General features: G+C 39.3%; 2 protein-coding genes across 2 annotated transcripts; one reads left to right on the forward strand and one right to left on the reverse strand.

Annotated features, from left to right (window-relative positions):
* The first annotated feature begins 6,720 nt into the window (after positions 1-6,720).
* LOC115829244 (GTPase IMAP family member 8-like) lies at positions 6,721-41,368 on the forward strand. The gene is made up of 6 exons (XM_030793305.1): positions 6,721-6,735; positions 7,242-7,257; positions 30,897-31,553; positions 32,067-32,702; positions 34,307-35,139; positions 41,315-41,368. The coding sequence occupies exons 1-6, from the start codon at positions 6,721-6,723 to the stop codon at positions 41,366-41,368; spliced, it is 2,211 nt and encodes a 736-aa protein (XP_030649165.1).
* A 13,018-nt stretch (positions 41,369-54,386) lies between these two features.
* Positions 54,387-60,538, reverse strand: LOC115829245 (cytosolic 5'-nucleotidase 1A-like). Its single transcript, XM_030793306.1, has 6 exons — positions 60,395-60,538; positions 59,720-59,849; positions 58,640-58,759; positions 58,130-58,314; positions 57,090-57,405; positions 54,387-54,427 (listed from the first exon to the last, which is right to left on the reverse strand). Exons 1-6 carry the CDS (start codon positions 60,536-60,538, stop codon positions 54,387-54,389), a joined length of 936 nt encoding a protein of 311 aa, XP_030649166.1.
* Positions 60,539-72,089: the final 11,551 nt, after the last annotated feature.

Genomic DNA, 72,089 nt, shown 5'->3' on the forward strand with positions numbered 1-72,089 from the left:
CACCCATCTGATATTTATATGTATTTCATGCTTGTATTGAGCTATCCATGTTGTACTGTATCTGACCACTAGGTGGAAGTAGTGTATTGATAGGCTTGTAACCCGTGTTAAGTACAGTGAGAAATTTGCCAATAATCTGAACTATAATCCAAGTATCAGAAGATATTGTGAATTGAAGGAAACATTCAAATGTTTCCCTTGAAAGAGACTGGGAACACATGTTTGTTATACTCAGAGTAAAGTTTTTCAGTTTAGGTGACAAGTCCACGCTGCCAGTTAAATACATACTAAAAACTGTGTACATTTTTGCATAAACAAGACTTTACTAGTGCTCTGTGCTGCTATTTCATCATTTCCTCCCAAAATGAGACAGTTATTTGAATCAATAATGTTAAACTGAAAAGCAGTGTTGACACAGACACAAGACAGGTGTGCATCGATCAGAAATCAAACTGAATGTCATTGTTCCACAGTCACCAGCACAAATATGGTCCTCTCACGCCATTGTCCCAATCTAACAGCACCAGCTGCATGTCAGCATTAAAGCACACACAGCTACTCAGACATGTGATTCAGGAGTTATAAAAACACAAAGAGAGATAAATTTAAATCATAATGAGATACATTGTGTGTGAGAGAGTTATACTAACTGTAGTGCTCAATGCTGCTCTGTAGGCGACCTTTGTCTTGGGCGGGGTCACTGACCACTAAAATGACCCTAAACCCCTCCTGGCTCCCTGGGTAGAGTTTTATCAGCTGATCATTCACTGTCTTCAGAGCCTGAATCATTAAAAACATCATCATAATCTTTCCAAACCATCATCCATGAGGAAAATAGACACATATTTCATTATTAAGCTCATTATCCATGAGGAATATACACACAAACTTCTGTGTCATATAGTATAGCTGTATCAGTATTAGTGTTTCAAAGAATGAATGAATGAATGAATGGATGAATGAATGAATGAATGAATGAATGAATGAATGAATGAATAAATGAATGAATGAACGAATGAATGAATGAATGAATGAATGAGTGAATGAAGGAATGAATGAATGAATGAATGAATGAATGAGTGAGTGAATGAATGAATGAGTGAGTGAATGAATGAATGAATGAATGAATGAATGAATGGATGAATGGATGAATGGATGAATGAATGAATTCTTACCTTGACAAAGGGGAAAGCTGCTCCTGGCTTGAGTGGTGTTGGCTCTTCCGTTGTGTCTGGCATCTTCTTTCCGTCCACATTAAATAAAGCACCAGAGGAAAGTGCGATAACAATTCCACCCAACTGGATGAGCAAGGGGAACATTTTCAACCAGGTACATGTCTGCAGTAAATAACTTGTCACTGCAGTAAGACAGAGAATGTACTTGATGAAAGCCACAGAAACTGTTGCACTATTTCTCTCTATCAGCTGGACACTAATGTGAAAACACAAATAAATATGATACACACTCACACTCACACACACACACACACACACACGCACACACACACACAGATGCGCACACACACAGATTCACACACACACACACACACACACACACACACACACACACACACACACACACACACACACACACTCACACACATACACATACACATACACACACACACACACACACACACACACACACACACACACACTATCACATTACATCTGTGTGGCAGCAGGAAGGACAACAAGAGTAAATGAGTGTTATGTTAATTTGTGTTATGTCTTGAGAATTCTGTGTGGTTACAGTGAGCTTTACTGTGTACTGTGCGTCACTCTCAGTGTGGTTCCATTTTACACTGTGTGCTGTGTGACACTCTTAACCTGGTGAGGTTCCTGTGAACTTCTTTGATGCACTGTTAAAACGTGTGAGGTTGCCGTGAACTGTAATGTGTGCTGTGTATCACTCTTTTATTCACTAGTTGACATCTTGCTGGTGAGAATATCCACACTGAAGTAGGAGGTGGAAACACAAATTGGCCATGCATTGTTTTATTTGGTTTTAATTATTTCTGCTCAACTCAATACTCTTAAATGTTTGCAACATTGCCCATTGTTGTCATCATTCAGTTGATAACCTGCAGAGTTTCCCCTCCACTCCCAGTTACCAGATAAGGGGCGGTGTAGTCTCTGGCCCTTAGGGGGCGCTACAGAAATATAACACAACTTAGAGTTAAGCTAAAAGAAGAACTTGGTAGCATGTTAAAGAAAATGAATAATTAAAATATACTTCACCTCTGACATCACTGCCTCTGTTCCTCTTTTGTACCCAAACTTCAAACAACTGGACCAGTACGGCAACTTAATCCCTCAAAACAAAGCAACAAAACAGATTAAAATCTGACAAAACAGCAAATTATAGGTGTAGAGAAATTAAGGTGAAACGCGGCCAGTGTCTGTGAAGAAGATGTGAACAGACAATGAGCCTGTCCACAGGGTGCTCTGAGATTTTACCTGTGTTTAAATTTCTGGGGTCCATGAAGGCTCATAAACATTTTACTGACATTCTGTCGTCATGGACCAACACAATGTAGTTTTCAGTTGTTGTTTCAGTGAGACGTATAGGAGTTTCAGTTTCGTTTATGGAAAACGGCTGCTTCGAAATTCACCTCCCTGCACTGTCACTCAAGCACTGTGCTGCTGTTCAGGTGAGACAGACCCAGGAAAGAAAACAAACGTTATGTCTTCTTGTTTCTTTTGTTTTTCTTTAGAAACTGAAAAAGCTGATGAAAGTGAAGATCTGGTTTCTAAGCACTGACTTAATAAAAGTGGACACTATGATTGTCTCTCTTTTCTAAACTGACATATAAAACCTGTGACCCTCTAAACATATCTGACCTGTCCAACACTGACATGGACTATGAAATGAACTACACAGGTCAAGTGCCAGATTCCCTTGAGTCATCTTCTCCAGTGAGAAGACATCTTGTCTGAGACAAACATAGGTCCTCCTAAACACTTCACAAACTATGAAGTAACTGACTTTGATGTTCTTGGTTTAGAGTATAACTTTAAAAATAGAATCAGTCAAATAAATAAATTAATTAAGTTGAAAAAAGGTTGTTCATAAATGCTTTTGATTACTCACTTCCTGATGTCTGTCTGACAACTAGAGAGCACCGGATATCTAGAACTGTAAAAATCGTGTCCACAGACTCTTAAACACAATTGTACCAAGGGGTTCTGAAGGGGCAGGGATTCAACCAGCATCATTTGCATCTGAAGAACCCTTTGCCAAAGGAAGGGCTCCTCAAAGTTCATTGTTGAACAAATAGTTCAATCAACAACTCTGCCCACTCAAAGGATCATTTTTGGAAGTGAAAAATATGTAAAGATTCTTTGGGGGGAGATTCTACCTAGCAGGCATATGTTTCCCATCTAATAAACATTTTCTATTGTTAACTTTGTTCCAGAAAAGATCTTGTCTTAATACAGTGTTTAAATGTAGCCTGGGAACATATGCACAGGACAGTGAATAAATATTGAAGATTTTACTCTGATTTAGGCTTAGATTTATGGATTTAACAAAGATGTTCTCAATATTCTGCCAAACACAGCATCTTCTCTGCACTCGCACGTAATCTCACTCTCTCTTTCTGATGGCAGATTGAATACTGTGGGAAAAAAAATAAAGATTTAAAAATCAAAACAAAACTCAGAATGTGAAAATAGAGGAAAAAAATAGGTGTGGCACTTCTCTGGAAACACATAAAAACACAAAACACAATGTCATAAAGACGACAAGCCACTGTTAAAGCTGATGAACACAAACTGTATTCTATCTGGTATCTCAGTCATTCATCCTGCGGTGTGGTATAATTCTGACCTAGCTGTCTATGTGGCTTTTATATTGTGAGTTTTATAGTATATCTTCCCGAGGTTATTTCTTTAAATTATTGACTTTTTTGTGAGTTTTTTCACATTTTTATGTTGTGAGTTTTATAGTATATCTTCCTGAAGTTATTTCTTTAAATTATAGACTTTTTTCTTTTGTGAGTTTTTGCACAGTTTGCCCTGCAGCCAAACATCATTTCACTGCTACTGTACACTGTACCTTGGTATTTGACCAATAAAACCTGGTTTATACTTCTCACTCATTTAATTTTCTTTCCCTATTGATCTGCAACACATGAACTTGTTTCTCTGCTCACAGATTCACTCTGTCACAATGGAAAGAAATAACTTTTTCCTGTTAGCGCTGGAACAATATAAAAACATTGCATTAACAAACATTAATTGCACACTTGACTGAGTAACCGGCTAAAGACGGGATCTTCGCGTGATGGTATGAATTCAAACTATCACTCAGCATCCATTACCTTACATCACAGATACAAAACACTGAAACAGAACTTGGTCTCTCATGCATACATCAACAAGTACAACAGGGTGTTTCAGAGTTTGTATTATGATTATTGTGAAAATATCGATTATGAAATACCTCAGACCAACCATCTATAGCGCCTAACAGGTGATCCAACCTGCATAATAGGAAATTACGCAACTGACTGCGGCATGCTGACATCATAAGGACCTCTGATCCGTCTTAAAGGCATGGGAGACTTTCTCTTACTACACTCCTCTGTCTGTCTGCTTACATAAGGTCCAGTGGCAGCATTTACTCTGTAGTTTGAAAGAGCAATTTGAAAAAACAAGTTTCACATCTTTAAAAATGTAATTTTAAAATTTTAAAATGAAAAATGTTTAATCCATGATTTACACATGATAAAAGCTTTTATTTTTTTTTCTTTTTGAAAATGCATTTAATCAGTTTGTTTTTACTCATTTTGTTCCGAATTCCAAACCTCTACGACAAGAGCACTGCAATCATGTTGGTTTCAATTTAATCACAGTTTTGAACGCAAGATTCTCTCAGGGCTGCGTCCTATGCTCCATTCACTTCTCTATCTACCCAAATGAAATAACAGTGGAAATGGACTGACACTCATCAGATACAGTGATGAGAAAAGACAGCACACCCTCATTCAGTTCTGTGGTTTTACAGATCAGGACATAATACAGAAATCATCTGGTCCTGACCAGGTCCTGATACTGGGTAAATCTAATCCCAGGTGACAAACAACACCCAACCGATTCCGCTATGTCATTATATATTTAACAAAAAATAAGCCACCATGTGGGAAAAAGCGAGTACACTAGTGATTCAGTAGCTTACAGAACCATCATTAAAAGCAATATTTGAAGCATGATGCTTACATATGTCAAAATGCAAGCCAAACCCATTATAATTATTCTAGAATTCAAAAGTTATTTTACACTTACCTCTGAGACTAAAGTGTTTGAAACAAAAATACCTAATCAGTGTGTGACTTAGTTCCTCTGAAGCTCAGGTCACACTGTGTCCTAAATGCTCTCTGTAGTTTTTACATTCATAACGCTGACTCACGGGCACTTTACTCTCTCATGCCACGCCTTCCTCCAGCGTGGTGTAATGGAATAATGACAGTAATACACTTGGAGATTAGGTAGTATAATAAAATATGAAAGAACGTCCTGATAAACTATAAAATAATCATTTGAAAAGCATAATAGTTCATCACTGAGAGTAAACTGATTAGATGTACATGTATGATTAAACTCTTGCAGCATTTGTGCATTTTGCGTTTGAAAATACTGTGTACTCATAAAAAAACAAAAACCTGCTACTCTGTTGAGCTGAAAAAAGTCACAACACCAGGATATAGTAAAATAGTCAATACCGTATAGTTAAATATAATGTCTTCGCTGACTGGCTGCTATTGAACTGAGTTGAAAAATCATTTGAAGTGGGTTAGGTCAGGTGAGAGTGAGACAGTGCAGTAATGTGTGTGAGACAGGGCCGCAATGAGTGTGAGACAGTGCAGTAATGTGTGTGAAACAGGGCAGTAATGTGTGTTAGACAGTGCAGTAATGTGTTTGAGAGTGCAGTAATGTGTGTGAGACAGTGCAGTAATGTGTGTGAGACAGTGCAGTAATGAGTGTGAGACAGTGCAGTAATGAGAGTGAGACAGTGCAGCAATGTGAGTGAGACAGTGCAGTAATGAGAGTGAGACAGGGCAGCAATGAGTGTGAGACAGGGCAGTGATGAGAGTGAGACAGTGCAGTAATGTGTGTGAGACAGTGCAGTAATGTGTGTAAGACAGGGCAGTAATGAGAGTGAGACAGTGCAGTAATGTGTGTAAGACAGGGCAGTAATGAGTGTGAGACAGTGCAGTAATGTGTGTGAGACAGTGCAGTAATGTGTGTGAGACAGTGCAGTAATGAGTGTGAGACAGTGTAGTAATGAGTGTGAGACAGTGCAGTAATGAGTGTGAGACAGTGTAGTAATGTGTGTGAGACAGTGCAGTAATGAGTGTGAGACAGGGCAGTAATGTGTGTGAGACAGTGCAGTAATGAGTGTGAGACAGTGCAGTAATGTGTGTGAGACAGTGTAGTAATGAGTGTGAGACAGTGCAGTAATGAGTGTGAGACAGGGCAGTAATGAGTGTGAGACAGTGCAGTAATGAGAGTGAGACAGTGCAGTAATGAGTGTGAGACAGGGCAGTAATGAGAGTGAGACAGTGCAGTAATGTGTGTGAGACAGGGCAGTAATGAGTGTGAGACAGGGCAGTAATGAGTGTGAGACAGTGCAGTAATGTGTGTGAGCTGAGAGGGGCATTGGTCAAGGAAGTGTCACTCTCTAGGTTACTCTGGGTTATCTCTTCATTGGGTGATAATGATTAAAGAGCAGGTAAAATGAAGGTGGAGAAGTATTAAAGTACATACTAAAGTATTTGTTCATGACTACAGAATCTCACAGTGCTGTCTAAGATTAATTATTTCACAGTTGGGAACTGATATGGCATCTTCTGCTTTCCAGGTGTGTCACTTTAACTTAAAGTAAACTAACTCAGGATATGCTGAGATATACTCACTCTCTCTCTCCCCACGCTGTTGACCTGTCAGATCAGACATGCCCAGTTACTGTGATTTTCCAAGCTGTCTGCACTGACAGCTTGATATGGATTTGTAATTGTATTGTAATTGTACTGTAAAGTGTAAAGTTACAGTACCATTTGTAAAAGTACTGTATATCTCAGTGTTGGTTCAGTTGTGTCCCTACTGAAGATGTTTTTTTTTTCTTCCCAGAGGCAGTAACTCTGAGTCTGCAGTAGAAGTGAAAGCATGAGTATGAGTTTGTGTGTAGAGTTAAGCATCTGTTTCCTGTTGAATTCTTCTCTTGTGTTTTCTGCACAGTCAGCTGTGCCCAGAGGTCAGCACTCCCACAGAACTCCATATCTCTGTACCTTGGTCATAAATGGAGAAATACACAACTCTCTGGTTATAAAGTGTTTGATCATTTGCCAGATGTTCAGGCAAACAGCTTTTTTTTTTATAGTGTAATGAAAACTATTAGAGGAGCACTGCACACACAAGTGTTTACACAGTGTGTTCTCCTAATGCATTAAAGTGAGCTAGCTCTCCAGTGCTGATCTATAAGTAATGAGATGATAGGAAATGAAAGGGACAAAAAATGTTGAACAACACTGACATGGACTAAGAAATTGTTGGAGAAACGGAAGAAGGCCTCTAAAATGGAAGAAGGCCTCTGCATATTGAAGCCAACGGAAGAAGGCCTCGGTATACCAAAAAGGGAAAATGCAAGGTCAGCAAAACATGAAGGCGACATGAAAAGGGTAAAATCTAGGTTATAGTGACAGGGAAGCATAAGTAATGGTCAGAACGTAGTTGCTTCAGCATCCGCTTTGCATGGACTAGCTCAACGCCTGCATTAAGGGTAAAGTATGGTGAGATTGAGGACATGGTATGGATGAGGTGAGATTGAAGACATGGTTGAGTATCTGAGGTAAGATGAGGACACGGTTGAATATTATCTTTTATTTAACCAAAAAAGGACACTTCGGAAATAATGGTGTATGGAATCATGAATTCTGGGAAAACTTGGGGAAGTTTCTGGAAGCGAATGGGTTGGATCATGCAAAACACAGATGATGTAAGGGGTGTTACCATACAACCGTGTTATGTGTTTATTGGATACATAGGTTTAGCATGCAGGTAAAATTTTAGATATAAGTGTATAATTTTCTGTATTATATTCAGTCACTCCCTGGGACCTGACTCAGTTTATTGTATTTTGGTAACTTTAATCCTAGGTGACAAACAACACCCAACAATCAAAAGTTATTTTACATTTACCTCTGAGTGTACAGTGTTTGAACCAAATATGATCTAATCAGTGTGTGACTTAATTCCTTGAAGCTCAGGTCACACTGTGTCCTCAATGCTTTCTGTAGTTTTAATATTCGCTGATGTAATATATGCACGATTTATATTCACTGATTCACTAAAGTGCGCGGGAGTCAACACTGACTCATGTTCTCTTTACTCTCTCATACCACGCCTTCCTCCAGTGTGGTGTAATGGAATAATGACAGTAATACACTTGGAGATTAGGTGTTATGATACCTTAGGTGTTATGATAAGAACTTTATGTTAAACTATAAAATAATCATTTGAAAAGCATAATTTGGAAATCACTGAGAGTGTATGATGAAGTGCATTTTCCTGTTTAAACCCACTATGTATCTAAAACAAGATGCGTTACCATCATCTTTACCACGAATACAGATGGAGTTAGGATATTTTCACTTTATATGCTGAGGGATGGCAGTTATCTAGTACAGAGATTTCCAGTAAAGTATGTACCACCTGTACCGTTGGTTAAGGATTTATCCAGGCCTCTAGAAGGGTAGTTTGAGAAACACATACAGTCATATGGATCGTTAGGTCTGGTCAGCAGTTCCTTTGCTGTGACATAGATGCTGTCAAACTATTGCTTTCTCAGATGAAAAGGTTATATTACCTATTTACTAGATTGTATTGCACTGTATGTCCAAGTGAATAAACTGGGCCTTGAACAACAGTGCAGAGCGCTTACAATGGAGTGACAGCATTTGTGGCAGCTTGTTCCATGAGACATGTATACATACGGTAAACTACTGTTTCTGTCTCATAATTTTACTCAAGCTAGGCACCAATTTTAGGGCCATTATGTTCAACAGCAGAACTTCAGATCATCTTTATAAGACATAGAACATTACAACTGATAACACAAATCACACGCGCGTGCGTGCGCACACACACGTACACACATGCACACACAACAACAACAACAACAGTAACAACAAAAGAGTCAGTCATCTAACAGTATAGCATTAGTGAACCCATCTCTAACATAATGTCTGAAATAAAATAAGGTAAGATCAAACTTTACTGATCCCCAGGCATGGAAATTTTGGAAATGAGTGAGTAATACCGCATCTTGTTTTTCATTGCAGCTGTGGCAAAACCGTAGACATGTTTCAGCATTTAACTGTGGACTGGAACACATTCAGCCTTTAGGGATAAGTGTGCAATACAATACAACTCCTCCCTTACATATTTCCCTTCAGCTCTAGTTAATCATCAGTGATTCTTCACTGCAACTCACATCATGCATTTGACTCTTTTTCACTGTAACAGAGAAGTAGCTCTGGCCTAATGGTTACAGAAGCCAGCTTGCAACTGGAATGTTGCTGGTTCAGTCCCCAGGACCAGCAGGAAAAATGAAGGTGGGGGGAGTGGGTGAACAATGCTTTCCCTTCCCACATCCATGGCTGGAGTGCAGGATGGTTTAAAGGCAGAGATTAAATTCACTGCTCACAGTATGTCTCTCACAGAGATTCTAAGTATAGATAATACTTAATAATAGATAGTGCATAACAAAGTGAATATTGCAGACACAATGTCTACAGTCGTAGGACCTTTTGTTGATGATCTTCAACGTCCACAGTCTGTGTTATCCTGCATAGAAACACTTGGGTGTTGATTAGATTAGAGTCAACTTTATTATCATTGTGCAGAGTACAGGTACAAAGCCAATGAAATGCAGTAGCATCTAACCAGTGCAAAAGCATAGTATTATTTACAGATAAGTGCAGGTATAGTGAGTACTGCAGTAAGTGATGCTATATCTTACAGTATATACAGCATTATAGACAGTGGTGAACAGTATATACAGATATATACATGTGTATATATTAATTATGTTATACATAGAGGTGAAGCTGACAGAGTAGACAGAGGAGTGTATATGTATGGGTTGAATATACATAATAGACAAAAATATTTACAGTATGTTGTATGTACAGTTTAAATAGGGTATTCTGAACAGCATGAGAGGTAAAGCCAGTGCCAAAGAGCAGAAAAACAGTACATATAAGTACAGAGATATGTAGACAGATGCAATTCTATGAGCTAAGAGAACTAATTCAGTACATGTCTACTCTATTTGTTCAGTTAAGAAACATTATTTACAGAGTCTGATATTGTAATCACTATCTGAAACACTTCAAGTGCCCATTAATGTATGAACACAAACATCACATTTAACTACACAAGAGGAGGTCATTGACAGATTACAAATTAAAAGATTGTGTAGATTGATATTTCAGATTAATTTTATTGATGAAAAAACAGATCAACTGAACCAACAAACCAACATAGCAATAACAAACACTAGCATTTTACTATAAGAACAGTATGATCAGTCATGATAGTATGGTGAAGAAAGGTGATGATAATAATAATAATAAAAAAAAAAAATAATAATAATGATAACAACTATGATGTGTAGAAATGATTTTCTCAGAATGGAATTATCTGTGAATATTCTGACGTTGATGTCAAATGCTTTAAAATGACTGGTTGTCCATTTTCACTGAGATGAGAACCCGTTTCAGTAGGAAACAGTTAGTCCTTTTTCCTCCTCATGTTTACTCATGAGTCTCCAGAGGAATCTGTGAAGTGAAACTGTAATGTTATGGGTTACAGGAAATGCAGTTATCATTATAATATTGCTTGTTTACGTAAGAGTAAGAGTTAACATAACCCTTTGGCTTAGGCCCTGTTAGGTTCATTAGCTGATTCATCTGTTCCCTTACTGTCTGACTGTGCTCTCTAAGACAAGCACAGACAAGTAACGGATAGAATAGATACAGACTCTTCATCCCTGCTGAAGCAATGGTCTTGGTGAAACATGTACCTTACAGATTATAATAATATTAGAACTACAAAGTAGTGGAGTCGCTAGAAAACCCAGTGAGTCAGTTTACTCATAATGGTTTTTAATAGGAGACAACAGGTCAAAACTTGTTGGTTTTCATTTAGTCATGAAAAGCTGAGTAAGCATTCAGCATGTGCGTCCCTGTTACCATTACGCACACTAACTACGAGTCTGTGTTTTGCAAGTTGTTCACAGTTAAACTGAAAGTGAGAGAAGATAGGGGATATTACATTTTCCCATCATCGGGGTTGTCATTGATCAAAACATCACCATTTTCCATTATATTCTCATATATCACTTTGCCCACTTTTAATATAAAGTGACAAGTACATTTAATAATTAACATACACTGAGCTGAAAATACAAACTGTGGTTATGTTTGAATGTCTGCTGGTCTTAATAAGGGGCCCTGCATCAATCTGTATAAAAGTATTTCTAATACAGATGAAGGCTGACATGACTGACATCATAAACCTTGGTGACTATCCCTGACCACAAATTCATCTGTCTTTATTTCTGTTACTCTGAAAGTCAGTGAGAAACAGGAATGGGCTGTGAAGGCTGCTGGAAAAGGAGTCACCGGTGAACTGGTATGAATGGAAAAATGAACTGAAAACAGCTCTTGTGCCTGTAATGGTAACAATAGTGTGTGTTAGGGCCGGGCACACCAACCGCAACATAAAGGGGACACAGACAGTTCGGCTCAAAGTCTAGGAGTTTTTATTAAACTGAAAAGCACGAAAAACATAACAGAAGTCAACGCAGCCTGCTCCAAAGTTAAACCGCCCGCCCTCTTCAAGCCAGGCTTGGGGTTTATTTATAGACAGGAGCAAACCATGCTCAGGTGAGCCAGACAGGTAACTTAAAGGTGACACCTACCTGAATAGAAAAGCAGAGAAATAAATAAGGCAAGTCACCAGCAGAGGAAAGCACAATCAATGTCACTGTGCCATCCTAAGGGGCAGAGGAACATAACGGTGTGTAATTGTGAAAACAGTGTTTTTCTGATGCTGTTGTTATACTGTCCTGTGGAACAGTAAAACTTTAGTGAACATGTAGAGAGAAAGTCAGTGTAATCAGTGTAGATGCTGTTAATTTTGTCAAATTATTTTTTAATGAGTAATTTTGAGCACAGGTTACCTGAGAGGGTACTGAGGTTACTGAGAGGATAACTGAATCATTCCTTTGGATGACCAGCCCATGTGGTAGCGAATATAGGGGCGCGTTCAAATTCAGCAAATTGAAGCAAACGTTCCAGGCGAATGGGTTTTCTTTTAACTTTTAAATTTGAACGTTTGTTTTAGGTCAGCATGCTCCGACGACATTAATCCTCAAGGCTACTAATAATAATCAAGGTATCATTTAAAAAATGAAACACCTAACGCTTTAGCTGTATGTGATCTATGCAAGTTAGCCTAAACTAACGACCACAGAGAGCAATACAGTCGCTTAACTACCGCTAAGGATTGATCAGGATAGCGTACAAAAAGAGGCTTTCAGAAAGAGTATCAATGTAACTGACAGTTAGACAACTTAACCACTTGAATTATTGTAAGATTAAATAAAATCGAAAACTTACGTATATTTTCTGGTATAACTCCTACAGTGCGCCTTACCCTCTCGACACTACATTTCAGACACTGCTCTACCAGTGTAACAACCTCGCCTCCTCACTCGCCAGTCTCAGCCATTCCGCGCTCAGCGTCACCGGTCTACTAATCACCGGCCTGATCACTCTCCTCCCGCACACCTGCCCTCACTTTAGTCCGATTACACATCTCCCTATTTAAGATCGGATCAGTCAGTGCGAAGTCTACACCTTCCACGTGTCTACTGAACCGTCTTGTGTTGTGTGTTCTGAAAAGTTCCAAGTTTCTCTGTTCCCTGTGTGCACTCCCCTCTGGTCTCCTGTTCTACCTGTCTGTGTAAAGCTTCTTTTGTTTACTTGTCTTATTAAAACCTCAGTTTGCCCGCACTTGTGTCCTCCGCCCTGGTACTTCCTGACAATCAGAGCTTTACAAGAAGGTTTACTTTGTTATTTTGTAAAATAAACAAAGTAATAAAAAAAAAGAAAAAATGAACAGCTTGGCCGCAGGCAACTTTTTTCTTAAAGCATTTCCTATTCAGTTGTTAAGCATATACATTGAATTGGTTTTAATAACTTTAATGTACTTGAAATGTGCACTGTGCAACTGTATTACCTTGGAAAGCAGTTGCATTACCAAGTAGCGGATCGGGACATACTAAATTAAATGACTCGGATTGGGATCGGGGGCAAAACAACTTGATCGGGACATCCCTAATGAATATATATATATGAATATATATATATATATATATATATATACCTGTTTACACACACACACACACACACACACTCCTCTTCATCCACTAGTTTGTCCTCATTTGTCACTAACATCATGTCAAACTGCAGAACTTTTTGGCCTAAGACCCAACATAATCCAAAAGCTGCCCAACACCCTCAGTATCTTCTCCAGTTACAGTCACAAGTAGAACAGCATGAAGTCCAGACTGAGAGATGGTTTTCTTGGTTTTTCGTTTCCTCTGTCAGATCTGGGTTGGACAGGACTGGGTTGTCTGTGTGTCTTAAACACACCTCTCTGAGAAGAATGGGAGAAAAGTGAGAGAATGTGAGTGGAAAGTGAAACACACATTGTGAAATAAAACCTGCTGCTAAAGCTGTATTCTGTAGAGTGTGCTCTCAGTCAGAGAGTAGATTAGAACTGACCAGATCTTTACTGAGTTTTACTGATCACTGTTCTAATAAACATTTCAGATTGTTCTGTTTTTGGACCAATAAAACTGATACCCTAGTAGAACATTAGGGTGCAGTATTCACACAGGTGATGTGCTAAACAGACGCTGAGGCAGGTTCACGTCTTTACTTTGACACTGATGTTCAAAAAGGTCCAAGGTAACCAACGGCATGCACTGTGGAGTCTTCAGGCAACACCCTCTGTCAAAGAAGGCCAAAGTCTCATTCTAAACAGCCAGTATTCTGTCTGTACAGATCAGAACATGTTTGTCCATTTTGAGTTCTGTTAGTGATTCTCCAGAGGTTTACTGTACATATGAGTGCTCATGCAATGCTACACAAATTAATCAGAAATGTACAGGCACAGACACAGTCAAACGTGCACACACACACACACACACACACACACACACACACACACACACACACATTGAATATTTGAGTCACTAATAATTACACAGTGAACATTGTATTTTAATGTCACTAATCACGTATGTGCTGCTTTTATCTTTGTATAATATTTATTGAACACATCATACCTACCTCATAAGGCGAGGCTTTATTAATGTGACTGTCTGCTAAAAGTTTTGACTATTTCTAGTGATTTGGACATATATAAAAGACTGAAAGAAAGTAAGTCTGTCTTGTTGAAGTTTTCCTGAAGTGACATCATTTTGAGTTACTAACGTGGCCTGACAATTCAGTTAACAGTGGAAGAATGTTCTAAAAGGCTCGTGCACACTTTGAATATTCCAGATATTTATTGCTTACTGAGTTCATAATTGATGTGCAATTTGTTAAAATTAACGACTGAAGGTAGTAAATTGAATATTGGTTGTTACTGACACTTAAGCATGTTTTCTGCTAAAACATACGGTTTAAATATGTAACGTAAGCATTATCTAGTTAATACATTTCAGTGCCCTGTATTTATTACAGAAGCTTAACGTAAAGTTAAGAAGGACATTGTATATTACTTTTGAGTTACACTAGTAGTAGTGTTTCAGCCAGTTGCATACTGGGAAAAAAAGGTACCTTAATTTCTAAAGATGTCTGTTGAACATAAAAGTCAATGGAAATGTGTTGATCACAGAAATAGTGACTGACTAGAGTAAACATGTGCTTTATTGAAACTGTGAAAATGTTGAATGAACTGATGGACTCTAGTGAACTTAAGCAAGGAACTGAACAAAACATAAAGAACTGAAATGCATAGGGCAGAAATGTGTTTTGAGTTGTGTAATAAAATAACCAGAGATGTGATCTGGAGTGAAGTGAGACGCACCGTGTCCTCATTGCCTCTGTTTTAACCTGCTTAATACAGGTTACATTTATATTACTGTCATACTCATCCCTGGGACCCGTAGCACACACATTCAACACTACGTACACTCCGCTACAAACATATATTTACGTCAGTGTCACGCTGTAGACGTAACATTTTCACACTCGATACATTTCCACACCAGTAAAGTACACTCACCACAGTAAACATAACACGCACGCTTAACCAACGCATCTCACAGTCCAGTATCACTCGTCATGTGACACTATCAAAATCTGAATGATTAATGAAGTAATATTTTTATGATGTGAACTGGCCTCCACATTTAACTGTATATTGTCCACCATAAGCACAGATCCACAATGATGCAGAAGAAGTGGTATGGATGAGATGTTTTACTGGTGCATTACAGACCTTTATAATAAACTACATACTCACCTCAGCTTTATTTCCTCCATAGTCAATGACATAAATCGGAGACTAACAGAACTGTTGACAATTGAAGAGAATACCTGTTTTGTATGACGCCCCTGCAGATAAAGTGTAGTAACTGTATACGTGATGTGTCTGTGTCTTGGAACAGTAATTACGTATAATTCCTTCCGTTTGAAATCGAAAGTGTATTCGGAGAGAAGGAAAAAATTTGGTTTGAAGCTCTTCACAGGATAAGAAGCATTTATGCAAGGAATTTGGATAAGGTAAGAATACAGACATGTGATTTCGTTTGTCCTGTGATTTTCTTAGATTTTAATTGTTGTTTTTCTGTTTCATTTGCATTGTTTTGAGACTTTTGGGGTACAATGGCTTAAAATGGCGAAGGCACCCGCACCTCCTGATAAACGCAAGATTTTGAACATATAATATTGCCTCTAATGTTTAAATGAATTAAGTTTAACACTTTGTAGTCTGGCGTCATTTCGTATGCGCCGTTATGGCGTAGATTTAGTTTTTCCTTTGTTCAGAATTTACAGAAAAGACTTTTTCCCTCTTGCATGATTTCATTATTTATTTATTTATTTTTCAACACATCCTCAGCTATAACTCTGACCGATCATGTTGTCAAGATACCATACAACTGTCAACAGCACGAAACACAGCAAGAAAAAAAAGACGGAAAACAATAAAACTAGAATTTTGAGTAGTCGATACCGGAAAACAGGAAAGCAGTTTTTCCGCATGTCTTTGGGGCTAATTGGGCAACACATGTAAGAGGATTCGAATAAAAATATCATTTTCAGTTAAAATTTAACATAAAATTGACATCATAAAAACTCCGTTTGTGGTTGGTCCAGCAAAATGAACAGGAACCGTCGAAAAGGCCAAAGTACGCACTTTCGACTTCTCATCACTGCTTGTCACTACGTGCTTCCAGAGCTGAATGAATTAATCAGAATGCTCGCTGGAACTTTATTACTGTGTTTTAAAGGCTAATCATAGCTCCAGTTAGAGTAGATAGGAGATTGATCTAAATATCAGTACTTTATCGTTTATGATTCGCTCTGCTGCATAGTGTTCCGCTGGAATCCATTCAATATGGAAATGTGACACGTTTTCCGTTTGCCTCTCTTGGATGTGGTTTCGGATAACACCTCACACAGAAAAAGGATATCAACATTACAGAGGAGAATGACACCACTGCAAAGACACCAACGCAAAGACAGATACAAACAGTGCGGAGAAGAGAAAAATAATTCATTCAGTACAGATATCAGACAGTGTATGGTACTGTACATAGTAGCACAATTCAGAGTAAAGGCTCAGAGCAAAAAGTCATTTAGTCATGTAAGGCTTATTGTGAATGTGTTTTATCTATGTGGGTATCATTGCTATTTATATGGAATGATTACAATTAGTCATTTTAATAATAATAATAATAATAATAATAATATTTATTTAGAGCCCAATATCACTATTTATAGTCTCAAAGGGCTTTACATGTGTATAACAAAGTCAAATCAAAATTATATCATGCATAAGTTTGAGAAAATAGATAAGTCTTTAGTTTTGTTTTAAAGGTATTGATAGAGTTTGCTTCTCTAACTTCTTTAGGTAAACCATTCCAGAGGAAGGGAGAGCGGTAGGAAAAGGCTCGGTTGCTCAGTTCTAGCAGCAGCATTCTAGACCAGCTGAAGACTATTAGTACTAGAGGCAGGCAGGCCAGAGTAAAGAACAGTGCAGTAATCGAGGCGAGATGTGACGAATGCGTGAATAATGGTTTCTGCATCAGCCATACTTAGAAAGGGCCTAATTTTAGCAATGTTACAGAGGTGATAAAAGGCAGTATTGGTTGTGTTCTTGATATGAGTGACTAGCGAGAGACTAGAGTCAAAAATCACACCAAGGTTCTTAGCTGAAGAGTTTTGAGAGATGATGCAGTTGTCAAAATTTAGAGTAAGATCACTAAAAAGATGCTTATGCGTAGGGGGACCAATGACCAGCATTTCAGTCTTGCCTGCGTTAAGCATCAGGAAATTTGAAGACATCCAACCCTTAATAGCACAAAGACATGCCTCAAGGTTAGCCAATTCAGAGCGGTCATTGTGCTGGATAGGTAAGAAAATCTGAGTATCGTCAGCATAACAATGGAAGTTAATGTTGTAACTACGAATAATGTCACCCAAAGGGAGCATGTAAATAGAGAATAGAAGAGGGGCAAGGACTGATCCCTGAGGAACACCATAGTTAAGCTTACGGTATTCAGAGGTCACATTATTATAGTGGACACACTGCTTTCTCTCAGAGAGATAAGATTTAAACCAAGAGAGTGGCAGGCCACGAATGCCAATTTGGTTTTCCAAGCGATTTAACAATATAGTGTGATCGACTGTGTCAAATTTTAAAAGTGAAATAAAGTACATTTTAAATGAATGCTGAGGTTATGCATGGGTAAGAAATGCAAAATAATTATTTCATTTATATGAATTGTTCAAGACCTCTTATGACAACTGAAGTAATTGTGTGTGTGTGTGTCCAGCTCTTGGTATTCATTTTCCTCCATGCACTGCTATCAGTATGAGAATTTTAAGAGATGTGATTAAAAACACTAATGACACTGCGATTAAAGCTCCTGTGACTTTCATACTGGGGATTTAACCAGCTCTGACAGACCTGTCACTAAATGAATTATTAGTATAGAAAAATTACACAGATTTCCTTTTTGTTTCTTTCAGTTTCATGCCCACAGCACCACATTAATAAAGACTTGGTCTCTTATAATACACACTGACACTGTAATATACTGAGTCAATTTACCCACTGTCCATGTTCATGTCTCTTCACAGTAAATCACAACTAAACTTCAGGATTTGGACTTCAGGACACTGAATGGAAGGAAAAAGGAAACCACAGAGACCAGAAATAACAGAGCTGGATATTGATAAATGATAAGGACAGTTAGCTCAGAAATTTGGCAACAAGTAGCAGTCCAGGTGAGAGAAATATTAATAATAATTATATGACTATTACCTTTATCCATATCAAAGTCATTAAACAACCAATGTGAGAGAATATTTATAACAATTTAACTTATAAACATAATAATGCAGATCAGACAATACTCTGCACAATTACCTAATCATGTTTTCTCACACAGATACAGCAGTGGTCAGGACAGAAGGGAGAATTTCTCCACCTCCTCACAGTGAGTAAAAATATATCCATTTTCCTAATGCGGAACTACTTACTAGTCCTAACTGGTGTCTCTGGTCAGAGATTACTAGTCTTAACTGGTCTCTCTGATGAGAGATTACTAGTCCTAACTGGTCTCTCTGATGAGAGATTACTAGTCTTAACTGGTCTCTCTGGTCAGAGATTACTAGTCCTAACTGGTCTCTCTGGTCAGAGATTACTAGTCCTAACCGGTCTCTCTGATGAGAGATTACTAGTCCTAACCGGTCTCTCTGATGAGAGATTACTAGTCCTAACTGGTCTCTCTGGTCTGAGATTATTAGTCCTAACTGGTCTCTCTGGTCAGAGATTACTAGTCCTAACTGGTCCCTCTGGTCAGAGATTACTAGTCTTAACTGGTCTCTCTGGTCTGAGATTACTAGTCCTAACTGGTCTCTCTGGTCAAAGATTACTAATCTTAACTGGTCTCTCTGGTCAGAGATTACTAGTCCTAACTGGTCTCTCTGGTCAGAGATTACTAGTCCTAACTGGTCTCTCTGATGAGAGATTACTAGTCCTAACTGGTCTCTCTGATGAGAGATTACTAGTCCTAACTGGTCTCTCTGGTCACAGATTACTAGTCCTAACTGGTCTCTCTGGTCAAAGATTACTAGTCTTAACTGGTCTCTCTGGTCAGAGATTACTAGTCCTAACTGGTCTCTCTGGTCAGAGATTACTAGTCCTAACCGGTCTCTCTGATGAGAGATTACTAGTCCTAACTGGTCTCTCTGGTCTGAGATTATTAGTCCTAACTGGTCTCTCTGGTCTGAGATTACTAGTCCTAACTGGTCTCTCTGGTCAGAGATTACTAGTCCTAACTGGTCTCTCTGGTCAGAGATTACTAGTCCTAACTGGTCTCTCTGGTCACAGATTACTAGTCCTATCTGTTTTACTGGGAATCAGTGCTATTATTTTGCCCCCCTCTCACTTTTGTGTGTTTGATTTTAGTTCATTTATCTTCACTCATTCACGGATATTAAATAACTAGTCTGTTAGGGAATCCAGGACAGACTCTATAAAATTAAATGTTGATGTGATTTTACCTCATGTTGTCCACCTAAAATAAAGTACAGCACTCAATAAGACCATAAGAAAGCATGGGGTAAAAAGACATTGCCTCACCCAGGTAAATAAACATAAAACACAATATCATTATAATCTATATGAACCTCTGTAACCTCAGGGTAAATGTTATTATAATCAGAATAAGGCTTGATAACCTCATGGATAAATTTATATCTATGTTTAACAGACTCACAAGAATCATTCATGTGACTAATATTTGATACAGTATATAATACTGTGTATATTCTGTCCCCTTGCGTGTGTGTCTACTGTGCAATGTGAAATGACAGATAGTTAAACACTCAGTACAGAGAGGCTTGAATGAAGACCCAGGCGCAAAAGTAAAGTTTAGTCATCTTTACTTGTATGTCTTGAGTAATCATGTGGCTTCTCTAAACACTGATTTTGTGAAAACAGAATGTAAAATGCAAATAATGTAAAGAGAATGTTACAGATAAACGCAGTATAGCTTAGGCTATAATATGAACTACAGTATACAACAGCGCTTAGTAACTGAGCTAGTGTAACAGTATGGCGAACACAGTGGTGAACTGCTTATGTTACACAGCATCACAAAGTGTATGCAATCACTAAATATGCACACACATGCACAACTTAATAGTATAGATGAACAATGCCACTTAGAAGCAAAACTTTTCCAAGGTTTTACATGAGCAGAAAAAAGAAAAAGATTTATCTGGCAGAACTATAAAATGCCTTCTAGAGTAAATGCTGGAGACAAAATGGCAGAACGAAGTGTGATGTCACAAGTCACGTGCATGAGCGACACCAATGAGAAAGAGGCTGTCTCTTAAAGTGACCTCACTTAAGGCAGCCTTTCTTACTGCACTAAGAAATGACTGGTAGGAGGTACTAAAACCCAGAATGATTAAGTATAACATGACAGTGTATCTCATTTTTTTTTTTAACCCTCTATATCAGGGGTGTCAAACTCCAGTCCTGGAGGGCCGGGGTCCTGCTGTTTTTCTTGTAGACCAACTAAATAGAATCTCTGAATGGCTGAAGAGTGTCCACATCTGTTTTCAAGGTGAAAATCAACAGGTAACTAAGTGGGGAAAACAAAAATCAGCAGGACCCCGGCCCTCCAGGACCGGAGTTTGACACCCCTGATCTATATATAATGGAAAATAATTACAACTATAATCTTCCAGCTCACATACAGTACACAGTAAGTTACACATGTGTCTAAATGGGAGACCATTTATATCTCTGACAGTTAACACACACATCACTTCTCTCATTTTTATTTATTTATTTTTTAACGTATTCAGACTAATCTCTGAATGTGTTGACTGTCTATGATTAACCCATGATATTTAAATGTGCTTTTGTTTCTGTGTGTTTTTCCCTTAGAGATGAGTGATGACAGCTCAACACAGCCAACAGGGAGGTCTAGTCCAGATATACTAGAACGCCCAGACAGTAAGTGTAAAGAAGACTGACTCATTTTTCTCTTAAAGAATCTTTAAATAATAACAGCGGTGATGTTACTAATAGAACAAGAACACAAACTTCAAACACAGTGTGAATTAAGGGATGTCTCACCAATGCTCCCAGCTACAGAGCTAGTAATCTCTCTGGTATACTGGTCAGGCTAACAACAGTAATCTCCCTGGTATACTGGTCAGGCTAATGCTAGGATTCTCTCTGGTATACATGGTCATCTTAACGATGGTAATCTCTCTGGAATCAGTAATCTTTCTGGAATACTGGTCAAGATAATGCTAGTAATCTCTCTGGAATACAGGTCATATTAATGACAGTAATCTCTCTGGAATGCTGGTTGTTGTGCCAATGGTATTGGTTAAGGAGTTACTGTGAATATTAGACCTAATACTAATATCACGTAGCTGTAACCATAATCTTATTTCAAGTATTTCAGGGGCGCAATGCGAAGGGGCAATTTGACGCTCAGTCTTATTGTGATCTCTGCTCACAAGGTATTAGAAATTCGACTGATGCACTGATTGTAAGTCGCTTTGGTAAAAAGCGTCTGCCAAATAACTAAATTGTAAATTGTAAATTGTAAAACCTGAACCCAGAAATTATTCAAAATAACTCTTCATCAGCCTTAACATATATTAAATAATAGTATTAAAGTAGCAAGGTCAATAATACTCTTTGAATGCAATACTTCTATAGGTAACTAAGTTCCTAAGTTCCTGGATCACCATATTTAGTAACTTGGAAATAATTTATCAAAGAGTAGGAATACGAACATGCCCATCTATTACAATGATCAAATGTAACAGTACAGAATTCATCTAATGTTGAATAAATTGGGATTCAGGTGGAATTAAGGCACATCCTCTATACACACACATATACAACAGCATCTAAACTACTCACAAGAAGACAGACAACTAATGGTAGACAATAATAATATCCTCGTTACCTAAAGTATGTATGAATGAACAACTACGCGAGTATGAGGCATTACTCACAAAGAGGCACACTTAACAAAAAGAACTACCTGAGTGATGTTCTCTTGGAGTTACTTACACACAAAAGGGTAGTGAGGGAAGGAGAGGAAAAGGGGGAAGAAGAAGAGCAGGCCCAGCCACGTTCAGGTATGAGAGACTGGAGGAGTACCTCAGGTTAGCAATAGGAGACCGTGAGTAAGACTTTGTGTCGGTGCCGGGAGAGTCTTTCAGCATCGCGGATCTTCCAAAGTGGTGAGGCTGGGCTGATTCTTCGCAGAGATGAGCAGGTCAGAATGGATGGATTACATTACGGTCGGGACAACCGGAGCTCAATTGGAGCAGCCATCGGTTCAGCTAAACTGCGGTTCAGCTTAGCTGAAAGCTGAACTGAAGGATAGCAGGTCTGGCATTTTATCTGATTTGCAGATGGGGGGTGCTGCTATCCTTTTGGGGGCGTCTCTGCCTGAAGGGAGGAGACACTCCTTGGAATTTGCAAAGGAATAGAAAGGGTCAAAGAAGGGTGACAAATGGTAAAAAGGACAGGGAAGGGTGAATAGAGATAGAAAGGGTCAGACAGAGAGAGAGAACAGGGGGACATGGGGGGAGTGTGCAGTGTTTAACCTCAGAATCATTCTGTGCAATGTTTAACCCCAGAATCACTGAAACATTTATTAGCCCACACACTGCAAAGTAAAAAGTCTCTCCTCCAGTTGCTGCCTGACAATGTAAATACTTCCACCCTACTTTATTTGGGTTATATTGATAAGTGAAGCAAACTAATAAAAAAGACAGTTCATGACTGATATGCCCCTGACAGAGCATGTAAATAATGTTTTGAGCTCTAACATAGAAAATCATAACTGTCATAACACATAACTGTTGAATTCTCTTCGTCTCCCCATTTTTTCTGAAGTTTCAGAGACTAACATTCCTACATCAGAATTAGGGATGCAACAATACAGTGGGCCCATGGTTCGGTATGTATCACTGTTTTTGGGCAATGGTGACGGTTCAGTATCTTTATATTTAAGAAAAAAATAAAAACACATTGTGGCAGGGTGAAGCCAAACAGGGGTTTGGGTTGCCAACAACACACCAAAAACAAAAAAAATGGCTCCGCCACAAATAGCACATAAGTGCAAGGTGTTTTATTTACAGTGCAAAAGAAAGTCCCACCCAAAGTGAAGAAAAGTGAAAAAAATGTCCAAAATGGTAAATTTGTACAGTGGAAAAAAAAATATAGATAGATTACGCCACGCCACGCCACTTCAAACATCACTGTACAGACACAACATAACAGCCACTTCAAACATCACTGTAGAAACAAAACATAACAGTCACCTCACACATCACTGTACAAACAAAACATAACAGCCACCTCACACATCACTGTACAAACAAAACATAACAGCCACCTCACACATCACTGTAGAGACAAAACATAACAGCCACCTCAAACATCACTGTAGAAACAAAACATAACAGCCACCTCACACATCACTGAAGAAACAAAACATAACAGCCACCTCACACATCACTGTACAAACAAAACATAACAGCCACCTCACACATCACTGTACAGACAAAACACAACAGCCACCTCAAACATCACTGTACAAACAAAACATAACAGCCACCTCACACATCACTGTACAAACAAAACATAACAGCCACCTCACACATCACTGTACAAACAAAACATAACAGCCACCTCACACATCACTGTACAGACAAAACATAACAGCCACCTCACACATCACTGTACAGACAAAACATAACAGCCACCTCAAACATCACTGCACAAACAAAACATAACAGCCACCTCACACATCACTGTAGAGACAAAACATAACAGTCACCTCACACATCACTGTAGAGACAAAACATAACAGTCACCTCACACATCACTGTAGAGACAAAACATAACAGCCACCTCACACATCACTGTACAAACAAAACATAACAGCCACCTCAAACATCACTGCACAAACAAAACATAACAGCCACCTCACACATCACTGTAGAGACAAAACATAACAGTCACCTCACACATCACTGTAGAGACAAAACATAAGTCACCTCACACATCACTGTAGAGACAAAACATAACAGCCACCTCACACATCACTGTACAAACAAAACATAACAGCCACTTCAAACATCACTGTACAAACAAAACATAACAGCCACTTCAAATATCACTGTACAAACAAATGTCTAAATTATCCTTACTGTTTTTCCAAGTCGATATGACCAAACTAAGCCTAGGTTATTGTGGGCTTGCATAACACGCGCATAATCGCTAATTGTTTCTTACAATAAATTAGCTTTCACAATCATACATTCGGAATTTTTTGTTCAAATAGTTTTTTAAATATATCCAGACATTTACAGCGGTTGCGTTTGCAGATTTGCATATTATAGAACAGTGCACCATGGGCCTTGGCAGAGATCTGCGCTCTCCAAGTGCCCTTATAGTTTCTTTATGTTTTTGTTGTTGGAATACAGCAGCGAGAGATTGTTGTTTTCGTGAACAAGTGGACTCTCCTTGCTCCAGCTCCACCTGCCAGGGATACGGCTGGGTGATGGTGATGTAAATGAGACACGTTAGAAGTGTCTCCACTCGAGGAGTGGCATGTTCTTATCCTCGTCATCGTATTGAGCGCTGAATCCAAAACGTTCCCACACAGCATATTTGAAAGACAGCGGTGCCTCTTCAAATGTGCTTCTCTCTGTTTCAGTAGCGCTCGCCATTGTCACATTGGAGCTGAGAAAATATTTGATTGTAGTTTCCCCTCCCTTCTCCAGCTCATATTTACATACAGAGCCCTGATAGGGAAATTCTGATAGGCTCCAGAGATGTTATTTGGATCTGAATGTACAACATGCATGCAACGCAATAAGCAAGTTTTGTAAATTATAGGAAAATGACAGGCATACAGTAATTCTGCAGTTCACGTGTACATATTGAACTGTACGGGGCATAGTGAACGGTTCAATAACATACCATGTACCGTTGCATCCCTAATTAGAATTCACATCTTTACACATTAATCAACAATTTATATGCTCATTCATTTTTAATATCTTGTCATTAATAGATTAGGAAAGGTATACTTCTTCCCTTTTATTCAGAGTTAATCTTTATCTGGATGTATCTGGTTTCTGATACTTTATTCCCACTGAGTTGTATATACAATGGCTCTTTATTCCAGATGAGCTATAATATTGAATGAAATTCTGCAATAGGACACAGGTCATAGTATATTAGGGACTGAATGTGCAGATGTAATATAGGCTGTTAGTAAATTCAAATATGTCTCTTTTTTTCAGTGTCTGAACTGAGAATTATACTTTTGGGGACAAACAGGTCAGAGAAAAACAGAGTGGGAAACTTCATCCTGGGAAGAGCTGCATTTGAGACTGAAGCCTCTCCAGTTTCAGTAGATTATCACAGTGAGAGAGTCAGAGGACAGCTGACAGGAAGACCCATCACAATCATCAACACTCCTGACCTGTTTAAACTGTCAGAAGATCAGCGCTCAGTGGCAGTGAAAGAGTGTGTGTCCCTGTCTGATCCAGGACCTCATGTGTTTATACTGGTGCTGCAGCCTGACAACTTCACAGAGGAGGACAGACACAGAGTGAAAGTCATACTGACCTCTTTCAGTGATCAGGCCCTAGACTACACTATGGTGATAACAAAAGGAAAAACTGTGAAGAAACACAGTAATCCATTGATTCAAATCATTCAGGAATGTAGAGGGAGAACACACACATTGGATTCAGGGGGGTTTTTGAACACTCCATTCTTTGAGAGAGGATCTGGTAAGCACTCTCAACTTGTGAAGAAGATAACAGAGATAGTGAGAGAGAACAGAGGGTATCTTACCTTTGTGAGATCTGAGAAGACACTGAGAGGCACAGCCCTGAGTGATGACAAGACCACAGCTGTAAGTCAGAGGAGAACTGCACTGGGCAAGAGAACAGATGATGCAGGAGGAGACAGAGACACGAGGACAAAAGAAAGAGGGAGGATGGATAAGGTGGAAAAAAGAGGTGAGTGCTTGAAAATTTAGATGAGACAACTAATTATCAAAATAATAGTAAAAATCCTCTTACCATCTTTATCAAACATGCTACAGGGTTTCATAATATAACAATGGTTAAGTACTATGTTTAAAAGTTCTGAAATCATTCATAATGTCAGCGTAATGACGTAAAAAACCAAAAACCAAATTGGATTTCAAATTTGAACTTTCAGAGAACACAAATATTGCTATTAAAACTCACTGGAGGCACTCAGACCAGCCCTTATGTAAGAGACGTGTGTAACAGCATTAATATTATAGATGTAATAATATTATGAATAAGTCAAACTAAGGCATTTACACCGTAGTGCCAGTCTTTGTATGTTTAAATATTATCACTCAGTAACTGAAAGAGAGGTTTAACACTGCCATACAAGGGATGTTAATACTTTCACCAGTTGTGAAATTAAAAATTGCAGACTCTCTCCATATATCCTTCCTGCTCTCTCTCATGGTCCAGGACCAACCACTTCCAGAGAATGATTTACATCAACAGCCAAAAGTTCCCCATCATCATATCAGTCACTCATAACTCATGCATTATGGGTGACCATAGCTCTAATGACATTCTGACCAAATGACTGTAATACAGTTATCACCAACATCAAAACACTTAAGGTGTCATCATAGTAGCAAACTGAAGTGCCACAAAATGAAATTCATTCTTTGCCACTTAATCACAAACTTTGTGTGATAAAACTAGTTTAATCAATGCAACATTATCAAGTAATTTTGCAAATTAACTGAAAAATCCTCTTACCATCTTGTCAAACATGCTACAGAGTTTCATAATATAACAATGGTTAGGTAAGTACGATGTTTAAAAGTTCTGAAATCTTTCGTTATGAGAGAGTAATGTCTCTCTATGTTGAGTCTCTAAAAATGGTAAAATGTGTGCAGAAACAATTAGACTCCTATAAATAGATGATTTCTCAGCAAAAAAAAAAAAAAAAGCCTGGTGGGCTTACCCTGTCACAAGGCTAGACCTGGAGGGCTTTGAACCTGGATCGCCTGGGCAGAAGACGAACAACCAGTAAACACTCCACCCAGGATTAGGGTGAGCCCAGTTGCAGAGTCAGACACAGGGGACAGGTTGGATCTCAAAAGAGTTTATGAAACACAAAATCTCACAAGTCCAGAAACAAAGAAGCTCAATCCAAACAGAAAAACAGATCAGATCAAAAAGGTAAAAACTTTTGGCTTTTTCAAAAAACAAGCATAACAAGTCCAAAAAGTGAAAACAGGCTCAATCCAAAAAGACAAACAAAAACATTTCTTCAAAAAGCAGAAAACTACCCAGTCCAACAAAAAACAAGAACTCCAATATCTTACATGAACCAGGACAAGAATGCACAATCACAGGGAAAACGGCTCAAAGACTAAGCAACAGGTGAACAAAAGACCATGGTTTAAATAGACAGCCAAGACAAGACACAGGTGATACACATACATCAATATTGAAGAACGGGGAAACTGAACATGTGACAAGGGCAAAACAAAAAGGCTAAGGACCCCTATGGCTAAAAAAGGAATGACACTCCCCAGAGTCATGACATACCCCTATAAAAAACAAAAAGATGCCTCATTTTGTAAATGGATAAAAATCCACTGCAAACTTCCAGTGTCATCAACTGCATTCTGTTATGTCTGGACTGTGTCATCGACATCTGACTGGCCTGTATCTTTTCCTCCTCTTTCCTCTGTTCCTTCACTACCATTACTGTAAGTCACTCCATTAGAGCATCACTGAGATAGTGTATTGGGGTTAAGAGTGTTGGGCATCAATGTTTTTAAAAGTGTTGAAAATAATAAACAGGCACGACGATGATTTAAGGTAGCTCTTTTGTCTTTATTGAACAAAAGGTAGAGTATACAGCAAAAGCAGAGAGGAGGTCATCAGAGACACCCAGGCAGAGTCTTGGTGGTGGAAGACTAACAACAAGGTCTCACACACACACAGATATACCCGTGCAGCCAGGGGCCTTTGACCTTGACGCCCAGAGATAATGAGAACTTTGTAAAACTGTGGGGCAGGTGTGTGAGAGCTTGGTTGATAAACCAGTGTTTAAGTGAGAGAAGTGTAACACAAGATGAAAAGTATGTCCACACATTCCATTCACTTAACGAAATATATACCTGTAATCATATTTTACCACTACACCTCACTAAGAGACCAAAGAGGTCTGGTGACGGTCAAAGTATTCAGCTAGGCCCCACAAGAGTATCTCTTCCTGTGTGATAATTACTGCATGTGGATGGGTCTGTGATCCACATGCATGAGGATAGTGAAATTATTTTACAGTGTATTTCTAGTTTGGTCAGATCTTCTATGTATAGTGTATGGTGTTGTACTTTCTTTACCATCTAAATCAATTGTTATAATAAATGGTGAATTTGCGTTTCCACACTATTCTGCCGTTCTTAATTCAACAGAAAGATGTCGCTGGATATGAATAATATGGCTCCAGCACAATGACACAAATGTACTCTAAATATTTCTATGATGATTATCCTAAATCAATGAAATGCATTAACAATGTGATACATAACATATATGAACCTAAAAGGTGAAACACATGCAGTTCTCTTCTGTACTCCCAGAGTGGCTCCCGAGGGTCTTGTTTCTGTCTGTAGTCTTGTCCACTGGCACATACTGTAAGGGGTGTGATAACAACATGCCAGGACATGTAGGGGTGAAACTGCCAGGCCTGGATGAGACAGAACAAAATGGTTGTGCTGGGGTGTAATGACAGACCATAGCATGCAGTTCCCGTCATAACACTGTAAACAAGAGCCATCATCTAGAATTGATCAGAGCTGAGAAGTGACATGAGAGAATCTGGGAAGATCATGTTACATCATGACAGGAGGGTCATGCTCTGGACACATTGTAAAGCTCTGATGACTCAGGTAGGAAGCTCAGCCTGGAGTATTGTGTGTAAACATGAACTGTAATTACAAGTTACAATGAGTCCCTGGTGAGACAGGGTGAGTTCTTCAGATGTTATATAGCACATGTACAAGTCACTTGGCTCTCTCAGAGGTGTTGTTTAAAGTGATGCAAAACTCATGAGGTCAGATGGCAGTCTCTGCAGAAGGAAGAGGAACTCTCTCTTTCATTTAGTGCTTCGGGCAGGCCAGCAGAACCAACAAAAGCCTCTCTCATTTAAATGAGTGTTTTACTGAGAGCTCTGTCACGCGGGCCGTCACTGCGTCACTACCTTAGTGCAATAATCAATGGGATGAACCCTGACGGAGTAGAAATCCTCCACCCCTGAGTGTGGGGGGCTGGGATTTACACACAAGCACACACACACACACACACACACACACACACACAGACAGACACAGTAAACAAACCCACACACACACACACACACACACAGACACACACACACACACACACAGTAAACAAACCCACACATACACAGTGCACATTCAGAACACAGCAGATTACTGTCCATTCTCAATTCTCAGCTATGTAGGCGCGGTGCATAAACAGAGTGTGTTTTACAATAGATTATTTTATCCAACTCTGAGGAATTGGAATGAAATTCTTTTTTCAGTGTTGTATACAAACTGACTTCCAAAACAGGCAGAATACAAACCAAGCATGTAGCTGTTAAGGAGCCAGTAGCTGTTAAGTGCCACCGCAAAGTTCAGTATTAGACCAGATACAAGTGCATGAAATGCTATGTGGTTAGTTAGGGTCAGATGGTCCTTTACTGCCACTGCTAAGTTTCTGGCAGACTTAGACATCTGTAGTGAGGACGAGTTGAGCTAAACAGAGATGATATGTTATGATGAATGGGAATGTTACGGGTCCCAGTGATGAGTACCACAGTAACATAAATGTAACCTGTATTAAACAGGTAAAAACACAGGCAATGAGGTCACTGTGCTTCTTGTTTTGTTCCAGATCACTTCTCTGGTTGTTTTACTACACAACTCAAAACACATATAACACAAATGTACACAAATATAAAGTGCAGTTAATGTAATTTACATGCCAGTTATTTAAGAAAAAACATGAATAGTATGTTGTAATATTTTACTTTGTTAAAATGGCAGATTTCACAATTTGACCTATAATTTACTTTACATTTTGCTTAATCTGCAGTTTATCCTAGTATCCTGCAGTTTATCTTAGTATACTGTTACACTGTGCAAAACTCCAGGCTTAAGTGGCCTAGTTTCTCATTAATCCTATCTACCTGTAAAGCACAGAGAAATGTTTTTATTCTATAAAGTGACATACAACAGAGTAATAAAATGTGTTGTCACTTCTTGTATAGTCCAAACTCACGTTTCACCAATTTTCTCTTAATGTTGTTCTGTAGTGACAATATTTTGATATATTATCGTTAATGAGTGGTTATTAACTCACAATGGTAGATCAGATCCATAAATTGCACATTTTGTGGTAAATCAGTAACATTGTTCTTCTACATGTTTTCCAGTGTCTGAGCTCAGGATTATGTTGTTGGGGAAGAACAGACATGAGAATAGCAACGTGGGAAACTTCATCCTGCAAAACAATGTCTTTGAGAGCACAGCTACAGACAATCAACCTGTTAAGAGAACTGGACAGATGAAGGGAAGACCCATCACAGTCATCAATACTCCTGACCTATTTTATCCTCAACTCACGCATGATCAGCTCTCAGTGGCAGTGAAAGAGTGTGTGTCCCTGTCTGCTCCAGGACCTCATGTGTTTATACTGGTGCTGCAGCCTGACAGTTTCACAGAGGAGGACAGACACAGAATGGACAGAGTTATCAGTTCTTTCTCTGATGAGGGTTATAATCACGCCATTGTTCTTACCATGAGTAATCTGGTAAAAGGCACAAGTGTGGATCCACAGGAGGACAAAAATCCCATAGAAGAGACCATTTCAAAATGTGGTGGCAGACACTTTATGCTCATTGATGAGATCAGTCCTGTTTCTCTGATAGAGATGATAGATCAGGTTGTGGAAGGAAATGGAGGGGAATATATTGCATGTTGTGATTATGAGGATGCACCACAGACCACAAAAGAGGAAACGAATCAACTAAGAACAAGGGGGCAGGAATTGACCAAACATCAACTGTCTGACAAAACTACACGAGAAACTGGTGAGTGAGTAACCTAAATATATCACTAACTTTTTTTTTGTTTTGTTTTATTTTTTGAATCATGTAGAGTTTGTGGAGGATGGCCCTCTGCCCTATCAGGATTTTTTTCTTTTGTTTTTTTGATGACAGGATGATTAATTATTCATCTCTTTCACTTTTTTTGTGCTACTATCAAAAACAGGAAAGAGCTGGTGACTTTTCCATTGAGGAAAATGGTGGGGAAAAATTAAAGAACTGATTTTACGGACATCAGTCTTCTCTACATGTATTCATACTTTAGGAGATCATTCATTAACTGTTTTTGGAAAGTGTAAACATGCTTAAGATCAAATCCCAGTTTGTTTGTTCTCTGATCTGATAGAGAAAGATGTCGCTGTAAACTTTAGCTAGATTACAATTCCTTTGGAAAACAATACAAAACTTTCATGTTATGAAATGTTATGACAAAATGATTTCTAATTTATGTCATGGTAAACCAGTCATTACAAAATATATTCTTTCTCTTTGTCAAAGAGCCTAAACATGACCTTCCAAGACTGAACCTGGTGTTGTGTGGGTGTGTTGGATCAGTGAAGATCTCCATATCAGAGTTCATACTGGGCCAGAGAGAGTCCAGTCCAGAGTCCAGCTCAGTGTGTGTGAGGAGGGAAGGAGAAGTGTGTGGACGCCTGCTCACCCTGGTGGAAATGCCAGCTCTGTATAACACTCAGCTCTCAGAGGAGGAAGTGATGCGTGAGACTCTCCGCTGTGTCTCTCTCTGTGATCCTGGAGTCCATGCTTTCCTCCTGGTCATTCCTGAGGGCTTCCTCACTGATGAAGACAAAGGAGAAATGCAGAAGATTCAGACAGTATTCAGCTCAAGAGTCAATGATTACACCATGGTCCTGATCAATCAGAAACCTGGACAGGAAGTGACAGAATTAGATGAAACATCTCAGACCATCATCAGATCCTGCAGAGGAGGACATCAGTTCTTAGGTTCCAGTTCACAGGTGTCAGAGTTACTGAAGAGTGTTGACAAACTGGTGGAACAGAATGGAGGAAGTCATTACACAACAGTCATGTACCTGGAAACACAACTGAATAGATATCAGATGGAAGCAGGAGAGATGAAGAGGAAAATCAATATTCTGGAGGAAAAGATTAAGTGTCAGACACCAGGTAATGATTATTTTTGGTCTTTTTCCAGTAGGTGATGTTTACCAAAGCTATAGAAGAGGACACATACTGTCTTGTAACATTAAGTTGAAATGCAAAATATATTTGCTTACACATTTCATTCTTTTTTGGACCTTATTACAACAAAGTTCAAAGTTTCAGCTGATACTCTGTTTTCCTTTCAGTGTAGTGTGACATGTTTAATTGACCATTTCATGTTGCTGTTAGAGTTGATAAAACCATAATGACCACTGTAGTGTAAGGTTCATTTCACTAGACTGATGCTGTATGACAATATATATCACAGCCCTGTGATCATACCAGTTCATTTTATTTCTGCAGTGCTCCTAGCCCCTAATCTACATGGAATAGGCAGGGCCCTGGGCTCTTTTCAGCCTTTGAGTCAGATCTCCTCAAGTTTAAGTTCTAGTTTATTTAAAGCCAAATATCACCGTTGTTATGTCCAGCCTAGGGGAAACTGAACATAACATAAAGTGACTCCCCTTTTCCCCCACTCCCAATGATGACCCACGCCACAGCAAATACAGTCCAAACGAAAAGTGATTTATTTACAACAAAAGTGGTAGTGTTAGCATTGGCGTGAGTGTGGCCAAAACAATAAACAAACAATCTGTAATATTAGTAACTAAATAACCTATTCCCACAAAAGAAAACAAGAGAAACTACAAGTGTCTTACCTAGCTCCTTAACAGAAAAACAGGAGAAAAAGAATCAACAGAAAAGGCTTCACACCCCATACAACTTCCCGTACTGTTCTAACAAAAAAAAAGTGGGGCATCGGAAACAGCATCTTTTAAAAACAGTGCCATCAGGCTGTTGACCGATGCACAGCTGCCACCTGCAACTGAACACATTAAAGAAACAGAGAAAACATATGGGGGAAGACACAACAGACACAGGAAACAGCACCACCCGCAGGCAGGGGGAGAAAAACAACAGCACACAAAACAATAACATGCTTATGACTCAGGGTCATAACAGTGTTTGCAGTCTCAAAGGGCTTTACAGGCCCACAGATTTACAGCAAACAAAACAGGACGACACCCCCTGACTTAATACTCATAGTGGGCAAGAAAACACCCACCCACCCCAAAACACACTCACACACACACACATACACACAAACACACCTTACTGTAACTCACAAGACCTGTTAGAATTTCTGATGTCTTCATGTCTCCAAGAATATATGCTTTACATTAAAATGTCTGTTGATCCTTAAGATATAACAGATTCTTAAGATATAACATTTGCAAAGGATACACGTAGTTCTTTGCTCATATTATTATGGCCAATTATAGTTGACTAAGAAGTATATCTTTAGAAAATGGCTGCCAGATAACTCCATCTGAGATTACAGTAGCTCTATAGCAAAGACAAGTACAAATGAATCAGTGGTCTCTGCTGATCTTAACTGATAAAGACTGACATCATTAATAGTTGTATTATAATTTAACTGAATATGTATATATTGGAATGCATCAAGTATGTTCCACATGTTTGTCAAGTTTGTTATGTTTTAAGTCCCTACACTCATGTTACTCTATCTATAAATATTTTCACAGACATTAGAGATCTTTCAGACTCAATGAGAATAGTGCTGTTGGGGAAGACTGGTGTTGGGAAGAGTGCCACAGGAAACACCATCCTGGGGAAAGAAGATGTTTTTAAAGAACTACTCTCTTCCTCCTCTGTTACCAGTCAGTGTCAGACAGAGACAGCTGAAGTCAGTGGAAGACAGATAACAGTGATTGACACACCAGGACTGTTTGATACTAATGTTCCTAATGAAGATATTAAGAAAGAGGTCGCTAAATGTATCACCATGGCAACACCAGGACCACATGTGTTTCTACTGGTCATAAGACTGGGACGCTTCACAGAAGAGGAGAAAAATGCAGTGAAGATCAGTCAAGAAATGTTTGGAGAAACATCCAGAATGTACACAATGATACTGTTCACTGGAGGAGACAACTTGAAGAAAATAAGCATTAAGGACTTCATTAAGGGGTCAAGAGAAATGCATAACATCATTCAACAGTGTGGTAACAGATACCATGTGTTTAACAACAATGACTCTGATAACAGAACTCAGGTTGTGGAACTCCTGAAGAAGATAGACACCATGGTGTCAGTGAATGGAGGGAGTTACTACACTAATGAGATGTTCCAACAGGCAGAGGAAGCTCTCCAAGAGGAACAACAGAGAATACTGAGAGGGAGAGAGGAGGAGATAGAGAGAGAGAAAGAAGAACTGAAGGCCAAACATGAAGAAGAGTTAGAGAGAATGAGGAAGACTATTGATGAGGAAAGGAAGAAACAGGATGAAGAGAGAAAAAGAAGGGAAATGGAATTTAGCAGAAAGGAAGAACAAATAAGAACAGAGATGCGTGAAAGAGAAGAAAGAGCGAGAGCAGATTATGAAAAGAGAAGAAAGGAGGATGAAAATAAAATGAAAGAATGGATGAGTGAAATAAACAGAGAGAGAGCGAGACAGCAGAAGGAATGGGAGGAACAACAGGAAAAGAGAAAACAGGAGGAAGAAGAGAGGAGAAAAAGAGATGAACAAGAAAAGAGAGGATGGGAACTAAGACAGAAAGAGGAAAAAGAAAGATTTGAAAAAGAGAGAGGAGAACTGAAGAGAAGAGATAGAGAGGAACGACAGAAGAGAGAAAAGGAGTATGAAAAGAGGGTAGCAGAGGAGGAGAGAAAACAAAGGGATTTAGAGGAGAGAATAAAACATGTGGAGGAGAGTAAAAGACAGGAACTCCTACAACAACAAAAACTCCAGAATGAGGAGAGAGAAAGATGGATGAAGAAGGAGGAAGAGAGGAGAAGAAAAGAAAAGGAGATCTGGGAATCAGAAATGCAGACAATGGAGAAAAAATGGCATTTAGAGCAGGTCAACGCACAAAAACGCTTTGAAAAGGAAAGAGAGGAAGAAAGGAAACAGAGGGATTTGAGAGAGAGAGAACAAAGACTGAAAGATGAAGAAGAACAGAGAAGAATAGAAAATGAAGCAAATGAAAAGATAAAACAAATGAAAGAACAGATGGAGATGGACAGACAGAGAGAGGAGAGAGAGAGAAAGGAAAGAGATGAAGAATACAAAAGAGAAAAGGAGGAGGAACTTAGGAAGCAAAGAGAGAAGGTTGAGAAACAGAAAGAGGAGGAAGAAAGAGCCCGTAAAGAGGAAGAACAGAGAAATCTGGCCTATATCAGAGAAATGCATGAGAAAGAAAAAGAGGAACTGAGAAAACAGACAGAACAGGCAGCAAGAAAACAAGCAGAGGAGGAATTCTGTGTTAGACTGGAGCAAAAAGCCAAAGAGGTGAAAGAAGAGGGGCGTAAAGAAGGATTGAAAGAGGGGGAGGAGAAAGGACATAGAGAAGGACTGAAAGAGGGGGAGGAGAAAGGACGTGCAGAAGGATTGAAAGAGGGGGAGGAGAGAGGACGTGAAGAAGGATTGAAAGAGGGGGAGGAGAGAGGACATGCAGAGGGTTATGAGAAAGGACATAAAGAGGGTGTTGCAGAGGTAGAGGCAAAGAGAACTGCATTGGGCAGATGGATAGATGACATTTTTAAATAATAAAGAATCAAATTAACATTTATTGTTTTGAAACATATCTAGAATGACTTACATAACATGTACTTAGTACATCAATGAACTAACACACTAAATCCTGCAGTCTCTATTTTAATGATCTGATTTTATTACCTGCTACACTGAAAAACAAAATGAAATGAATCTCATTGTTGGGAATGCCGGTCTGCTGGTTGGACTTGGAACCCCTGTAGCTCTGTGTACGTGTGTGTGTGTGTCTGTGCACAGTGTACTCAAATGGGCTCTTTATTAGAACAAGCTAAAGAATGTTAGAACATGGACCCAGAGGCCATGTTAGGGCTTTACTGCACATTACAAACAGAAATAACAGGATAATGTAATATTACAAAACTCCAATTTCATCATCACAATCATCAGTAGGGATCTTTGTTTTACGGACATTTGCATTTATACTACAACAGCTGTTATGACTAAATCATAAATGAGATTAATCTAAGCCTTAAGCCTAGCACTAGTCAAAAAACAACTTAAATATAGTAATGTTTAATCTACATTTTAGAAGTTTTATGCTGCCAATGTGATGAACAGTGAAAGCCATTAAACATATTGTAAAACTTATGTGTTTTTTGACATCTGTGGAGTTATCGACTTCAGCTTGTGCACAATGTGTGTGCACAACGACAATGACATGCTTTTCACTCACTAAATGCTGAGAAATTACCCAAAAAAACTCACACACAGATGAAGGGTAATCAAAAGTATGTAACTAAATTAAATAAGACTAATGTAGTTTTGTTGGTATATTTCAGCATTTTGATGGTAATGTCATCACATACCGTATGATATGTAATACAAAAAATTGGATTATATAAAAGTATATAAACCATACTGGAGATTGTTGTAATACTGGGTTAATTATAACAGCTCCAGATCCTCCAGATCCACTACTCTAAGCACCAGCTGTCCTTCTGACTTCCCATATGCAATTTCATGGCTGTGTGAGCAAAACTGTTGGTTTTACAGTGAAATAAGATTCTGAGATAGGAAAGTGTTTTTTTTTTTTTTGACGAAGTTCACAGTTTGAAGTGAGAGAGACTGGAAGTGCAGACAATTCTTTGATCCAAATCGTGAACCAAAAGCAACAAGTGAAGTGCAGTAAACAGGAAGGGAGAGTGAGGAGGCTAACAGGGAGAACAGGAGAACAAGACAAACAGGGAACAAGGCATGACTCAGTACAGTGGTCATAAGAGACTTTGCCAAGACACACAGGAAAACACAGTGGTATATATACACAGACACAAAGAGGGACAAACTGAGGACAGTGCACAGAATAATTTGGTAGTGAGGTGATTAGTCAGTCAGGTCCAAATGGACTCTGATTGGCCAGGAGACACTGAGGTCGAGACAGAGTCCTGTTAGGTTTGAGTTCTCAGTTTGTGTTTGGTTTTAGCTTTAAGAACCCGTTGAGTTTATATCAGCTGAATTTCATGTATGTTTATACCAGCTGGGATTATATATGTTTATATCAACTGGGATTATTTGGAATTTGCCAAGTAAATTTGCTTTTAAATTACATTTTCTGATCTCTCTTTCTGCATGTGGGTCTTCTTCTAAATTCTTTGGATGAACTTAAAAAAAAAACATCGACAACCTCATACTGACTTTAAAATATCAGATACACTCACTTATTAATATGCTGTATATTTGGATATTTACATATATAACATAAAACTGTTCTAGAGGTAGGGTGGAAAAATCAGTCCTGAACTCGTTGCCAGTCTAACTTATCACAGCGCACGTTAAGATCACAAAACCAGTTCTTCAAGAAAGTTACAGAGTTAAGCTCTGGTGAATCTGGTAAGCTTTTCACAAAGACAAAAGATCTGATTTTCCAGAGACAGAACACAAGCAAAAACACATTTGGCATGTGAAAACATCGTATAACTGTTTTCCTCAGTCTAAATAGTTTGATACCAGGCGTGTCTTTACCAACATGGTAAAATCTGAGGCCCAGAAGACATCCAGAGCACCCTGTTAAAGCATAAAATACTAGAAATGCAGTTCTTTAATTGTACATAACATTATGACCAGGTGTATTTTATCAGTGGAAAGATGTAATTTTGTATTTAGTACAACTCAGAGAATTCTGCTGACAATACTGACAAAGCTGATAATGAAAGATTTGTGAATTTGGATGCTTAGTACGGTGGCTTGTTCATTTTTATTTTTACTTTTTCTCCTTTATTCATGTTTAGGTGAATTTCTTTCTTTTTTTTTTTTTTGAGACGTCAAAATAGAATTCCTTTTTCCTTCCTGTCGTCCTCTTGTCTGCACAATTGATGCAAAACACAAGAATTGCACATGAAGTGTGACAGTATACAAAAGACTCGCCTTAAATAAGGAAGAAAAAAAGTTTTCTTTCGCTTTCACCTAAGGACCGAGTTACTCAGTTTTAACTTTGCTAAATGTTTGCTAAATGTTTGATGTCCCAGTTAAAGGGCGTTTTAATCATCGTGCTGTTTTAGCCTGTTCGGTCCGCTTTAATCAACCTTCATCTTAGCAAGTTTACTATTGTGAACTGTTATACCCAAAAAATGCAAGACAAACGGAAGCAGAGCTAATTTTAAACGCTTCAGTTCTGAACACGCACCTGTTATATCAAGACCAAAGGTTGCAAACAGCATGGTGGAAAACTTTACAAGTAAATTAAAATATGATGTATCATTATTTTAAAACTCCTGTTTTGACTATTTTTAAACACTTTTTGGCTTGAAACAATACCTCATCAAGTTTCAACACATGTTGAAATGATGTGTAGGCCACAGCGATACAATTTCATCGAATACGTTTCTTAAGGGATTTATTCATATTCTACTTGTTTTGTTTGCTATGAAATGGTGAATTTCATTCCTTTCGTCATTTCAGAGGCAAAACATCACTTTAGAGGCTTAGGATTGCCGCCGGTGTAGAAATGGAAGAGGGAACCACAATATGCCGTATTATACTGTCAGCGACAGTGTGTAGTGCATACAGTACATGTTCTGTCAATAGCATAACTACGTAAAATCGTGCAAAGGTGTAAGGAAAAAAAAATTACGGCCGCACGCGCCCAGTTTTCTCCACATCCGAAAATAACGAAACAGTCCACACAGGCTGAGCCTGCATGACCCTCTATTTACAATAACATGTCAGCCACAACGACATTACATTCACTTGTTCCACACGCAGTTACATATTCCATATATTATTATACAGCGAGCACAAAGTATTAAGTTTCCAGTTTCAAGTTTATTTAGAGCCCAATATCACTGTTTACAGTCTCAAAGGGCTTTACAGGCCACAACAATCAAAATCTAAACGGGACAACACCCCCTGACATTATCCTCATGGCGGGCAAGAAAAAACTCCCCAAACCAAAAGGGAAATGGGAAAATGGGTGAAATCTTGAGAGGGGCCACAGAGAGAGGAGACCCCTTCTTGGCCAGACAGATGTGCAATAGGTGCCGACCCAGCGGGCAGTTACTCATTTTGGACGTGCCCACATATTTGCGAAGTCGCCAATGAATGTTTAAAATCCAGAAGCCGCGCGTCCCTTTTTAAGCGGAGTTATGTTTAGTTGGTGGATGCACGTTTCGTCTCTCCCAGCTTGGTTGCACCCATGAGGGCTTTGGGAGTGTGAAAGGAAGGGCTAAGGGCTAATTGTGTGTGTCATTTCCATATTTATTGTTTGTGATTTTTGCCAGTTTCCAAACAGTGTTTTAAGTGCAGTGTGGCGATAAGACCCTTGTCTCCTTATAATAAAATATTTAAAAAAAACAAAAAACATGGCGTCTGCATACGGGTCATGATCCGTATCTATAAATACCGGCCCAGGTAACATTGCGGGCTCTCCCTCACGTCCTCTACCTGGTGTGTCGCACCTGTGCGCTTATCATACACCTTGAGGTGGCTGCGCCGTCCGACGCGCTTAGCTGGTTGAGTGTCGAAGAGAGAGCGGTTCTTTCTTTTCATTCTGCGGCTTTTTGAGCTCTTCCTGTTCCACCGATCATTTTCTGCTTACGATTTTATTGGGAATTTTTAATCGTATTTGGCAGGTGACACGGCAGCGGTGGGGCAAACCTTTTTTTTTTTTTTTTGGTGATTCCGGTTCTATAGTGACCGCTCCTTTAGGAAGCGTAACCTTGGGTTACGGCTGTGTTTTTTTCTTCCGGAAGGGTTTTCAACCTTGGGATGGCTGTTTTGTTTTCCGTTTATTTAAATTTTGTTTTATTTTATTTTTATTTTCCTATGGCGCCCGGGTTGCCCTGTTATTGATGGGTTGAAATTGTATTTAATGTTATTCTGTTACGGTAATTCTAGAAGTCGGAATACTGCGTGTATAATTTTGATCTTAAAATTGTTTGAAATTGTTTCTTTTGGAAGCAGGGGCTCAAACGGACCTTGAAGAAAAGGTTTTTTTCTTCTTTCTTTCTTTGTTTTTTTTTTGGTTGGTTTTCGTTGTTTTGTCCTCTCGTCCCCAACTTCCTTACCCGAAAGAGACTTCGTTACCGCGCACCGACTCATGGAATACAACGCATCTTGGAAGACTGCTGTCTGGAATTATTTTCTTTAGATAAATAAATAAATAATTAATTAAATAGTTGTGTTTGGTTTACTATAGCTAAGCCAGCATCATTGATATTTATTATTATAATAAATTTATTTTTAACTACTTTGAGTGGTGGTAGATTTCACTTGGCGCTCGAACAGTTTAAAATTAAAATAGTCCCACCACCGCCACACCATTATATTCAAATACTTTGAGGTCGAAAGTAATATCACTTTCAGTAACATTCATCTATAAAGTTATGAGATGTAACTATCACTGAAAAAGCAAAGCTTTTGTTACGTGTGGCGCACTGTGCTCTCTCTCTCTCTCTCTCTCTCTCTCTCTCCCCCCCCCCCCCCCCCCCCCACAGGTACCCAGCTGGTCTGATGTTGTGCCCCGCCCCTCGCGCTCTCCCGTTCGACCAACCAGGGAGGGAGTGCCCCTCGCGGTTCAGCCAACCGGACGCGGAGCGCCAACATTTAAACGCCACTGAATGCGCTGTGCAGTAGATTTCGGTCTCATTGTTACATTTTGCCTTTCGTGTGTTTTTGCCATTGTTGTTACAAACTTGCCATTCTGTGTTTGACTCTGCATTCTTGTTAATTGACTTTGTTTGTGGATTGCGCTCTGGATTTGATGCTTTGGTTGTCGCGGGGAGACGGACAGGTAAGAAAGGGGTCCCCGCGTTAGTGTTCACTCTGTCTAGGGATAGGTTAGAGGCGGGTGCCACTTTTGTATTTCGGTTACTACTTAGTGTAGTCAGGTTTCCTTTGGCTCTGCCACCTTTTTGTTTTGTAGCTCAGTGTGTGTTTTCCGGTGTAGTTCAGGGTGGTTTTTGTTTTGCTAGTTTCATTTCTTTGGCACCGTCTACGTCCTCTCCCACCTTTGTTTGTGTTTGTAAATACTCTTGTGTGTGTATGTGTGTGTATGTGTGTGTGTGTGTGTGTGTGTATATATATATATATATCACTTTGTAAATATCACCAAATATATCGTGCATTTCCTTTTACAATTCCCCGTGTCCGTGTTTTTCCTCCATCACCACACCGTCCCAAAACCAGCACAGGTGGTGGGTCCTTTATGCTATGTTCCCCTACATACCCCTAGACACCACACTCCACCGGGGACGTAACACTTTGATACTCATATAAATATCCATAAAAGAGCAGGAAGGTTATGGTGTTGATGAGGAAACAATGTTGTCTCTTTGTCATGAGGAACAGAAATTTTCATTCTGCTGCTGTGAGGAACATAGTATGGTAGTCCCCACCTCTACCCCTACCTCTCATAGGTAACTGTTAACTGTATGTTGTGCGTTTTAACTAACTTTAAGTGAGTGAGTATTCATTCACATATATATTTCCTCTGTTTTAGCTTTATTTTACGTGCAACTCTATCCTTGCTGCCTTTAAAAATTACAACAGCCATCCTGAACCCTATGAATTAACCAAGGATGTGATCCAACAAATGGAGAATATGCAGTGACAATCATTTTAGGGTCTTAAACACCTCTGGCTGCTCTATTTAACTTCGGATAAAATTAAGTTGTTTAGTTAGAGTTCTTTTGGTGGTAGCTGAAGTAATAATGCACAGCTTCCCCCTGTGGTAGGAGAGGACACACAACAGGAGAGTGCAAAATCTACAAGTTACAGTAGTGCTCATGTAGCGGACAGTCTTATCCAGATGGTCTCCAAATGATTCCTGACTGTGTCAAGGGTTACACACCTCTGGAGTAATTTCTGGACTAAATGACCTGCTCAGGGGGAAACTGGCAGCAAGTTGTCATGTTTGAGGTTTGAACACAGAGGACAATCTCCTGTTGGCTCATATTCAGTTAAATCTGAAATACTGTTTAAATGATATATTCTGGGAAAGAATGTAATAAAACTGCTTTAAATTGCTTCCTATTATAACAGAAAGTCTTTTAGTACGTTTTCCTTTTTTATCAGTTGTTCATACCAATATTGACACTAATCACTGAATGTATGAACCGTGATTACTCAAGGTTAATGTGTGGTGTTTAAATGTAATATTCATGTGCTGTTCCATGGTGGTGGAATGACCTTCCTCACTCAATCAGGACTGCAGAATGTCTCGCAATCTTCCACAGGAAACTGAAAACCCACCTTTTCCCCCACACATGCAAAAAAAAAATGAAGCTGATGAAAGAAGTATTGCAGTTTAAATATTTGTATTCACACTGCCTTACTTTAAAATATCTGTTGATTCTTAAGACACAACAGATTCTTAAGATATAACAGTTCACACACTCACTCATTCATTATCTAAGCCACTTATCCTGATTAGGGTGCTCATAAGGTGAAAGGTCGCCAGTCCATCGCAGGGCAGACACACAGACAAACACACATTCATGCCTAGCGGCATTTTTTTTTAGTGTCTCCAATTCACCTAACCTGCATGTCTTTGGACTGTGGGAGGAAGCCGAGCTCCCAGAGGAAACCTACGCAGACACGGGGAGAACATGCTCCACACAGAAAGGACCTTGGCCGCCTGGCCGGGAATCAAACCTGAAACCTTCTTGGTGTGAGGTGACAGCGCTACCCACTGTGCCTATGTAACGGTTTATATTTTTCCTATTATGATTTATTAAGAATAATGGCTTTGTAAAACGGCTCCAAAATTGCTCCATCTGACATTACTGAGTCTCTATTGCAATACCTGTCTACTGACATATGTCTATACTAAAGACAGTACAAATGGGTCAGTGGTCTCTACTGATTTTGACTTAAAAGACTGACCCAGACATCATGATGTATTCTACTGTAAGTGACTGTGTTTATATTGGAATATATGGTACATGTTCCACAAAGTTTGTTAAGTCCTCTTTAAAAATTTTCACAGATACACAGATTATTATATCTAAAGATGTCTTGGGTACATTAATAATAGAGTATGGGGTAGATGCACTGGAAACTGTTTGTAGTTCATCTCATAAACAGAACACACACTGGCTAGACTGACTGAAGCTAACCACTGACCTGTTTCCATGGATATCCAGACAAACACCAACAGACAAACTCCAGCAGGCAAACTCCACCAGACAAACTGCAGCAGGCAAACTCCAACAGACACCAACACGCAAACTCCAGTAGGCAAACTCCAACAGACAAACACCAACATATAAACACCAACAGACAAACTCCAACAGACAAACTCCACATGGCGACAGTGTGGAGCCTGTGTTGCTGGGTTTGGGCCTGTTGTATTTCATTCCCATAATTCCCTACTGTCACAGATCACACACCACAGCAGACAAAGGAAAGTGTGTTACTCATCTAAAAAAAAGTGTGAAAATACATACAGCCCTCACTGTCAGGAAAAGATATAACTGAATTTAAGTTTTATTAATTCATGTGAGGTATGATTATCAGTCACCAAAAGGAACGGAACATTTTAAATCACAGCTTTTATTGTTATTGCACTTTGATAATATATTGCAGAGAGAACATGAATAAGAGCTCATATCATTTCTAATGTTACAGAACCACAGTTAAAGAAAAGCCAATGTGTTATGGGTCATGTACACATTTCAAGAGTGAATCCTGAGAAACATTCCACTCTGTTGTGAACGAGAGTGCTGCCACCTCGTGGTAATCAGTGGAATTACCAGTTGTAAGGTTGCTAAATCTCATAACGGCCCAAATAAAATAACTAGATGACTCTCCTGTATTGCCATATGGAACAAGCTTAACAGATCAGGCAGGAGGAGTTCATGCTAACAAAAGTCATGATGATGGGTCTGTAGTCATTCAGTCCAGTGCTTCTTAGGGATGGGAATGATGGTGGAGGTACTGAAGCAGGCTGGCACATGGCGTGTCTCCAGTGAGGTATTGAAAATGGCTGTGATCATTGGAGACAACTGGTCAGCACAGTGCTTCAGTGTGGAGGGGGAGACAGAGTCTGGGCTGGCTGCTTTGCGGGGGTCCTGACACTTCAGTATCTTGTTGACGTCCCTCTCCGTTATAAGGAGGGTCATTGAGGTGGAGGGGAGGGGGAGGGGCTGAATGTGTAATGGCCCCAGCCTCCATTGTGGTGATTGGTGGTTGAGTGGTAATGCTGGTGGGCTGGAGCTGTTGGCTGTACACACTGATCTGGTGCTGATGGCTGTACACACTGGGGGTGGTGCTGATGGCTGTACACACTGGGGGTGGTGCTGATGGCTGTACACACTGGGGGTGGTGCTGATGGCTGTACACACTGGGGGTGGTGCTGATGGCTGTGCACACTGATCTGGTGCTGATGGCTGTGCACACTGGGGGTGGTGCTGATGGCTGTACGCACTGGGGGTGGTGCTGATGGCTGTACACACTGGGGGTGGTGCTGATGGCTGTGCGCACTGGGGGTGGTGCTGATGGCTGTACACACTGGGGGTGGTGCTGATGGCTGTACACACTGGGGGTGGTGCTGATGGCTGTGCGCACTGGGGGTGGTGCTGATGGCTGTACACACTGGGGGTGGTGCTGATGGCTGTGCGCACTGGGGGTGGTGCTGATGGCTGTACACACTGGGGGTGGTGCTGATGGCTGTGCGCACTGGGGGTGGTGCTGATGGCTGTGCGCACTGGGGGTGGTGCTGATGGCTGTACACACTGGGGGTGGTGCTGATGGCTGTACACACTGGGGGTGGTGCTGATGGCTGTGCGCACTGGGGGTGGTGCTGATGGCTGTACACATTGGGGGTGGTGCTGATGGCTGTACACATTGGGGGTGGTGTCAGGACTGTCCCTCTCCTTTTACCCATTTACCGAAAACTGTCTCAAATACTCAGAGAAGTAGAGCCCAACAAGACTTCACATTTTGGTCTTTTTGGCCAGTGTCTGTTTGAGCTCAGTGTTTCTCTAAGGAGGGTCTTATTGTGTTATCATAGGACTGCAGTAACACTCTTGTTATTAAAACTGATTAAAAACAAGCACCTGAAATCCCCTCCTCTAAGTGAAAGGGAAAGTCAATAGTTTACATAGCTGTTTCACAGGCTCTGTTTACACCTTGCATTAAGATCCGATTTTCGTGATCCGATCACAAGTGGACAGCTCAAAAGTTCAGATGTAAACGCATCCAATGTGCATTGAGGTCATATCGAGATCTGATCACTCAGACCACATTCGGAGGTGGTCTGGACCGCATGTGAGCACATTCTTATAGCAGTGTAAATGCAAATGCGAAATCGACCACATTGAACGACCACCTACTCAACTGATGTCCTCTGCTTACGCTGAAGTACGAACTCATTTGCATATGTACACATTGGGTGCAGGCAAATAGTGAAAAAAAATTACATCCTAAGTCCTTTCCTAACCAGTTTGCCTTGACCTTGATGGAAAACGTCACAAGGTTAAGCAAAGGTGGGAAAGAGAATTCATAAGGACTTAGGAAAAGACACCGCGGTGCTAAGAGAATCCAACTGCACGTACACTAGGCTACGTAATCATGCGACGGCGGATATTACTGACGTAGAAACTACAATATTCCGAAGATCGACTACTAAAAGTGCATCTTAGATAGTTCACCCTGTGCGTTCTTACTGCGTTTTTTTAACGGTAGGCCCATATAGACGTGCACAACCCAGTGAAAAATGTCACTTCATTACCTAGTTTGGAATTGAAATGAAAGAAAATGGCATATAGGCTACCAGTCACAAAAGTGAAACGAATGGTTGCTCATGCTCACCTTCCTATCCGCTCACATTTATCGACATGAACCCCAGTATGATTGTAGGAAAATAATTGTTAAATTTATGCAAGATAGACATGTTAGGCCTTCAAATCTACTACTGTACATAACATCATTCTTAAGTTTCAAACATGTTGAATTAAAAACATCATCTGGCTATAAACGTCTCATATCCCTTGTCGGTCATGTTGATCTGATCCATTTTTAGAAAATAGAATTTAATTTGTTTTGCAATTACTAATGCCTGTATTTCAGTACCAAGACCAGTGTTGGAGGAAGTACTCAAACGCTGTACTTAAGTAAAAGTACAAATAAACGGACCAAAATGTACTCTAGTAAAAGTACCACATTAACCTTTTTACTTGAGTAAAAGTAAGTAGCTGCTTTTAAATATACTTCAAGTATTAAAAGTAAAAGTACTTGCTGAATGTATTCCCTAATGCAATGGTCTACAATATCATTAAGTGTGCCTACTGTATGTATATTTTGTTTAATACATCAATAGTATGGGCTGTGCTATTTTAATTAACAATGCTGCAGATGATGCTACTGATAAAACTGGCAAACAATCTCTTATCAATTATGTGACACAGTTCACACTTGGACATATGATTCTGTGAATCAGAATTTCAGGGGTGACCTGCAGAGTTAAATGCCATTAAGCAAAATAAGAAAGAGGACTGATTATACCTTTGAAAGTTTTTATTTAACTGTAAATAAAACCAGACACAATATAACACAATGCAAAACCATAGTGTTATATTGACTGCAGTAAACACATTCAAGTCAAAGTTGTCTGCCTGAAAAAAGGGCATTAAATACATCTAACAAAGGAATAGGCACTGATCCTAACACAGGATTTCAGCATATTATCTATTACAAAATTTATACTTTTGCCACTGTTCTTACAGGAGATGGAAATTTGGTTTGGCTCAATATAAGCATGCCATGTGGGGTTGACAGTCTGACTTTTAAATTCCATTTTAGTGTAATTAAGACAAAGGTATCTTTAAAGTAATTATTTTAAAGTAATTATATTAATCCTGTCATTCTATAATACCAATTAATTTTAAACCTTAACTCTGAAGGAGCACAGGGCTAAAGAGCCCCTAGCCACACAAGCAACATAACCACCGCTGTTCCTGGGATCTAGCATCCAAGCAAACACCCAGGACCAAGACTACATTGCGTTAGCAACATGCATGTGTTACTTGCCAGTTAACGCTAGATTATAATAATTTAATCGTGTTTACTTGTTGCTAGTGGTGCATTTGAACAAGAGGCTAGCTAAGGTTACATAAGGCTTCACTAACCTAAATTCATTTAACATGCAAAAGTCAGGTAGCGTTTAGCAACCTAATTTACCTCAATAGGCTTCTTCAAATTTGACAGCGAATTTTTGAAAGCTAGTATCTCGTGTTTTTGAGGGAGACAAAGATAGCACCGGAATCTCCTCGTGTTGAAGGAGGGTCTAACATTATCTGCCCGCTTTGATTGGTTCAGTGGACCAATTCCCCTCTCGCCACTGATTACTTTAAAACTAATGTAGCGCCCCACTCCCTTCTGTACAGTTAGGAACCTTCCTAAACCAAAAATACTATAGGTGCAATGATGCCTCCCGACCATTCAAAACAACAGCGTTTAACGTGAAAAGCTTAACGTGGCTCAATGTTCCAAAACTGCGATCAATGATCACCAAATTTCTCTCGGTCAAAAAATCAATGAAAGGGGTAATGTGTTGGAAATGATTTACGTGCTTATCTGCATATAGAGTGGGGAAGTGAGATCCTATCTGAAGTGGTCATTCGAGATACAGATTCTAAAGCTGGTGTAAACAGACCTGCGTAGAGCTGTCCACTTGTGATCGGATCAGCAAAATCGGATCTTAATGCAGGGTGTAAACAGGTCCATTGTCTTGGAGAAGTGTTTCTGGAGAGGATGGTGCTCGTCTTATAAGATTGTATTACCATCACTGAGAGATACAGTGTTTGTCTTTCTAACTGTGTGATAGCTTTGGTTGAAAGAGGAAGACACTGATTTTCCTCTTTGCCTGCTGAAAATGAGCAAAACCAATCTGTTGCCACTATTGTGGCTTCATTCAACTTATTTCAGCTGATCTGGTCCCCTACTGTTTTAACAGTTGTATATAGGGGAGACTGAGAAAGACTGTAGTACATTTTGGCTCTGCACCCAAATCTGAGAATTTTAGTGATAGCTGTGGGGCCTAGCTGAACACGTTGACCACCACCCGACCTCTCTGGTCTCTTTTGGGGTGAACATAGGGGTCACACGCGATTGCAAGTTCACAGGTACATATATTCTGTAAAATGACAGGGATGCACCCTGTTCCTTTTACTCCTTTCACGCACATGCCTCAGAGGTTCTTTATCTACAGGCGCCAAGGTCAAAGGCCCCTGTGTGCATGGGTATATCTGTGTGTGTGTGTGTGAGTTTGTGGTTTAGTCTTCCACCATCGAGACCTAGTCTTCCACCATCGAGACCTAGTCTTCCACCACCAAGACTCTGTCTGGGTGCCTCTGATGACCTCCTCTCTGCTTGTGCTGTGTAATTTATCTTTTGTTCAATAAAGACAAAAGAGCCACCTCAAGTCGTCGTGGTGCCTATTTATTATTTTTAACATTTTGAAAAACATCGATGCCCAACATAGCTCTTTGTTCTCACACAGACAGCCCAGTTAAGTACACTGTGCATACAGACATATACACTCATGTACACACAGTGACCCAGATCTATAGCCTAACCAGCAGACAAGATTTGAGATTTATTTAATCTTGTTCACTGAAGATGAGGAAAATGACTCACATAAACATCAAAGGAAGATGATTTATTGAAGAACAATTATTTGGCTCGTTTTTTAAGATTATTAGAAATTGTGGTCAAAAAAATGATCAATAATTATAGATTTTTCTAACTATTTCCAAAAGATAAGATAAGAAAATTAGATCATTAAAATGGAGAGTCTGGAACTTACTCTATTAGTTTGCTGACTTACTACATACATTTTTTATAATATTTTTATAAGTGATTCTAGGCGAGTTTGCCATGTAAAGAAATAAATATTGATTTGATCTGATTCTTTATTATTTAAACATATTGTTACGTTCCCCTTTTTTGTCCAGGGGGGGTAAGGGAATGTAGCAATAAATAAATACCTAAATTAAATAAGCAAATGTCCCCAGCACTCCACAATACAACAAAAAACGGATTTGAAAAAATAATGACTGGATTTATATCAAACTTAAATGAAAACAGGAAGTGTCAACCAAAACAAAAAAAAGAGGCTTTACGGGGGTATTTCAGAAAGCAGGTTTAGGGAAAACTCAGAGTTAGTTAACTTAGAGAAAGTAGTAAACCTCCTAAGAGAAGAGCCCTATGGCTTTGTTTTGCTAGGAGAGAAAACTTACTTACTACTTACTCGGAGTTAACTAACTCTGAGTTTTCATTAAACATGCTTTCTGAAATACCCCCCAGGAGGGGGAAAGGCCAAAACAATAAACAAAACAATCTAGCTATTTGGAGTGGAATCTGACTTACCTACAGGTAAAAAAAAAGCAAAATTAACAACACAAACTATCCTCACTCCCTAACTAACCAAAAAAAAAAAAAAACAGGAGAAAATGGTTTAAAACAAAAAGGCACCCAACCTCCCTACGGGGCTTCCCATGCGATTTACATGGCTATTTACAAATCTATATACAATACAAAAAAACAAAACAAAACACATAGCAGACAAAAAGCGAATAAAGCAAACAACAAATTATCAACAACAATAACCAACAACAACCAACAATAACCAACAACAACCAACAATAACCACCACTGTGTGAGGCAGGAGAGGAAAAGTCTCTAGTGAAGAGGACATGCTTGCTTATATCCCCTGGCCTCGTTTTCTCTCAGCCAATGGGAGTACGGTTTGACAAATAGGCCCTCCCCCATTCCCATGGAGCTTAACGACCTGTTGACAGGAAAGAGGGAGGAGCAGAGAGAAAGAGAGGATACAACACAACACAGTACTACAGCAACAAATATACAACTCCCAGACAACAGTAAACAAAACAAACACGAAATAAATAAATAAATGCGTCTTAGGACGTAACAATATCAATCTATCAATCTGTAAATATATCATCATAACTCTCTCATAACCCTCTGCTCGCTCTTTTCTTTTCTCTCTTTAAACTCCTCCTCTTTCACCTGTTTGGCTGTTATCTCTAGTCTAACACAGAATTCCTTCTCTGCTTATTGTCGTGCTGCCTCCTCTATTATCCATCTTTATTATTTAAACATGTCGTCTGTCCATCTGCTAAATGCTGTTCTCTTTGCCTGTTGTTTTGTGTGCTGTTGTTTTGCTCCCCCTGCCTGCGGGTGTTGTGTCTATGTTTTCTCTGTTTCTTTAATATGCGCAGTATTTTCTTTTGTAGGAATAGGTTATCATGTGCGCTAACGCTGATAATTTTGAATTCAGGAGCAAAGGTTAATTGTTGAGAACAGTCCTTGAAATGAAGAGCCAGGGTCTTGGATTTTTCACATATGTCTCTGACCATGTTCTCCAATTCAGTGCAGTTCATGCCAGCACCACAGCCTGTGACCTTTTTGGTTTTGTCATCGACGCCGATGAATATGATTCCTTCTCCAGTGTTTGCAAAAGCCGATATATAAACTGGCAGCACCTCATTGAGCCTTTTCTTCAGATTTTTTTTCACTTTGAAAACTTTTGAGCTTGATGTTCACGCTTTCACCAAACTCTAATTGCTGATTGAAATGAGCATTTCCCACCTCGTAGAACTGAGAAGCTTTTTGATACATATCGTCACGACAGTTTGGCATGAGCTTCTGCCGCTTGTTCAGAGGTTTTTCATCATCATCTTTGTCTTCTTCCTTCTGCTTTTTCTTGATGAAATCCATAAATCCATAATTAGGAACAGGTACAACTGAAGTTCCTGATCTCTGCTTGATACCAGTGTCGATACTACAGAGGTGTGCACTTGAGCTGTGCCATGACTTCACAAAAAACAACATTTTGCAGCCATATAGTGGCTTCCATTCAATGAATTCCTGCACTGGTGAGGGGTGCACAAGTTTTCTAAAGCCTTCCTCAGTGTCCAATCCAATGCCCATTTCAGGCTTATACTCATTATTTTTTATATCTACGAATGTAACCCCACCTCCAGAGTTTAAAAGGGCACACACATATTTCTGAAGTTCACGATTGTTTTTTTTCTCATCTTCAGATACTTTTCTCCTGGCCTGTTCCCCAAAGGTCATTTCACTAAGATGAATTTCTAGATCAGGGAACAGCTCGGGTGTTGGAGATCTTTGACATGGTGAGACAGACATTCTGTGAAATTAAAAATGTTGAACCAGTCCTTATATTAATATGAAATCTAATAGTATCACTATATGGTAGTTTTGATAAGTTTATGTAACTGTTATTATTTTTAAAGGAATTGTTGTCTGAGAAAAGCCAATGAGGAAAATTTCCCTTAACAATATTCACTGCCCTCTGTGCTCTTCCTTTGATGTCTTTCTCTCCTCAGCTATATCCTGAGAGAGCCCTATAAGACAGGACAACCGTGTTAATCCATGTGTTACGGCCCAATCGTAACATGGGCATCCAGGGGTGTGGATAAGGGACGCGGCACAAAAAACCTCCACCACCAGTGCTGGATAGTGTAGCACCAAAAAAACTCCAAACAAACAAAAAAACCCCACAGACATGGGAGCAGTGCACAAGGATATGCGATATAATAATAATAATGATATGTACAAAGCTATATTTACAAATATGTACAAAGTACTTACAATGACAAATACACACAGGAAAAGGGGGAGAGGACGACGGTGCCAACAAAACAAACTGAACAAAACAAGACTACTCTGAACTCTAAACACCTCCACCAAAGACACACAGTTGCCCACAAAACAAAGGGGTGGCAGAGCTAAACAAAACCTAACTACACTAACTACCTTAAAGCAAAACATACAAAAGTGGCACTCACCACTAATTTAACCTTGTACAAAGTGGAACACTACCACGGGGATTCCCCACCTTACCTCCTCCCACAACAACCGACTGCAAACAAAGCCGAGACACGATCCAGAATCGAAATCAGAAAGTGATGTAAAGTGAAAGTCAAACACAGTACAGGCAAGTTTGTAAATAGCAAGTCACAAAAAGCATGAAGGATCAGAACAGCGAGACAGCTTATCCACACTTCGAATCCGGCATCTTTAAATTGTGGTGCTCCGTCTCTGATTGGTCGGGCCAGAAAGAGGAGGCGGGACGCAACGCCAGATGGAAATTCACAGTTGCTTTGCTCCGCCGCTGGATAAGTGCGTCAGGAGAGTAGCGAGAGAGAGAGAGAGAGAGAGAGAGAGCGTCAAAAACAAGATGCAGGTGAAACAGATGGAACAAAACAAGATGCAGGCAAAACAAACGCAGAGTGCGCCGCGTGTAACACCATGTAAAGAACTGTGACTGGTGACCACAAGAGTATTGATTGCAATATTATCCTTATTTACTATTCAAATTAGAGATAGAGACATTTCTTTTAGTTTCTCATAAATGTTATAATATGTTGAAAAAGAAATGTATTCAGTATTGGACTGTACAGCTACTTATGATGATAACCTCATTTGCATTATCATACGTAACACTATTATATTTGGAAATGATAGTTTCAATGGGGCAGGTATTTTCAATATTCAGTTAAACTCAGTTAAACTTCAGAATTCATAGATTCTTCTCTCCCCAAAACTTGAACAGCCAGTCATCAGAGCAAGTGACAACTTTCCTAGCCCTCAACACACTCCTACAGTTCTGCTGGCTAACTGGCCAAAAACGTATACATTGTGCTGAGGAGTTTGATGTCACCAAAGATGGAGTCACATACATCTCCCAAGATCTAAAGCCAGAGTCAGTCTGTCCATTTGTGACAAAACATTGATCATAGACACGCCTGTACAGAAATACACTCTTTGACTTCCAAAGTATGATCTTTTCCTCATTATTTACCGCCATTGTTTACCACCTGGTTTTTAAGCACTGACTTAATAACAGTGGACACCATGACTGCCTCTCTTTGCTAAGCCGACATATAAAACCTGTGACCCTCAGAGCCAGGGGGTGCTCAACTTCAGAGGCCAAGAGGGCCACATTTAAGCCACAAAAGACACAAGGGGTCACAACTTATTATGAACATACTTTACGGTTTTATTCACTGCATTTACCACTGCTGTTTAACATGCTGCGAGTCCATTCCAAAGCATCATGGAATATGAAAAACAAAAACTTTCTCCATCTAAGTTAAAAAGTTAAAAAAACAAGCAAAGCGTTTTCTCTTAGGAAAATAGTTTGACTTCCTAGTCTTTTTTACTGCACCTAAAAGCATCATGGAATATAAAAAAAAATTCTCAGTTTGAGTGAAAAACCAGTTTTGTGCGTAAATAAGGTTTGTCTTGCTTGTCTTTTTTTTAATGCAGTTTGATGAAGAAAAAAACATTTTATTTGGGTAAATAAACCTCACAAGCCATGGTGGAAAAGAAGTGACTTATTCCTAATGAGAAATCTGGGTCTGGATTCTTTTCAGTAGTAATTTCAGGTCTGGCTGGTGCTCAGCAGTAGCTACTCTGAGACAATCTGCCACATGTCTGTCAGTTCGACGGGAACATTCCCATGGCAGAGAGGGAGCTTTCACACATAAGTAGATCCAAAGCAAGTCGGGATTTTCTGAGCACACTGGATTAATGCAGGATGTGTGTCCTTCAGAACACATGAAGTCCAGAATGTGTCAATGCTCTCCTCCTTGTGTCTTTCTGTGAGAATGTTGTTGTGTTGCAGTTAAGTTGCTTTTCAGCCCTTTCGACTCCGAATTGCACATGTGTGACTGATACAGAGGTAGCCTGTATGTCACAAGCAAATGGATTCTCTGTGAATTCCATCATGAGTTTCAAGGACTCAATGACTGCGAATCAGGAGGAAAACTCCTCTTTCAGCTGTATGAGGTAGGCACAGTAAGGGGTGGGTAAAAATGAACTTGGCTGTGACACTTGGGACTGTGGAACAGGAAAGCGCCTGGAATTTCCTTCCTGAAGCTACGTTCCCATTGTCAGATAGAGCGGCACAAAATTAAAGGTGCACTGCCCAATTTTCACAGGACTTTTGGTGACCAATTACAATAATCATACAGTACATAACCACATCTGTTGGGGGCCACAGAATAAAGGCTTATGTGCGGGAAGCGGTCTGCGGACCACCTGTTGAGTAAGTATGCTCTAAGCATATCTGATATCAGCAGATATCTAGAACTGTAAAAAATCTTTACAGAATTTTAAATATAAGTGAACCAAAGGGTTCTGAAAGGGCAGGATGTCAACCAGAATCATTTGTATCTGAAGAACCCTTTTCCAAACAAATGTCTTCTCAAAGTTCATTGTTTCCAAGCTAGTAAACATTTTCTATTGTTGACTTTGTTCCAAAAAAGACCTTGTCCTAAAACAGTGTTTGAATGTAGCCTGGGAACATATGCACAGGAAAGCAAATGAATGCTGGAGGATTTTATTCTGATTTAGCTTAGAATAGATTTATGGATTTAAAGTAGATGTTCTTAATAATCTCCCAAACAGAGCATCTTCTCTGCTTTCACATGTAATCTCACTCTCTCTTTCTGATGGCAGCTTAAATACAGTGGGGAAAAAAAGTAAAGATTTAAAAATCAAAATAAAATCCATTCCGAATGTGAGAATACAGAACAAATATGGGCGTGGGACATCTCTGGAAACACATAAAAACATAAAACATGATGCCATAAAGAAGCCAAACAACTGTTAAAGTTGATTTACATAAACTTTTATGGAAATATTGAATTTTTTTTAAATTCTTTTTTTATTTCATTTAATCTGTTCTTTTAATTATTTTACTCTAAACTGTTTTATTTATTAATTTTGACAATCTCTCCTGTTTTATGTCCCTTGAATTATGTGGTTTATCCTTGCTTTTTTATTGTGTGGTCTATTTACTACCATTTTATTTATTTTATTACTTTTTATTATTATCATTATTATTTTTATTTTTATTTCTGCTGATATGTAAAAGCACCTTGAGCTACATTCTTTGTATGAAAAGTGCTATACAAATAAAGTATTATTATGATTATTATTATTATTATAATAAATATTGACACTTCTTACTCACTTAATTTACTCTTCTTGTCGACCTGCAACACATGAACTTGTTTTTCAGCTCACAGATTCACTCTCTTACTATTGGAAGAAATAGCATTTTCCTGTAACCTCTGGAGGAATATATAAAAAATTGCACTAACAGTATACTTGCAATTTATAATGTTACATACTCACAATTTAGAGACACCATTATAAGTGTTTAAAGCCTTTCTGTTGGGACAGTTTCTGTATATTCTTTGTATGCCAAGTAAGAAAGGACCCTCGTATGAATTCAAACAATCGCTCAGCATCCATTATCTTACATTGCACAAAAATAAAGTGTTCAAACATAAATTGGTTCCTCACGCATACATCTATTAGTAAAAAACGGTGTTTCAGTGTTTGAATTATGACTATTGTGAAAACTTCAATTATGAAATACCTGAGACCAATGATCTATTGTACCTCACTGGTGATCCAACTGAAATAACAGGAAACAGCACAATTTACTGCTGCATGCTGACATCACATGTACTTATTATCCATCTTAAAGGCATAGGTGACTGTCTTTCGCTATGGTCCTATGGTCCTTTCGTTACATAAAGTTCAGTATAGCAGCATTTCCTCTGTAATTTGAGACAACAATTTAAAAACATGTTTCATATCTTTAAAAATCCAAACTTTAATCCATCTGTTAAAACCCATTTTTTTGTAATGTAACTCAGTGCAGCATGGAGCTGAAATTCCAAACAGATACTTTTCATCATGTTTGACTCACACAGAGACCAGTAAGATGTGCTCTTATCCTGAGAACCCTGGGAAATACACAAATAAGAGGTTTATAAGGGTTCTTTGTTATGTGTGATATTGTGTGTTAGTTATATAGGCCCATATATGAATCAATAGCATAAATATAGATATAGAATATATGCAGAGAGATAACAGGTCATGTGCTGCTGTAGAACTGCACATACACAAAGCCAATCCAGGCAAATACACTTTCTCCATCTGTCAGACCAGTTTCCAGAGACAGACAGCTCTCTCTCTCTCTTTCTCTCTCTCTCTCTTTCCCTCTTTCTCTCTCTCTCTCTCTCTCCCTCCCCTACTCTTACATTTGGGTAAATCACAGACAGCAGTGATTGACAGCTTCTATAAAGACTCCAATCTCTACAATCTGTCAGTTCGCTCATCTTCCTAACACTCTATTCTCTCTATTTCCTATGTCCTTCAATTGGGATGATGTAGGGGTGGATGGCAGTCACATGACATGTGATGATCCCTGGAATGCCCTTAACTGATTTTTAATACTTAATTCTGATTGGCTTGCTCATTTGCTATTCCATAAGGTACATGAGCTGAAACAACACCATGTTCTTTGGCACTGTTGATATGACGGTCCTGGTCGTCGAAGAAGACATGAGGGCGGATCGCCTGCAGGGTTGGCCCTTTGTTAGATCCCGAGAGGAAGAAAGCTTCATCTATCTCCAGGTCAAAGCTCCTCAGGGTTTTCAAAGCACGGAGACCACAATAGCTTGAACCACGGGATGTCACCAGGAAAGTGCGGATTGGGCAGTTTCTGTGATAACCCTTGTCGTGGAACATGCCTTGCAGTCTGTACAGAGCTTTAGCAAAGCGTTCTAGAGGACCCTACAGAGAGCAAGATGAATTTCTCAGTAACAACAACAGTGAAGAACAGCATTATTAGTGAACTGTGCATCCTATGTAAATATGTACTGATTACCTCAGGATTTCTTAGAGATGTATTTTTAGGCTGATGTATTTACGCAGTTATAGGTTATGCTCCTGTTCCTCTACTGTTTCCTTTTTCCACACTCTGAATGTTGAAGGTGCTGCCATTGGATACAGTACTGTTCATCACTACAGAAAATCATAATATCCAGTTTCTTTTATCTTGGGAACGTTACAGTTAAGCCAAATAAAGCAAACCTGGAAACCTCTCTGTATAATCCCAAACTTGGAAGTTCTCTGTTAAATCCCAAACTGGGACATCAGTAATGCCTGGTTTACAGCACTATCATAATATCACATTCTGCTTACACCATGTGTGCACAGACTCTGAGTGAATTAGAAAATAATAAAAAAACCTTTTCTCTCGGTTGTTGGCATATTTGGAATATATGTAAGAACAATAATGCCTATAATGCCTTATGCTTTATCTATATCCTTATTTATCAGTCACACTGACTGATTATTTAAGACAGACTCTGAAAGTCATATGTTGCTGTAGGTATCCTTCTTCATTATTGATACATTACAGTATAACCTCCACATCCATAAATGTTTTAGTTTGATTTTCATTAACACAGGGAGTAAGGGATTATATAAATGCAGTATAGATCACACAGGTTACCTGTTTCAGTGGGCGGTCCACATTCTCTCTCTCATGTTTCAGGTATGGTTGCAGCCCTTCCTTCTTGTAAACCCTCTCAGACTCGTCAGAGAACAGCACAGCGTCAGCATCAAAAGCCACACGAAGCTGCGTTTCACTGGTCTCCAGCATCTGCTCTGGTTTATGAAGGGTGGCCGCAGGGACCCCTGACACCAGAAAACATGAAATCAAGCAAAAAAAATATGAAAAAATGACGCTGGACCAGACGTGTGGGTTATTTATCAATAGCCCAGATTGTTTAGTAAAGACACTGTTGAGGGCTGATTGAGATGAACTTTTTTAAAGTTATCCTCACAGCCAACTGAGAAATCTTATGTTATGAATCGAGAGGATCTCAAATATCTGACTTTGTAACCTGATTCACTCTGCTCTTTGTCTAATTCTCTGTTCAAAGTGCCGTGGCTGATGACGTCACACTAGCTATGCTTATGATGGACAGATACGTCAGAAGCCACCAGTTTGGTTCCTTACCTCCAGTAAGGGCCTGTCTGACCATTACTGGGTCCTCAGAGAGGAACAGGTGCGTTCCCCTGTCTTTCAGATCGTTTACGAAGTGCTGTGGTTCCGTCTGAAAAACCTCCACAGTCAGCCCTGTCAGAACCAAAAGATCATTAGACCAGGCCAGACCGCTCTGATAATTATAATTCACTTTCTTTTCTGATTGGTCTAAACCAGTGTGTGTTACAGCTATTTCTGTTCCAACACTGCCATATTCAGTCAAAGAACCTGCCTCCCAGGCACCAGAAGAGAGTGAGGATACACATGGGTAACTTTAACATGGGATGTCATTCTGGATATTTCCATGATTACACAAGTACAAACATGCTAGATTTAATCACCCATCTGATATTTATGTGTGTTTCATGCTTGTGTTGAGCTATCCATGTTGTACTGTATTTGACCACTAGGTGGAAGTAGTGTATTGATAGGTTTGTAACCTGTGTTAAGTACAGTGAGAAATTTGCCAGTAATCTGAACTATAATCCAAGTATCAGAAGATATTGTGAACTGAAGGAAACATTCAAATGTTTCCCTTGAAAGAGACTGGGAATACATGTTTGTTATACTCAGAGTAAAGTTTTTCAGTTTAGGTGACAAGTCCACACTGCCAGTTAAATACATACTAAAAACTGTGTACATTTTAACACAAACAAGTGCTCTGTGCTGCTATTTCATCGTTTCTTCCAAAATGAGACAGTTATTTGAATCAGTAACGTCAAACTGAAAAGCAGTGTTGACACAGACACATGACAGGTCTGCAGCGATCAGAAATCAAACTGAATGTCATTGTTCCACAGTCACCAGCACAAATATGGTCCTCACACAACATTGTCCCAATCTAACAGCACCAGCTGCATGTCAGCATTAAAACACACACAGCTACTCAGACATGTGATTCAGGAGTTATAAAGACATAAAGAAAGATCCATCTAAATCAGCGTTAAAACAAACACAGCTGCTGAGACATGTGATTCATGAGATAAAGGGACATAAAGAGAGATAAATTTAAATCATAATGAGATACATTGTGTGTGAGAGTGTTGTACTAACTGTAGTGCTCAATGCTGCTCTGTAGGCGACCTTTGTCTTGGGTGGGGTCACTGACCACTAAAATGACCCTAAACCCCTCCTGGCTCCCTGGGTAGAGTTTTATCAGATGATCATTCACAGTCTTCAGAGCCTGAATCATTAAAAACATCATCACAATCTTTCCAAACCATCATCCATGAGGAAAATACACACATATTTCATTATTAAACCCATCATCCATGAGGAAAATACACACATATTTCATTATTAAACCCATCATCCATGAGGAAAATATACACATATTTCATTATTAAAACCATCATCCATGAGGAAAATACACACATATTTCATTATTAAACCCATCATCCATGAGGAAAATACACACATATTTCATTACTAAACCCATTATCCATGAGGAAAATACACACATACTTCATTATTAAACCCATCATCCATGAGGAAAATACACACATATTTCATTATTAAAACGATGTTGTGATGTTGTTAGACACAAATATATGGTCTTGAGACATCTGATGAGGTTTTAAAAACATTTTGTGTTGGTTCATAATCAAATCTTCTGTGTCATATAGTATAGCTGTATCAATATTAGTGTTTCAAAGAATGGATGAATGAATGGATGAATGGATGAATGAATGAATGAATGAATGAATGAATGAATGAATGAATTCTTACCTTGACAAAGGGGAAAGCTGCTCCTGGCTTGAGTGGTGTTGCCTCTTCCGTTGTGTTTGGCATCTTCTTTCCGTCCACATTAAATAAAGCACCAGGGGAAAGTGCGATAACAATTCCACCCAACTGGATGAGCAAGGGGAACATTTTCAACCAGGTACATGTCTGCAGTAAATAACTTGTCACTGCAGTAAGACAGAGCATGTACTTGATGAAAGCCACAAAAACAGTGTTTTTGTCACAGTTGGGTCTTTCAGTGTTTGTGTGTTGTGAGTAGTGTGTAAAATACCCCTAGGTCACTGGAGGATCCTGTTAGTGCACTAGTGCTGGCCGAACCCTGAAGCCTGTAGAATACATTCTCTATGTAGAATGTTATAACTTATATGCATACCATAACTAGACAAATGTATAGATTTGTCATATATGGATATACAATCTGCAAACAAAAGACATAGCACCTGGTACTTCTGACTGGCATAACATAGAGGAGACCCTTTATATGACAAATATGACAAATACACCTTCATAATTCAGTTTTAAAATAAAAAAAGATTGTCTACAACATACACTCACACATACCCACTTCTCAACACTGCTCAACAATGCAATGCACGGTTTCTCTCTATCAGCTGGACACTAATGTGAAAACACAAATAAATATGATACACACACACACTCACACACACACACACACACACACACACACACAGATGCACACACACACAGGCTCACACATACACACGCACACACACACACACACACACACACACACACACACACACACACACACACACACACACACAGACACACACGCACATGCACACGCACACACACACACACACACACACACACACACACACAAACACACACACACAGATACACAGTATCACATTACACCTGTGTGGCAGCAGGAAGGACAACAAGAGTAAATTAGTGTTATATTAATTTGTGTTATGTCTTGAGAATTCTGTGTGGTTACAGTGATCTTTACTGTGTACTGTGCTTCACTCTCAGTGTGGTTACACACACACACACACACACACACACACACAGACACGCAGTGTGGTTACATTTTACACTGTGTGCTGTGTGACACTCTTAACCTGGTGAGGTTCCTATGAACTTCTTTGATGCACTGTTAAAACATGTGAAGTTGCCGTGAACTGTAATGTGTGCTGTGTTTTATTCACTAGTTGACATCTTGCTGGTGAGGATATCCACACTGAAGTAGGAGGTGGAAACGCAAACTGGCCATGCATTGTTTTATTTGGTTTTAATTATTTCTGCGCAACTCAATACTCTTAAATGTTTGTAACATTGCCCGTTGTTGTCATCATTCAGTTGATAATCTGCAGAGTTTCCCCTCCACTCCCAGTTACCAGATAAGGGGTGGTGTAGTCTCTGGCCCTTAGGGGGCGCCACAGGAATGAAACACAACTTAGAGTTAAGCTAAAAGAAGAACTTGGTAGCATGTTTAAGAAAATGAATAATTAAAATATACTTCACCTCTGACATCACTGCCTCTGTTCCTCTTTTGTACCCAAACTTCAAACAACTGGACCAGTACGGCAACTTAATCCCCCAAGACAAAGCAACAAAACAGATTAAAATCTGACAAAACAGCAAATTATTCTAAGTCGATACGTGTAGAGAAATTAAGGTGAAACGTGGCCATTGTCTGTGAAGAAGATGTGAACAGACAATGAGCCTGTCCACAGGGTGCTCTGAGATTTTACCTGTGTTTAAATCTCTGGGGTCCATGAAGGCTCATAAACATTTTACTGACATTCTGTCGTCATGGACCGACACAATGCAGTTTTCAGTTGTTGTTTCAGTGAGACGTATAGGAGTTTCAGTTTCGTTTATGGAAAACGGCTGCTTCGAAATTCACCTCCCTGCACTGTCACTCAAGCACTGTGCTGCTGTTCAGGTGAGACAGACCCAGGAAAGAAAACAAACGTTATGTCTTCTTGTTTCTTTTGTTTTTCTTTAGAAACTGAAAAAGCTGATGAAAGTGAAGATCTGGTTTCTAAGCACTGTCTTAATAAAAGTGGACACCATGATTGTCTCTCTTTTCTAAACTGACATATAAAACCTGTGACCCTCTAAACATATCTGACCTGTCCAGCGCTGACATTGACTATGAAATGAACTACACAGGTCAAGTGCCAGATTCCCTTGAGTCATCTTCTCCAGTGAGAAGACATCTTGTCTGAGACAAACATAGGTCCTCCTAAACACTTCACAAACTATGAAGTAACTGACTTTGATGTTCTTGGTTTAGAGTATTACTTTAAAAATAGAATCAGTCAAATAAATTAATTAATTAAGTTGAAAAAAGGTTGTTCATAAATGCTTTTGATTACTCACTTCCTGATGTCTATCTGACCACTAGAGAGCACCGGATATCTAGAACTGTAAAAATTGTGTCCACAGACTCTTAAACACAATTGTACCAAGGGGTTCTGAAGGGGCAGGGATTCAGCCAGCATCATTTGCATCTGAAGAACCCTTTGCCAAAAGAAGGGCTCCTCAAAGTTCATTGTTGAACAAATAGTTCAATCAACAACTCTGTCCACTCAAAGGATCATTTTTGGAAGTGAAAAATATGTAAAGATTCTTTGGGGGCAGATTCTACCAAGCAGGCATAAGTTTCCCATCTAATAAACATTTTCTATTGTTAACTTTGTTCCAGAAAAGATCTTGTCTTAAAACAGTGTTTAAATGTAGCCTGGGAACATATGCACAGAACAGCGAATAAATATTGAAGATTTTACTCTGATTTAGGCTTAGATTTATGGATTTAACAAAGATGTTCTCAATATTCTGCCAAACACAGCATCTTCTCTGCACTCGCATGTAATCTCACTCTCTCATTCTGATGGCAGATTGAATACTGCGGAAAAAAAATAAAGATTTAATAATCAAAATAAAACTCAGAATGTGAAAATAGAGGAAAAAAATAGGTGTGGCACTTCTCTGGAAACACATAAAAACACAAAACACAATGTCATAAAGACGACAAGCCACTGTTAAAGCTGATGAACACAAACTGTATTCTATCTGGTATCTCAGTCATTCATCCTGCGGTGTGGCATAATTCTGACCTAGCTGTCTATGTGGCTTTTATATTGTGAGTTTTATAGTATATCTTCCCGAGGTTATTTCTTTAAATGATATATTTTTTCTTTTGTGAGTTTTTGCACAGTTTGCCCTGCAGCCAAACATCATTTCACTGCTACTGTACACTGTACCTTGGTATTTGACCAATAAAACCTGGCTGATACTTCTCACTCATTTAATTTTCTTTCCCTATTGACCTGCGACACATGAACTTGTTTCTCTGCTCACAGATTCACTCTGTCACAATGGAAAGAAATAACTTTTTCCTGTTAGCGCTGGAACAATATAAAAACATTGCATTAACAAACATTAATTGTATACTTGACTGAGTAACCGGCTAAAGACGGGATCTTCGCGTGATGGTATGAATTCAAACTATCACTCAGCATCCATTACCTTACATCACACATACAAAACACTGAAACAGAACTTGGTCTCTCATGCCTACATCAACAAGTACAACAGGGTGTTTCAGAGTTTGTATTATGATTATTGTGAAAATATCAATTATAAAATACCTCAGACCAACCATCTGCAGCGCCTAACAGGTGATCCAACCTGCATAATAGGAAATTACGCAACTGACTGCGGCACGCTGACATCATAAGGACCTCTAATCCGTCTTAAAGGCATGGGAGACTTTCTCTTACTACACTCCCCTGTCTGTCTGCTTACATAAGGTCCAGTGGCAGCATTTACTCTGTAGTTTGAAAGAGCAATTTGAAAAACAAGTTTCACATCTTTAAAAATGTAATTTTAAAATTTAAAATTAAAAATGTTTAATCCATGATTTACACATGATAAAAGCTTTTATTTATTTATTTATTTTTTTGAAAATACATTTAATCAGTTTGTTTTTACTCATTTTGTTCAGAATTCGAAACCTCAACGACAAGAGCAATGCAATCATATTGGTTTCAATTTAATCACGGTTTTAAATGCAAGATTCTCTCAGGGCTGTGTCCTATGCACCATTCACTTCTCTATCTACCCAAATCAAATAACAGTGGAAATGGACTGACACTCATCAGATACAGTGATGAGAAAAGACAGCACACCCTCATTCAGTTCTGTGGTTTTACAGATCAGGACATAATACAGAAATCATCTGGTCCTGACCAGGTCCTGATATTGGGTAAATCTAATCCCAGGTGACAAACAACACCCAACCGATTCCGCTATGTCATTATATATTTAACAAAAAATAAGCCAACATGTGGGAAAAAGCGAGTACACTAGTGATTCAGTAGCTTGCAGAACCATCATTAAAAGCAATATTTGAAGCATGATGCTCACTTATGTCAAAATGCAATCCAAACCCATTATAATTATTCTAGAATTCAAAAGTTATTTTACACTTACCTCTGAGACTACAGTGTTTGAAACAAAAAGACCTAATCAGTGTGTGACTTAGTTCCTCTGAAGCTCAGGTCTCACTGTGTCCTAAATGCTCTCTGTAGTTTTTACATTCATAACGCTGACTCACGGGCACTTTACTCTCTAATGCCACGCCTTCCTCCAGCGTGGTGTAATGGAATAATGACAGTAATACACTTGGAGATTAGGTAGTATAATAAAATATGAAAGAACGTCCTGATAAACTATATAATAATCATTTGAAAAGCATAATAGTTCATCACTGAGAGTAAACTGATTAGATGTACATGTATGATTAAACTCTTGCAGCATTTGTGCATTTTGTGTTTGAAAACACTGTGTACTCATAAAAAAACAAAAACCTGCTACTCTGTTGAGCTGAAAAAAGTCACAACACCAGGATATAGTAAAATAGTCAATACCGTATAGTTAAATATAATGTCTTCGCTGACTGGCTGCTATTGAACTGAGTTGAAAAATCATTTGAAGTGGGTTAGGTCAGGTGAGAGTGAGACAGTGCAGTAATGTGTGTGAGACAGGGCCGCAATGAGTGTGAGACAGTGCAGTAATGTGTGTGAAACAGGGCAGTAATGTGTGTTAGACAGTGCAGTAATGTGTTTGAGAGTGCAGTAATGTGTGTGAGACAGTGCAGCAATGTGAGTGAGACAGTGCAGTAATGAGAGTGAGACAGGGCAGCAATGAGTGTGAGACAGTGCAGTGATGTGTGTGAGACAGTGCAGTAATTTGTGTGAGACAGTGCAGTAATGAGAGTGAGACAGTGCAGTAATGAGTGTGAGACAGTGCAGTAATGTGTGTGAGACAGTGCAGTAATGAGTGTGAGACAGTGCAGTAATGAGAGTGAGACAGTGCAGCAATGTGAGTGAGACAGTGCAGTAATGAGAGTGAGACAGGGCAGCAATGAGTGTGAGACAGTGCAGTGATGAGAGTGAGACAGTGCAGTAATTTGTGTGAGACAGTGCAGTAATGTGAGTGAGACAGTGCAGTAATGAGAGTGAGACAGTGCAGTGATGAGAGTGAGACAGTGCAGTAATGTGTCTGAGACAGTGCAGTAATGTGTGTGAGACAGTGCAGTAATGTGTGTAAGGCAGTGCAGTAATGAGAGTGAGACAGTGCAGTAATGTGTGTGACACAGTGCACTAATGTGTGTGAGACAGTGCAGTAATGAGTGTGAGACAGTGTAGTAATGAGTGTGAGACAGTGCAGTAATGAGTGTGAGACAGTGCAGTAATGAGAGTGAGACAGTGCAGTAATGAGTGTGAGACAGTGCAGTAATGAGTGTGAGACAGGGCAGTAATGTGTGTGAGACAGTGCAGTAATGAGTGTGAGACAGGGCAGTAATGTGTGTGAGACAGTGCAGTAATGAGAGTGAGACAGTGCAGTAATGTGTGTGAGACAGGGCAGGAATGTGTGTGAGACAGTGCAGTAATGAGAGTGAGACAGTGCAGTAATGAGTGTGAGACAGTGCAGTAATGTGTGTGAGACAGTGTAGTAATGAGTGTGAGACAGTGTAGTAATGAGTGTGAGACAGTGCAGTAATGAGTGTGAGACAGGGCAGTAATGAGTGTGAGACAGGGCAGTAATGAGAGTGAGACAGTGCAGTAATGTGTGTGAGCTGAGAGGGGCATTGGTCAAGGAAGTGTCACTCTCTAGGTTACTCTGGGTTATCTCTTCATTGGGTGATAATGATTAAAGAGCAGGTAAAATGAAGGTGGAGAAGTATTAAAGTACGTACTAAAGTATTTGTTCATGACTACAGAATCTCACAGTGCTGTCTAAGATTAATTATTTCACAGTTGGGAACTGATATGGCATCTTCTGGTTTCCAGGTGTGTCACTTTAACTTAAAGTAAACTAACTCAGGATATGCTGAGATATACTCTCTCTCTCTGTCCCCACGCTGTTGACCTGTCAGATCAGACATGCCCAGTTACTGTGATTTTCCAAGCTGTCTGCACTGACAGATTGATATGGATTTGTAATTGTATTGTAATTGTACTGTAAAGTGTAAAGTTACAGTACCATTTGTAAAAGTACTGTATATCTCAGTGTTGATTCAGTTGTGTCCCTACTGAAGATATTTTTTTTTTCTTCCCAGAGGCAATAACTCTGAGTCTGCAGTAGAGGTGAAAGCATGAGTATGAGTTTGTGTGTAGAGTTAAGCATCTATTTCCTGTTGAATTCTTCTCTTGTGTTTTCTGCACACTCAGCTGTGCCCAGAGGTCAGCACTCCCACAGAACTCCATATCTCTGTACCTTGGTCATAAATGGAGAAATACACAACTCTCTGGTTATAAAGTGTTTGATCATTTGCCAAATGTTCAGGCAAACAGCTTTTTTATAGTGTAATGAAAACTATTAGAGGAGCACTGCACACGCAAGTGTTTACACAGTGTGTTCTCCTAATGCATTAAAGTGAGCTAGCTCTCCAGTCCTGATCTATAAGTAATGAGATGATAGGAACAAGGGCAAAAAATGTTGAAAAAAAAAAAAGGTTTCAGAGACACGACACAAACTTTCATATTTCAATATTTAGATGTCCTGTTCAATTTTTGATATGTTTTGTAGTTTCAGGTTAAGAGAGAGCTAACAGTGAGTGGTTCATTCTACAGAAACCTGATGGAGAATCAGATCAGTCAGATTTGAGATTTGAGGATAAAAGTGGAGATGGAAAGAACTCCTGTACAGACACCAACCAATCAGACACAAACTCCCCATCCCAAACCACAGACAGTCACCCAGCCCAGTCTGTGAGACTCAGGACAGAAACCTGTGGGGGAAACTCTGTGACATGTTTGGACCAGTGGTTCTGCTTTAACAATAAACCATCCAGCTTCAAAGAACCATGTGAAAACTGTTGTTGGTAGTGAAAGGGATAATGTACATATTAGAATATGCAATGTGCGATTTGGTATTCTGCAGATGCTTTTAAACCAAAGCGACTTACAATTAATGGATCAGTCAGGTTTAACTACCTCATATGCAACAGGTGAGAGTAGGAATGCAGATTCATTACTTTCAGTACCACGCTCCTGTACATCCTGCAACGATACAACAGAAATCTCCAAACAAAACCTGCAGCATAGAGACAAGGTTAACACAGAGGATTATTTCTTTTTTTACATTTTATACCATAAATTATAAAAACATAATATGAAAGAAAGGTTACACATTAGGGGACAGTTGGATTCTGAAAAGGTGGGTTTTCAGTCTCCTGCAGGGGATGGAGAGTGATTCTGCGGCTCTGATTGGGTGAGGAAGGTCATTCCACTGCCACTGTGGAATGAGGGCAGAGAAAAGAGGTGGCTGAGTGGAACGGCTGTCAGGTTCCTGAAGCGAGGGGATCACCAGCCGCCCAGAGCAGGTTCAGCGGAGAGATCTGATTGGAGTGTGTGGAGTGGTCAGAGACTGAAGCTAGGACAGGGCAGAGCCTCTTGTGGCCTGGTAGGCCAGCACTAGTGTCTTAAACTGGATGCGGGCTGCCACTGGAAACCAGTGAAGTGCAGTAAGTAGTGGGGTGTAATGAAAGTGTTTTGGGAGGTTGAATACCAGGCATGCAGCAGCATTCTGAACAAGCTGAAGTGGCCTGATAGCGCAGGCCGGTAAGCCAGCCAGTAAGGCGCTGCAGTAGTCGAGGCAGGAGATGACAAGTGCTTGAACAAGGAGCTGGGTTGCTTGCTGGGTAAGGAAAGGGCGGATCCTCCTGATGTTGTAGAGAGAGAATCTGCAGGACTGGGTGACCGCCGCAATGTGGCTTGAGAAGTCTAGCTGGGTCACGCTAGGGTTTTTGGCTGACCTGGAGGGGGACACCATGGACCCCTCAATGGTGATCAGAGCGTCGATTGTTTGGGGAGGTCTTTGCTGGAAAAAAGAGAAGTTGAGTCTTCTCCAGATTGAGCTTAGGATGGTTAGCGGACATCCAGGAGGCAGTGTCAGCTAGGCAGGCTGCAATGCGTGGCTGGACCTGAGAGCTGGAGGGGGAGAAAGAGAAGAACAACTGTGTGTCATCAGCATAGCGGTGGTAGGAAAGACCATGGGCAGAGATAACCAGATAACCAGAGATAACCTGTCCAAGTGATTTAGCGTAAAGGGAGAAAAGGAGTGGGCCAAGTACAGAACCTTGTGAGACCTCAGTCTGGAGAGAGTGGGGGGAAAGGAGATCGATTCCCTTCAGGATACCTGATGGGAAGAATCAGACAGGTAGGATTCAAACCATGTCCCAGCCTAAAGCCCATCCCAGCAAGGGACGGGAGAAGAATCTGGTGGTTTGCAGTGTCGAACGCCGCGGAGAGGTCAAGTAGCATGAAGACAGAGGATTTTGGCAGATTATAAAACATCTCATCACAGTGTTAAGGAAAGTCATATATCTCTCTGGAAAAACATGTACTAGTTTTAACAATACCATGTCAATAATAAATAATAACAATAATCAGTATGTGTTCAGAAAGATAAAATTGATGGAGGAAAAATGCTGTTATTTAAAACATCTACCAGTGATCGTGATAAAATATGCCTATGAAATAATAACCGTCAATATTAATATCAACACTATTATTCCAATTGGTTTAAAACAGTAGTGAAAACAGTAATGAAAAACTTGAGGGGGCTGTATGTATTTCAAATGATCCTTCTTAGAGGAAAACAGTTCATTTATGTAAATAATGATAAGTCAGTGTATGTCAGTAATGTCACACTGTACATAGATCTGTCATTTTCATTTTTGTTGTTTCATTTTGTTTTGTCTTTTGTGTGTATTTTAAACACAAAATGCAATGGAATTAAATAATGTCTTTATTAGTCTTTTGTATTTTTATAGATTTTTAGACATTTATTTGTTTATTATTGAGACCTGATGTTCCATATATAAAATCTGCCTAAGACTGTCACAGACACTCAGAGATGCAGAATGCATGTACAGGGAATTCCAAAATTATTATCATTATTATTATTATTATTATTATTATTATTATTATTATTATTATTATTGTTGTTGTTGTTGTTGTTGTTGTTCCAAGATACAGATCCAAATCACAAAACTGTCCAGGTTTGGCACCAGTCAGTTTACAGAGGGCACGACTAAGAATCAACAATGACCCCTAAATGAGTCTTTCCTGTAGAATTTCACTAACAGTAGTTAATTCTACAACACAGTCTATTAAAACCTCACATTTCCCACCATGACATCACATTCTGCTTTCAACCTTTTTGGCCAGTGTCTGTTTGACCTCAGTGTTTCTCTATGAAGGGTGCCTGACTTGTTGTATCAGAGGACGGCAATAACACTCTTATTATTAATACTAATTAAAGGCAAACTGCACCTAAAATCTTCTCTACTAAAAGAAAAGAAACTCCACAGCTTTCTCCCAGAAAAACTATTTTCTTGTTTCTGTCTGTCACTTGTCTTGCCACTAGAGGGCAGTAACACCCTTGTGCTTCAGTGTTGGAGGGTTATGAGACAGGTGATGACTGGGACAGAAACACACAGTTCTTATAGTAAACACCACACACAGTAACAGACATATAATAACACATATGAAACATATCAGAGTGGAAGAGAACTGCACTGCACTGGACAGTTTAATCAGTTTGGTCATCGTTACACATTCATTCAGATCTGCATATTTCATACATCATAATAAACCTCTACATTACTCAGTTATAATGGAGATCAGGGTTTGGTCATTGTCCAGATTGTTTTGATTTGTTTTAAACAAAACCAAGTCCTCAACTCATTATAAAATGACGGAGCAAAGAATTTACTGTCACTATTACCTGAGTTTAATCTGACAGACAAGAGTAAAGTTGTCTGTCACATACAATTTAAAACATGAAATGTGAAGATCATTTGTTTGTCACTGAGCATGTGTCCCGGACATGTAGACTGAAGACTGTGTGTGTGTGTGTGTGTGTACACTGAAGAGTGTGTGTCAGAGATATTTAAAAATGTGATGTAACTCAGTACAGTATGGAGTCATTAAAGAGAAATTAAAGATGTTTATGAAGATATTAAATGGAATGTAACAATGAGACTGTGGTTTCTTTTCACTGAAACCTCAGGATCTGCCTTTTACATAGTTACTTTCTCTTATATACACTATATAAGATTTTAAAATGTAATGTAATTCAGTGCAGCATGGAGCTGAACTGACCCTGAAAATCCAAACAGATACTTTCCATCATGTTTGACTCACACAGGGACCAGTAAGAAGTGCTCTTATCCTGAGAACCCTGGGAAATGCACAAATAAGAGGTTTATAAGGGGTCTGTATTATGTGTTATATTGTGTCAGTCATGTCATTAGAGCAGGATGCAGACTGAACTCAGACAGACTGGAATCTGTGGATATTTCATGTGTCTTCAGAACATTTTCTACCTTCAAAGAACAAAATCAGCCAGGTGAATACAGTTAACACACTATATCAGTCATATGCTCTCAGTCCCTACAGTGTCTCTGACATAAACACACACACATCAAGATAATGTAGAGTGGGCAGTTTCCTTTCTCCAAATTTTGGCTTCAAGGCCAGGGTCATGTTACGTCTACATAGACCACCAGAGGGAGCTGACATTTCTATATAGTGAAACAGATGTGACAGTAGAAGGAGAGGGTACATGAGTAAAGATGAAGTGGGTGAATAGTATACTGTAAAGATTTAAAAACTCACACAAACCCAAACTGACTGATATAAAATCAGAGTTGTGATGTAGCTCCATAAGCGTTAATGTTGCTCTGTAAGCTTTTAGACAACGGAGCTGACAATATGTTAGTGAATGTTCCTCTAGTGAAGACCTGTAGTCCACTCCGTGCTTCTCTTCCTCATCTGAGTTCTTTTTCAAAAAACTCTCTCTCTTTTTATTTTTCCCTGTTTCCTCACATTCTAATGTTAAAACACTGATAAACAACCCTTTGTTCTTTTTTTTTTTTTAATTTTTTGTTTTTGTTTTCTTTTGGGGGGGCGGACTGATGCAAAGGTAAATGGCAGTCACATGATGTGTGATGATCCCTGGAATGCCCTTAACTGATTCTTACTACTTAATTCTGATTGGCTTGCTCATCTGCTATTCCATAAGGTACATGAGCTGAAACAACACCATGTTCTTTGGCACTGTTGATATGATGGTCCTGGTCGTTGAAAAAGACATGAGGGCGGATCGCCTGACATCCTGAACACATCGGGAA

Source organism: Chanos chanos, chromosome 16, assembly GCF_902362185.1.
Source record: "Chanos chanos chromosome 16, fChaCha1.1, whole genome shotgun sequence".
NCBI lineage: Eukaryota > Metazoa > Chordata > Actinopteri > Gonorynchiformes > Chanidae > Chanos > Chanos chanos.

Excerpts from the sequence above, each read along its gene's own strand:
- LOC115829245 (XM_030793306.1), bottom strand. The coding sequence starts at position 60,538 with ATGTTCCCCTTGCTCATCCAGTTGGGTGGAATTGTTATCGCACTTTCC. Across the intron at positions 59,850-60,394 it reads CAGCTTTCCCCTTTGTCAAG|GCTCTGAAGACTGTGAATGA; the intron begins GTAAGAATTCAT and ends TTAATGATTCAG. Across the intron at positions 58,760-59,719 it reads GAGCAGCATTGAGCACTACA|GGCTGACTGTGGAGGTTTTT; the intron begins GTTAGTACAACA and ends TGGTTCTGACAG.
- LOC115829244 (XM_030793305.1), top strand. Across the intron at positions 31,554-32,066 it reads CAAAACTACACGAGAAACTG|AGCCTAAACATGACCTTCCA; the intron begins GTGAGTGAGTAA and ends TCTTTGTCAAAG. Across the intron at positions 32,703-34,306 it reads TCTGGAGGAAAAGATTAAGT|ATCTTTCAGACTCAATGAGA; the intron begins GTCAGACACCAG and ends CAGACATTAGAG.